The sequence below is a fragment of the Athene cunicularia genome (genome assembly GCF_003259725.1).
Source record: "Athene cunicularia isolate RWA chromosome 10 unlocalized genomic scaffold, athCun1 chr10_part1, whole genome shotgun sequence".
Lineage (NCBI taxonomy): Eukaryota > Metazoa > Chordata > Aves > Strigiformes > Strigidae > Athene > Athene cunicularia.
In genome coordinates this window covers 8,510,276-8,581,515 of record NW_020799112.1, presented here as the reverse complement: position 1 = coordinate 8,581,515, position 71,240 = coordinate 8,510,276, and the positions used below count along the sequence as shown (strand labels likewise).

At 49.8% G+C, this 71,240-nt stretch overlaps 1 long non-coding RNA gene across 1 annotated transcript; it reads left to right on the top strand.

Moving 5' to 3' along the window:
* The first annotated feature begins 18,437 nt into the window (after positions 1-18,437).
* LOC113484113 lies at positions 18,438-57,925 on the top strand. Its single transcript, XR_003399160.1, has 4 exons — positions 18,438-19,068; positions 29,525-29,635; positions 54,620-54,749; positions 57,722-57,925. It is a non-coding gene; the product is annotated as an uncharacterized LOC113484113 (long non-coding RNA).
* The last annotated feature ends 13,315 nt before the right edge of the window (positions 57,926-71,240 follow it).

Here is a 71,240-nt window from a genome sequence, read left to right as displayed (position 1 = left end):
TAGGATGACCCCAGGCTGTCTCACGGCTCTTATCAGTCTCCTCTCCTCCCCCAGCAAACACCTCCCATCCCCACCTGCCTCTGCAGCTCCCTGCCTGCTTCTCCCTAGCTCCAAACCACTCTTACCCCATTAAAACACCACTCCTGCTATCAGGGCAGGTGCTCCTCAACTGCTGCCTCGCTCAAAGCCAAGCTCTGGTGCCATAAGGGAGGGCTTTTATACCATTATTTTTTCCCCCAGAGGAGGTTTGTAGAGGATTCCCTGAGCCAAGGCAGAAACTCTCTGCCAGGTCTCCCAGCTCAGCACCCGGGGAAATTCCTCTGGCCCTCGTTAGAATAGCACCTCCAGGCAGCCCTAATTACAGGGAGGGAGCTGGAAAGCTCGCAGATGTCATTAACCACCCTCGGGTTTGTTCTGGAGCCAAATAAAACGGTGAGGGTGGTAAGAGCTTCCCCGAGGCACAGCTCTTTGCTCAGGAGGGTTGAGCCGGGACAGCCCACGTGCTCACTGGTGGCACGGGGCTCCCGGTGCTGGCCCCACCAGGGCTGGAGTCTTCACCCCACCGGCACCTCCACTACCGTCCTTGGGATGGGGAAGGGTGAGAAGATCTCTCAGAGTGGATGAGAACTTGAGAAACCAGTGCATGTGCCCATCCCCATCACTCAGGTCCAGCGTCCCAGCCCAGGGTTGATCTCATGGCTGAATTTCTCTAAGTCCATGTTTCTAGACTCTGGCCTGGGCTGACACCCTGAGCTGCTGCGTAACCCGGCATACACTGATATCTCTGTTTATTTATGTGTTGTAAAAATATTTGTGAGGCATATCTCTTATTGCCCTTCCTTTTTATGGAAAACCCTGATTCTTAGCCTTGTGCTGATAAAAGCCTTCTGCAGTGCAGGTTGGCCGCCCAGCCCTGCACTGGGGTTGGGTAAGGCAGGGGGCTGGTGGGGGGTTAAGACCCCGGGGGCTCAGCCAATGCCCATCTGAGTGCTGGGCACCGTCTGGGTGCTGCTGGCTCTGGAAATCAGGCTTTGCTGCAGAGGGCTGTGGAGTCCTGGCCTGGGGGTGGGAACATCACAAGAAGCGCTTCCTTTGCTTCCTCTGTTTTTTTAATTACTCTTTCACCTTTGTTCATATATTTCCAGTGGTGTGTGTCCTCACCTACAAGTGGGAACAGTCAGGGAAGCTGCCCGGTGCCAATGCAAGGGGTGGATTCTTCCCAGTGAATTGCTATTAAGCCTCTAAGGGTGAAAAAACCCACAGCGGGCTGCGAGGCACCCAGGAGATGGTGTTTTTCAGCAAAATAGCGAGAAACAAGAATGCACTCAGGCTGCTGGAAAAGGCCCAACGCCTCTTGTTTTTAACAGCTTGATGGGCTTTCAGCTCTCCTGCAGCCGCAGCAGCATGCTGAGCACCTCTCCTGAAACCATGGACTGCGCTGCCTGCTCTGCAATATTCAGGTGTGTGCACGGCTGCAAAGCAGAGGAGGAGTTTTTTCCTTCTTTTTCTGACTGGCGTTGGAGACCCACAAGCTCCAAAAACAAATCAAGCTCCCCTTGCATTTTAAAAGCTCTAAAGCATACGAAGCCTTATCAGTCAGCCCCTTACCTTATGGGATATATATGCAACTCCCAACCTGTGCTTAATCAATGCCTCTCCACAGACAGGCTGAGATATAAATTTTAAAGAATAAGCTTAATTTTATTACTGTCTTCTGAGTGGCTATTGCATGACAGCACAATGCCAGATTGACAAGAGTTTGATGCTGGGTAATAGCACATCAGCAGGCCCCCAGTACTTTGATGTATTATAATAGTGCATCATCAGAACAATGGCGTTTTGATATATTGTATTAGAACATAATCAGAGTGATGGGGCTTTGATATATTATGTAAGTACATCATCAGAGCAGTGGTGCCGTGACATATTACCTTAGAGCACTGTCAGAGCTGCCGCACTTTAATGGATTTCAGTAATACATCACTGGGGCTGGGGGTCCGTAGGAGCCATGGTGCTGGGAGCTGAAGGGGCTGCTCTGCAGGACATCTCTGCCTCCAAAAAAACTGGCTGGTTTGTGTGACAACTGGAGCTTTCTGAAGAAGACCCAAGGAGGAAATATTGGGGCGGTTTTGGGGTGAGCATGGCTCCATCTCCATGGTGTGACTGTGGGGCTCAGGGACCCCAGCTTGGAGAAATCCCCCTGCACACAAGCTGGGGTGGGGAGAGGGGTACTGCTGAGCTAATTGGGGCTGGTGCTGGGGACTGGGCTTGGGGCTTGATGGGGGCTGGCTTTTCTGGGTGCCAGATTTTCTGGGTGTCGGATTTTCCGGGCTTTCCTTTTAGAGCAGCCAGCACGCCAGGTCTTTCCATCAGTGATGGGTGGCTGAGGGCCAGGACATGTGGTTGCACAATGGTCCTGATGCCACCTTGACTGCACAGCATTAAACTTCAGGTTTCATCTTCTGAGCTGTGAAATGAGGGTGTTTCCAAAGGGGCCTCATAGGGACAAGCTAGAGCTGGCAGCACACACTGGCAAGGAGCAGGGCTGTTGTCTGTCATTAGCTGGAGAAGAGCCCTGTGTTCTCCTTCCTTCATCCACTCCCTGCTCGTGCAGGAGCCCGTCATATGCCCCTGGCCATGCCCTGACCCCCATATCTGAAGGCCCACAGCTGTGCAGGTGCATCCCCTGTTTCCCCCCCAGACCCTGGCTCCTGGGGCCTCTCTCATCACCTCTGACAGGAGAGTCCTCTCGGCACAGTTTTAATGGGAAGATATATCAGCTGCACTGCTGATAAAAATGACTTAATTTAGCATCTTTGTGGCTGGGACATCCTGTGGCCCTTTTGCGTCTCTCTTAGTGGAAGGAGAAGAGTAAGCAACACAGGTAAGTAGGAAAAATAATATGACATTCGGGAAATTTCAGCTTATGCATGCTGAGGTTTCATAGAAGGGCTTGTCAGTGTGACACCTGGGTTGAACGGTGTCTTGTTTTAGTCTTTTTGCTGGTTGTTTTTTCTGGCTTTGGGGTCATTAAGTCATTTGCACCAGCCTAAAAGCATGTCCTGTTTTCTTCTCCTCTTCACTTCAACAAAAAAGCCACCAAAATGGAGTCTTAGGTGAAAATTATTTTTCTTTGCTGAAACGGACACATTTCATCTCTCTGAAATAGAAGCATTTCCTGATGTTGGAGCTTTTTTATTTCTGTTAAAATTGCATTGGCTACATCTAAACATATTTCAGAACAAGTGAAGAGTCGTTCTATTTAAAAATGCCAAAGTAACAATTTTTAGCTTTCTGAACTCTCTTCCGATGGGATGCGGCTGGGGCTGAGCACTGCTGACCGGCTTCCCAAGACCTTTGCCAGGCCCGAGAAATGGATGTCTGACCTGAAAATAAATTCAGAAACAGAGAAGAAGGAGGTAATGCAGGAGACTGCCAAAAGGGAGCTCTTGGGAGTGGAGAACAGCACTAATATTTTGGGAAATTGAAATTCCAGCCATGAAATTGCCTATCATTTATCATCCCCAACCACCTTACAAAGTAAGAAAAACAGGCATTAAGCCTTATTGCTTTTTAAATACTTATGATCTCGGGGAAAAGCTGTCTAATCTACTTCCTTTAACACGTATTCTACGAAAATGTCCAAGTGTAATGGTAATATTTGTGTTTATATGTGCATTTACACATATAAAAATGTTATATCAGGCTGTTGTTGAGATGCTCAGATGATAAACCCTGTCTTGGGGCCTGCACTTGACTCCCTGTACCCTGGTTCTGGGGGGAGACGGTGCCATCTCTGAAACCACATCTCCCCGTCACAGACCGGGATGCCTTTTCCTATTCCACAACAGAGTTCAAATCTATTCCCTTACAGACTGGGACTGAATTAAAATCTCACCAGCAGTCCCAGGCACCAGGGCAGACCAGAAGACACAGTGGATTTCCAGGCTCAAACTCGAGCCCAGAAAAACACTGTTTGCCCTCAAAGCAAGGAGGTTTTGCTGTTGCTAGAGTGTGTCATTGAATAGTTTTCTGATTTAAAAGCTGGCAAACTCCCGAGCCCCTCTCCCCACCCTTGCCACACTGCTGCCCCTCTGACTCTTCCCACGGTGAGGTGCTGCTGCAGCTCCATGCCCTGAAACTTCCATGTCTTACATGGTCACACACCAAAACTTCCTCATTTTACCGTTTGGGCTTATTGCCATGTGTACTCTGAGTAGTTTTGGTCCGCGGGGCAGCGATGCTCTTTCCCTGTAATGGCACCAGCCACCCCTATAATTTCTGCAGGTAGGAGATTGTGGGTGCTGAGGGGTACTGCGCTCTGTAAACATTCATAGCGGCGCCATGCGAAGCCATGTAGCACAGGTGCTGCTGTAATTGTGATGTGTTGGAAAAATCTGGTGTTGGGCAACTGTTTTCCTTGCACAGCCACCTGCGTTGGTCCCTCCAGCTCCAGTGCGGGAACCCGCAGCCAGCCCAGCTCGTCTGGACCTGTTGTCCTGCAGGGTCTCCATCACTCTGGGTACCATGTGCCTCAGTTCTGACCTTTCTCTTAATTTGCTTGAAATGTAATAAACAAAAGCCAAAAAACTCTGTTGGGCAGCGTGGGGTGGGCTGCAGGGGCGTCTTGGGCCTGCACAATGCCCCAAGCTGCCTCCTGCCAGGAGGGCGGTTGTGAGGAGCCTGGTTCCCCTGTTTTCCATTTTTGGGGAATGTGCTTCCCTGCCTGAGCATCAGACGCTGCAGAGAGGGGGCAGGTGGGAGTGACATTTGCTGCCAAAGCAGCTCTGCAGGGCTCTTGTCACCATCCCCATCCTCTCCAGGAGGGGTTGCTTGGCGTCCAAACAGCATCAGCCCAATTAGTGCCACTTCCCAAAGCACCACCGTGACCCACCAGCACCCCTGAAAAATGCAGGTCTCCCTGGGGGATCCTGGAGTGGGCAGCTTCTCCCCACACTGTGGGGTGTTCAGGTTCCCCAGCGAGGGCAGATGTCCTCCTCCTCTTCCATGGGCAGCGTTTCAGAGGTTTCATTGCGCTTCAACACCTCATGCTCCAGAGGAAATGTTGGAGTTTACCTGCTAATGGTCAACCACAAGGCAAAAAAAAAAAAAAAAAAAAGGAAGCAAACAAACCAACCAACCAACCCTCGAATGATAGGGGAACATAAATTATCTAGAACTGGCAAGAAATGAAAGTGTTGCATGGTCTCCTGACAGCAATGGGATGAATAACTGATGATGATTAGTTAAATCATAACATTGCTCATGCCATGCATAAATGATGAGCCAACTGCTTGCGATGCCCTGATGAGATGCAGCGTTCTTAGCTTTCTATCATTCCCACTTTGTAGCCCCAAAGAAACTACCACATTTCTGCATTTTTGTGTTATCTGGCACATCAAGCAATGCGACAATGAATATATATTGACCTTATTATAGCAGCCGGCTGCTTGTGCCAGAAGCAACCAGGCATACTTTGCACAAATTAAAGCTGTCAGCATGTAATTTATGGTTCATTGCAAAAGAGGAACAGAACTCTGAGGGGAACATTGTGGTTTGGGAAGCAGGTAGGTAGGCAGATGAATTGCATGATAAAATATCTTGCTAATGATGTGATGTTAAAGCTGAAGTGTCATTTTCATTCTGTTTTGCACATTTTTTTAGTTATTTCTTGCTTGAGATGATTTTCCCCTTCCACAGTTGGGTTTTTTGTGTGGTGTTTTTTTTTTTTTTTATCTTTCTTTCCAAAGGCTAAATTACTGGTTATACCTGAAAAGGATAAAGTAGGTGTGATAATTTATGAGCAGACAGCCGTTGTCTGAAGACAATGTGGTGGCACCCTGAGCAATGTTAGAGCCCTGTAATGGGGAGTTGTTTTACGCACGCAGCCAACAGCCTTGACATCGGGGCTGGGCGTGGATGATTAAAGTTTTGCTCTTTTTTCAGACTAGAGAACAGTCTTGAGGAGAAATAAAATAAAGAAATCTATCTGTGCGCCCTCGTTCATGTTGACACACGCACATGGTGGCAAAATCATACATCAAGAAAGATGCTCGACGTTGCAGAGAGCAGCCTCGGCACCGGCATCTTTTTGGTTTGGGGATGCTGGGTCTTTCCTGCCTTTTTCTTTTCCAAATGTTCAGCAGCTGAAGGAAAGAGAAAGGGGGAAACAAAGAGAAAAATATATAATCCAGAGAAATAGGTGGGGGAGATGCATCCGTGTGGGATTATGTCACCTATGATAATGCACGGAAGCGCAGGAGCAGGGACCGTGAGATCCAAGTGAGGAAAGGCAGGGGGAGGCTGGAGGAAATGGGGATTTACAGCCTGCTGTGCAGGAGAGCTCTCTTTAGTCCAATAAATAAATGATAAAATAATTAAATTCTGAAATAAAACGTCACTGAATTATTTAACTGCTCACCTAGGAATAGCTCTGATTCAGCCGGGCGAGCGCTGTGGTTCTGCTGCAGGTGCCGCCGCGCTGCCAAAACCAACATAGGATGCAGCAAAGCGCTTTTGGTGCGGGGTGAGCTGGGGGGGCAGCCGGTCCCCTGTGAGATGGTGGCCGAGGCTGGGAAACTGGGGGTTTGCTCCACCTTGGAGCTGGCCCAATGCAGCTTGAAGGATTTGGCACCGTGGGGAGAGAAGGAAACATCCTTGCCCAGGTGGAGCGGGTTGTGTGGGGACTTGGGGAGTGGGAGGGGTCACCAGTGAGGGGACCCAGCACCTCCATGCCCTATCACGCTCCTCTGGGCCCACACTTGCAGTAGGTTTGTGGCTATTGCTGTCACAAATTTGGGGTGTCAGGCTCCTCAGAAAGGTGGAAAATTATTCTGCCGGTGTTTTGGGAAGCATGAGCACACGTATATGTGTTACAGAGCAGGATGTACATGCCATGAGGGATGCCACGGGACAGCCACAGCCCCCAGGCATGTCCCTCCCTGGCCAGACTCTGTCCCTGCTCCTGCAGTGGACAGGGCTGCTTGGCAGACCGTCCCTCAAGCAGACTGTGCTCTGAAACACCAGTTTTATTTCCCCTGATCTTGCCGATTTCCTTGCTGACAGGAGGAAATTCTCATTTCCCTCCCAGCTGGGCTCTGCGCCTGTCACTCACAGGTGGATGTTTTATTTGACGTGGCAAGAGGACACTGGGCAATGCTGTCACTGCCAACATGCATCCCACACGGGGTGATGCAAAGGCAGTGACGAGGACAATGTATTGGTGCCAAGCTGGGGTGACACGGCTGTGAGGCAGAGGGGGTCTGGCCAACGTCGCCACGTTCAGGGAGTGAGGTGGAGGCAAGGCAGAGTGAGGAGAGGCAGAGTGGCAGCAGCGATGGTGGCTGGTGTGGCATGGGGAGGCACTTGTGTGCCTGAGGACAACCTGCCTCGCTGACCAGCTCTCCAGCATCTGTAAAAGGTAAACTGAGTCTGAGAGGTGGTTAAGACCTGGCTAAGAAAGGTCCTGCTAAGCTGGGAGAGTTTCCTCAAGAGGTCACCGGAGCCACTGTTTTTGGGGCTGTGCAAAAAAGCAGAATATTCAGGAAACCCACATGCCAACATTGATTTTTCCTCTTTGGACACTTTAGTTACTGTATTTTGGGTGTGAGGCTCATTAGTCCAGCTCCTTTGTCTGTGACATTTCACCATAACTGGTGTTAACTGGAAGATGACTGCAGCCAGGATTTGTGCTTGCCAGGCTGGTTGCTGCATGCTTCTCCCTTGCCATGTTGCTGGAGAGGGTCCGTGTACATCCCTGCCATTGCATGTCACGTGTGGGCTGGGGCTGGCACCCTATGGACCTGGCAGCACCTGTCCTGGCCTTGGTGAGCAGCTCAGAAGAGAGTGGGAGGATGCTCGTGTGCCCAGTTCACCTCCATCCCTCCCCAACAGCTTTTGGGGAGCTGCCTGCGTCAGCTCCAGGGTTGGAGGGAGACTGAGCCCTGCAGCCAGAGGCATGGGCCCACAGAGGGGATTTGGGCAGTGATGCTGTCTGTGGTGATGGCCCCCTCCATCTCCCCCCTGCCTGCACTATCCTGAGGACTGTCACAGATTTCACCTCGCAAGGAGCACGTTTCTTGAGCAAAGGCGTGAGTAGTCCTTCAATCCAGCATTGTGTTACCCGTGTCCATAAAACTGCCACTTCTCCACCCAGAGCAGTGACCTGGTGTGTCCATCAAGGCACCTGCTGGCCCTCTGTCAGCTCCGGGGAGGCTGCTGCAGCATCACCCTCCAGGCATGCCCCTGCTGTGGGGACAGATGAGACCGGTGTTGCCAAACCAGCCAGCCAAAGCTTCAAACTGCCTTTCAGAAAGGGAAAAAAAAAAAGTTTTTTTATAAAAAAATAAGTCCAAGTTAATTCAGTGCTGGCACTGCCTTTGAACCAAATGTCTCGCTGCAGCCAGTGACAGCTCTGCACCAAGAGTGGTGGCAGCATTCGCGAACTATTAGTGTTAAATTATTCCAACAAAAGCAGGCCTTGATGTTGTGTTGAAGTTGATAACTTGAGGATGTGTTTGAAAAGGATAAAAGCTCTGCCTTCAAAGGCTGGCTCTTCTTTTGTATGAGACACATTGCTGAGCAAATTAACCATTTTTGCAACGAAAACACCATTCTAGGGTCTAATTAGCAAGAGCTGGGCTTGTGATTTGGTAACTGTATGCTAAAAAAATAATAATAAAAGGAATAGCTGTTTTCTGGAGGTCCAGTGGCACGTCTCAAATGTGGCCGTGCTGCATTTGCTGCAGGCACGGGCAGGAGACACGTTTCCCTGGCAGAGGAGGCACAGGTAAGTCCATTAAGGTAAGGGAGATTTGGGGTGACTGAAGTGGGGGATACCAGAGGTGATGGTGCTCATATGCCCGATAATGTATGCTCCTGTTCTCCTTCCTGGGGGTACAGCTGCCTCTTTCCAAGGACAGTATCCATCACAGGGGTTCTTCTCCCCTATCAGCCATGTGTGGCTGGTTCAGGTCCGAGACCACAAGTGGGGGGAGATGTGGGAGGAGGGAATCCCTGAAGTCTAAAGCTTCACCCCCAAAATGGGACCTTGATTAGGAATGAATTTATCTCATGGGAGCTGCTGTGACAGAGGGGTGGATGCCCTCAGAGCCAGGCACAAGGCTCTGGGAAGGGGGTGTTTTAGCACACGTTTACATCCCAGCACTGCAATGTGGCTTACAGGGTTATAACAAGAGAAAAACCCCACTTTTTCCCCCAGATCCATAAGGTCTGATGGGAACTGAATGTAGGAACACTGGGCTCCCCTCCTCTGCATGCTCATGCAGCCCTAAAACTCCCCTCTGCTTCCATGCCACCAGGTTTGCAGGGGTGAGAGCCCAGCATCTCAAAACGTGCAGGGCAAGAGCCCCGCATCCAGTCCGGTGCGGTGGTGGGTACCTCTTGTTGGAGGACCAACAGCTCCCCCTTGGCATCACACCAGTCCCTGGGTGATGCTGGCCCTGTGCTGCCAGCAGGAGAGTCATCCCGGCAAGCCACAGCGCCGAGGTTGGGTTTGTGCCATCTGACATTGAACTGGGGCTAAATTTGTCCGGTTTACACTTGGGTGGAGTGACAGCCGCGAGGAGAGAGAAGTGCCTTCCATTTTCAGCACAATAAAGATATGATGGAAAAAAAGTTTCGTGGTGGATTAGCACCCTTGAGGTACTTGAAGCTGTCACTTACAATATGCAAGATCCATTGCTTGACCTCTGCTGCATGCTAGGGGAGGGGGGAAAAAAAAGAGAAAAGCCTTTTACAGGATCCCTTTTGCAAACATGTGACAGTCCACAAATCAAGCCCGTAACATGCAGAACTTACCCAGTAATTAGTTTTATAAACACGCAATTCAGTTGATGTAACAAAAGCTGTAATTTAAAATTTGACACCATCTCCCTTTGCCGGGGGCCGGCGGGAGGGAGGTTATTAATAGCAGGAGTAAGAGTTTGTATTTTTCTTCTCTGTGGCACTTGGGAGGGGGGCAAATGACCTCAGTGTGAAGAAACTTTATTTTCTACTGCCTCTTGATTTATGTGGGGAATCTGTTGCATGATTAGCGCCTATCATCAATAACCAGGCGGCGCAGGCTGACAGCTGCTGAGTGGAATGAAGAAACCCTGTGAAGCAAATAGCTACAAATTTCCCTGACAGCCCTGGTTCGATTACACGGCGTCAGCTGCCAAAACACCAGTTATTACAGGCATGGAGCGCCATGAATAGCTGAGCAGAAAGGAGCACGGGCAGCGGTAACACGGGGTGGGATGTTAACACCCCCGGTGCTCCTTTCCCTTGGCGGGGGCATTTGGGGATCGTTTATTTACAGCCGCCCAGGCTTGGTGTGCGCCAGAGCCTGGATCTGCTCTTTGTGCTGATGCTGAGGGATCACCTCTGCCAAGATGAACGGATGCGTGAGTGGCAGCATTTTTTTCCCCTTCCCAGACATATTAACGCTAGGAATAAGTTTGTAACAAAGCCCATGCCCTGACTTTCCAGGTGAATCCTTTCTGAGAATTTGCCAACATGCATATTCTTAGGAAAAAACTTGGAACAGTATGGAAATAACTGCAGGACTTGCTGCTTTACCCACAGCATTGCATCCTGTCATTGAAGTGCTGCATAGAGTAGCGAAGAGGGGAGTAAGGGGGGGCTGATGGGCTCCACGGCAAGCACCAGCCATGCCCTCTGACCAAACACTGCACCAGCCAGCCCTGGGCATGGATGGCCACTCAAGGTTTGCCTTGTGAACCAGGCTGCTGGCAAAACCGGCTTGGGAAATAAATACAAATTTTAAGCAAATGTTGGGAAACCATCATGAAAAGCATGAACATGCAAACTGGAGCCTTCACAGGCACAAAACTCAATTGCAGTGGTGCATGCACCTAAGCGTGGAGTCTTAGCACTCCCAGAAACCAGCACAGGCCATCCAAGCTGAGCAAACACAGCTCGAATTTAACCTGCTGAAAGCTCACGGGGAGCTATTTGCAAACAATCCAAGGCACCAAGCAACATTCTCCAAAATGAGAGAGGCAACAGTTTTGAACAACAGATAAATCTGAGAACCACTCATCTGCTGACAGCCTTTCCACGAGGGAACAGAGGTAACGCTGAGTACACTGCTTACTGGAAATTATTGAGCCCTCACCACTTAATGGATATGCCTCTGGCAGATGGAGGGTCTTCCCTCCTCATGTTAATAACGAGGATTTTTTTTGTCAAGGAGAGAGATGGGGCTGTGCAGAGCCCAGTGTAGCACCAGCCGCTGATGTCCCTTCCCCAGATTTTGGAGACGACAGTTGCAGGGCGAGGAGAAAAGAAACATTTTGTAAATGAAGACAAATTTGGCATTTTTCACAGGAATGTTTGCCTGCAAGGTTCAGCCGAGCTCTGCTGCAGCTCAGCCCCGTGCGTCACACGTCTGGGGTTTGCACTTTCGGCAAGGGCAGCTTGCCCAGCAGCCTGCAACCCCCTGCACCCAGGATTTGCCATTCCCTGGCTGGTTTCTGCTATTTTCCATCTTGAAAATAACATCTTTGAAGTCGGTTGCCCTTTGCTCACTGCAAAGTCTCAACAGGCAAAGGATGGGACCCACCAGGCAGCCCCTTGGGATAGGGCTGGCTGGAAGACACATTGCCTGAGGTTTCCTATAGGAAAACAATTTTTTCCAGAGACGGGCATGTTTTGCATTTAGGCTTTCGTGTCAAGTTGTGTGCCAGTGTTAGTATTTAATTTTGTTTTGATGTTTATTTATTTTATTTCTTTTAAAGCCGCAGAGCACGTACTGGCCAGAGTGTTTCTGCTGAAATCTGGTTTTCGTCTGCACGTGTCAGGGAAATACCTCTCCTGGGATGACATTTCCTGAGAGAAGGCTTTGGGGCTGGAGGAGAGGCAGGTTCACCCCAAAAGCCCAGAGCTGGGGGCTGGCTGCCTGGGGGGCACACTCACAGCTTCCCCCCCCCCCTCCCCCAGAGGGGAGCAGTGTCCAGCTTTGGACCCTCCAGGCTGCCCTGTGGGGCCCGGCATTGCGATTAGAGCTTTTTTTTTTTTTTTTTTTTTTTTTTTTCCTGGATGTCAACAAGAGAAAATGTTTTAGCTTTTTTTGCTTAAACAGTTCAGAATTTTGCCTTTCTTCCCTTTTGGTATGAAAACACCTCCCAGTGCGTGAGATTCTTCATGGACACAAGCCACCATTTCCTCACTGGAGGTTTTTCTTCTCTTCCAGGACATCAATGCTGATGGGGACCTGTATTGGGGTGAGGACCAGGCAAGGGGCTAGATGGAGAGGCTTGCTGGAGGCTCTGGGGGTCCCATCCTGCAACGATGGCTGGGACATGCACCCTGCTGCAGGCAGTGCACCCTGTTGCAGGCAGCGTACACCATGCCAGCAGCTGCCGTGCGTTACCACAGAGCTGCCAGGCTGACCCACAGCCTCTGTCCATGCGATACCCAGAGCCCCAAATCACACCGTTCTCTGCTGGAAATTCTTCAGGTGCCAATGAAATATTTATGAGTCAAGCCATAGATGGCCTCCGAGGTAAGGAAAGAAACTGTTTTTATCGTGAAGATCAACTTGAGGGGAACATTTTATTAGAGAGCATAATGTTGTAAAACACTGTATTCAGGAGAAGATGGCATGTGATTTCCCCCCTGCTGAGCAAGGCTCGGGCACTGAGCTGGAAAGCCAAGTGTTTTCTTACTCAAGACCTAAGATGCTGCCACAGGGCTAAGGTGTCCTAAAGATGGGGTCTGAAACGCAGCTGATGGTGGTGAACAGCATTTGCTTTCCAAAATAGTATCTTTGTCCTCCCTGCTGGTGTTTCCTTGCCCTCCTGACCTCCTGGTTTTGGTAGGAGATGTGAGGTGCCATCCAGCACCCTGAGGAGGGCTCGGGAAGGCTTCCCAGCATCTGGGGCGGAAATCCTTCCCCTGGGCACGATGGATGATCCAGAGCTGACTCCGATTTACATGTTGCCTGTCAGCCAGAGGTGAGCTCCGCTGCTCTCCCCTCTCCCCCAACACAGGGTTATTTGTCAGGTTTTAGTTTCTCTCAGCTTTCCTTTTAAAATAATGGAAGTGTCAACTCCGGTTCACAGGCTGGTCAACGTTTTAATTCCTCCCTAACTTTATAAGGCAATTTCATGAATTATACAGTGTGGTAACAGAAGGAGCTAAATAAAGATGCAACACTAGCTGTGTTTAATAAATACACCCTCGCTATCCGTGGAAGCTATTTGCAAGTCAAAAATATGGCACACGATGATCTAGCTGTCGATTGCAAATTTTTTAGATTACTGCTAGGTCAGCACTATTTTATGCTAAATCCCATCAACTAAAAATAAAAGGAGGAGGCTGTGCACAGGGAGCTGTAAAGCAGAGGCAGACTTGCCATGGGCTCCCTGGTGCTGCGGACTTACCCAGTTAACGGCAAGGCATAAATGGACAAATTTGTATTTCTTCCCCTGACAGGCACTGAGTAACCTCTCGGGAATTTGATAGGCTTGTTTAGGTGATGCCAGGAGGCATTAATAATAAAGGTGACCCTCACCTATGGTCTGATCCTGGGAGGAACTGAGCAGCCGCCTGGAGAAGGAGCAGGAGAGGGTGCACAGGAGGTCTTGGAACTGCTGCTGAAACCCCGCCGGAGGGGGATAACCCAGCCAAGGGGGACGGCTGCTCTCGTCATGATCAGCTGCTCTTAATGGGCAAGAAGAGGTTTTTGAAGAGCACATCTAGCGGCGTGGGAGACCAGAGAGCTCGGGGCCAACAGCTGCATCGCCAAGGCTCTCTGTGACAAGCAGCAGCCGCCAATTTCTTCTGCCTGCCCTGCACACCTCTGCACCAGACTGGAGGAGGGCGAGGAAGAGGTGAGGATTATCCCCTTAGTGTTTGCAAATGGCTTTGAGTATAGGCAACTGTGCATCTGTGGCACGACTCTGTTTACATTAAGGAAACACCCAGCTGCCAGTGCAGTTTTGCCGTTTTTCTCTGGAAAATGCCATCTTGCTCTGCCTGCCCACCAGGCTCCTGCCTGCCTTGGAGCTGCTTGGGTTTCCTTGCAAAAACTGTGCAGAAATACCTAACAGGGGTCATTGCCATGGGCTAAATGCTGGTGTCGGGCTATGCCACTGGCATCAGATGATGCCATGCATCAGATCCTTTGCACAGCATCAGGCAGAAGGTGGGAGAGAGGCAGACGGCCGAGCCCAGGCTGTGCTGTACCTCGAGGGATGGACCCTGCAGAGCGGATTTCTCCCAGCATGCCACAAAAAACCCTGCCCGGATCCCAAGGCAGGAGCGGGGGGAGCGGGAGGAGCGGGATCCAGGCAGGATTTGGCTCGCAGATGGACTGAGGGAGGGTGAGAAGGGGTTCTAACATGTGCGTCCATCCTTCCCTACAGTGACCAGTGGCTCTTCCAGTCAGCTGGAAATGGGTTTTCCATATGGCCCCCACCACACAGCCCGGCCGAGCAGAGCCGGTGATGGAGCTGAGGAATCACCGTCCCAGTATATGCTGCAGCCCAGCGTGCAGACCCACTCTGGAGCCCGTGCCTTCCTCCCCGTACCGGTCTACAGCTTGCTGACATCGCATCGAAGCCCTAGAGAGGTGCCTGAAGCCTGTCTGGCTCTGCAGCGATGCCCTCCTGGTCATACCAATAGTCATGTTCGGTGCAGGTGATGGTCTCCTAAAGGCGATTGGCCAAGGTGACCCCAGCACGGCAGGACTTGGGTTGGGTTCACCACTCAGCCAGCCTTGTTTCTGCAGACTGAGGGAGAAGAAATACTAATATTTGTGTTCCACATGCACAGTAAACTGACCATTAGTTACCAGATCAACTATAAAGACAGACTGAGGGTGGTTTGAGACTTCACAGAAATTAGCTGGGTTTAGTTAAGCTTCTCTTGTTGCAGTGAAATCAAGGGGTAAGGATGTCTCGAGGAGCTCCACACCCTGGAGTGGCAGCATGGGGGAACAGCCACACCCGGCTGTTAATGACAGTGGGTTTGAAGGTTGTTTCCTGCAGCTGCAGAGCAAACCTGAGTTTTTGCCCCCTCTCCCTGCTGCCCACACTGCTCTGGGTGCAGCCCAGCACACGGGTGGCTTTCTGGGCTGTGAGCACACGTTGCTGGCTCACAGGCAGTTTTCCACCCACCAACCCCCCCAGGTCCTTCTCCCTGGGGCCACTCTCTAGCCACTCCTCACCCAGCCTGGATTTGTGCTGGGGATCGCCCCGACCCATGGGCAGGACCTTGCCCTTGGCCTTGTTGAACAACTTGAGGTTTGAACGTCCCCCCTCTCCAGCCTGCCCAGGTCCCTCTGGATGGATCCCTCCCCTCAGCGTGTCACCACACCACACAGCCTGGTGTCGGCGGGGAACATGCTGAGGGTTCACTCAAGTCTCTTTTCCAGTGTGAGAGCAGAAAATGACTGGATCTGAGTACTGGGAGGAAAGTACCATAAAATAGCCCTCAGTCATAGATTAGGAGCATGTCATATGTTTCATTACCTGCTGAAAGACAGTTGCTGTGTGCTGGGGAATATTTATAAAGCTAAACTATTTTCAGGTCTCTGCCTTTTCCTTGCAAGCATGCAGCCAGAAAGGCATTAATAAAGTAGCCTTGATGATCTGAATGATTTATGGGGCAGCAATTCTGTAAATAGGGTTCAAACTTTTAAAGATTTATTTGTTTTCCAACAAAAAGTCATCCTAGTGTACGCAATGTATATACTGTGTAGGTTAATTATGCTATTTATATCTGAGATAAATTGTTCAGTGGGCAGTATGCCAACGCACCAGTTTAGCTTGATGCTAATGTTTTCTAAAACATTTTTTATATCCCTGGAAGTTTTGTAATGAGTTCATGTGACTCTACCAGCTATTGGGAGATGCACGTTCGAGCCAGACATCACACCACTCGACTGCCCCGCACCGTCGGGCCATATTTCTGATTTCTTATTAAAAATTCTCTTTGTTCCCTTCTGTCTGCTGTTGGTCCTTCCTGCGCTGAAGCACGCGAGCAGCAGAATGCTATGTCGGATTTTGAAGTGCAGGCAGCTTTCTTTTCAAATGCTTCCTTTAAAAACCCCTTCAATATTGCAGCCTTCAGAAGTCCCCCCTTTCTGCCAAGCCTTTACATTACTTTTATCCTTTGTTCTGCTTCCTTTAAGCCTGGTCCCCCTTCCATTACGCCTGCCAGAGGAATCCAGAGTACAAAGCTTTCTACCAGTGCCTCGCTTGCTTTCTGCCTCCCTCCCTCCATCCCTCCAGCATCCTCCGTGATTACATCCCCTCCGATGCTCTACAGCTGTTCCCAAACTCCCCTTCTGCAGCTGGAGCTGCAAATCACTCCTGCCCCACATAGGCACACGGGGTTTGAATTTGTGCAGCGTTTCAGTCCCAGGGGCTGGAAGGGTTTTTTTGCTCTGGCTTTCAGTAGAAGCCAGGATGCGGTGGATAAGGCTGACTCCCAGTGGCTCACAGTCCTTGACTCGGCCGGTGCTTGTTCTGCTTCCTATTCAGGCGAGGAATTGCAGAAGCACTCTTGTTCTTGGAAATTTTGCCTGTGCACATAAGTAGATTTTTATCCGTTCCTTCCAGATGCTGCAGCTATAAGTGCCCGTGTACATTTTGTTACGGTTCCCCAGATAACAGCATTTGGAGTATCACTCCTTCAGAAAATCCATGCAAAACCATCTGTGATTTTCTGCTCTTGGATGGATAATTGGATTGTAGTGTAGGGCGGGCTTGGGGCTTGGGTTTGTTTCCTTGCCTGAAAACTCGAAGGTACTTACAACCAGGCTCCAAGAGGCTTTCAGACAAAAACAAAGCCCTCCATGCCCATTCCTGGCTGAGGGTGAGCAGTTTGCCACCAGCAGCCCCAGTTAACCCACAGCTGCCCCACTGGACATCCCATGGCTGCTGTCGTACAGTCACACACCAGACAGCAGCCTCATTTCTTCCAACTCAGGGCTTGGTCTCATATTTTAAAGCTCCCTTTAAAGAGCTGTAGCACTTCTATGATACCATTTTAATATCTGTGATAAGTTCCTTGAGGGCGACCCAGCTTTCTTTTCTTTCCTGTTGATTAATTAAACACTGGGTAATGGTGTCATTTCTAATTATCTATAGACAGGGCCAAACAACAGCCAGCAGCGTAGTGGTCCTCACCCACTCCTATCACAAAACACCTTGAGGAGGTGACACTGAGGGTCACCAGGATTGAGGATGCTGCTGCACAGGGCACGGCAGTGGCACACGGTCCCCAATGCTGCGGAACGTCCCAGGTGGAACCAGAAACGTGAAAGCGGTAAATCACACCATGGAGCAGGTGGGGAAAGGGAAACAAAGCAAGGGAGATGCTGGCAAAGGCTGAGGGGTAGGTGTGGGGTGAACAGCAGCCTCAAATCACCCCAAGATTGAGTTGCTCAAAACCATCACAGACTTCTGGGCAACCTGCTGGGCCACTGGTGCCAGGCCATCATGGTTGGTCTCGTCAACTGGAAGAGCATCTGACTGCAGGACATTGAGCATCTGTTGCCATGGTGCAGTTCAGTGGCCATGATGGTGGAAGGCTGAGCCAGATCAGCAGCGGGAACATCAGCCGAGCCACCCGCCCATGCTGCTCTGAGCTGGAAGCGCCACTCCCAGCTCCTTGACGGTCACAGGAGGCTAATTCTGGATTTATGCAGGCAGCAAAACCACAATGGCCTTTAGGAAAAATAAAATTTGAAAAAAGAAAATGCAGAAAACAAAGAAAGAGCAGCAATTTGGATGGGGAACGGAGCTGAAGGTCATATGAGGCTGGCCCAGGTGGCTGGCTGGCTGCAGCTTGGTGACAACCTGCCTGGTCCTGGCTGCCCTGATCGCTCTTGTGCGTGGCCCAGACATGGCAGGATGTGGCCAACGAGGTCCAGGGCTGCAGTGTTTCTCCCGCCTGGTCCCCAGCACAGAGACAGCCCCAGTTTGTGACTTGTGTCCCTCACAGGGAAGCCCTGGCCAAGCTAGTGTCTGTGGCTCCAAGGGAAAAACCTTCATCTCCCGCCAAGCCAGTGGTGATGGAGAAAACCTTATAAATGCACTTGACTTCTGTTGGTTTTTTTAAGAAATAACAACCCATCTTCTATCTGCCAGCTCAAGTGCTGTGGAGCGCATCTCCAGCACAGCCAGACGGCTGCAAAAAAAATAAACCTCCCAGGCTCTTTCCCCTCCGGTCAGAGGAGTCACCGAGATCTGTTGGCTGCGCTGGCCCAGTGCAGTCCTGCTCACCTGATTTATTATCTCTGCTCAGCACACAGTGAAGAGGATTCTTCCTGGGAAGAAAAGTTGGCAACTCAAGTCAGTCCCTTGGAAACAGCCAGTGTCTGTCTGAGCATTCATTCGAACGAGCAGAGAGAAAAAGGAAAAAAACTGTAGCAGAATTATTTTTTTAAATGGAGAAATTAAAGGCACTTGCAAAGCTGGACTGCAGCAAGGTAGTCAGTATTTCTGTTTGGGAAGGCTGGGACGGAGACCTGCAGAGATGAGTTTTGCATATTCAGAAAAGTAAACAGCAGAGTCAGCCTTGTTTTTTCTGCAGAATTACAGAAACCAGATATGGAAAAGACCTATTAACTCATCTTTCCATTTCCCTCCAGGGCAGAGCGGGATTGCTCCCTGGAGGAGATTATTTTTAGCACTCTGTCGAACAGAGTTTTCAACGTCTCATGACATGGGGGTTTCTCTTCCAGGGATTTAGATGTATGAATGATAAACCAGATTTTGCCAAAAGAAGGCTTGACCCAGACATGAAATGAGGATCAAAGCAGCGCTATGAGGTTCAGAAATGTTTGCCTGCATGTTTTCTTTTCTCTCTAACATGTTTCTGCATCTCTCTACAGCGAGCCTTGCCTGGGAAGGAAACAGAGGCAACGAAGCCCGGTTCTCCAGGGATTTTTGTTCTTACAGAAAAGAAGAAATGCGACAATTGCTCTGGAAGAAGCTTCACACGGGCACCTCACGTCCCAGGGAAACGTGGTACACGCTTGCATTTATGGGGAGAAAAAGAGGCACGGCACTGCTCGGTAAGCAGAAGGAGGTAAGCTGTGCCAGCGGCAATTCCTGGCAGGGGTTTGGGGTGACTGTGCTCCAGCACAGGCTCTGCAGGGAACCTGCTGAAACAGCACCCACTGGCCCCTCACCCGCGAATCTCCTGCCTGAGGGTCAAGGAGCTTTGAGCTCTCACACCCACAGTGTATTTTAAACATGGCTTGAATTAATGCCACAGCCTTGGTTGCCTCATCAGGGTCTGCTGCGGTCCTGCATGCCTTGCTGCAGCTGGGGCCATGCATCGCTTGCAGCTTCCCCTGTGCAGTCTCTCTCCCTCCATCCTGCACCTCTCTTTGATCATAAAAATTAAAATTGTTTTCAGCCTGTGAGCGTATTTTTGCTGCATGTGGGCTGGGTGATGCCAGCCGGGGGGGGGGTCTGACTCCCCAGGAGCCCTTGGCTTGGGGAAGCGGCTGCAGGACCCGGTGAAACCTGGTGTTTGCGCCCAGAGCAATTGCAAACAGTTTGCAAATGGTTTCAGTGGCTGTTTCAGTGTGAGGGGGAGGGAGAAAAGGGGGAGGAACTGGACTTGGATGCTGCCTCTGAAATGATTGTTTGCAGGCCAGTAATTCAGGTTGCAGACAAGGCCCCATTGACTCTCAGGCGAAGACAGGACGGTTCGGTTGTTAACCCTGGCGAACTGGTGGCTGCCTGCATGCTGAGAGGCGGACCCGCCGTGCGCTGGGCCAGGACATCGCCCCGAGCTGTCCCAGGGCCTGGCCCAGGTTTTGGGTACCCCATGCAACACGGCTGTGGGAACGTGCTTGAGATGCCAGGCAGGGAGGTTTGGAGCCTGGGGCATGGTGTGAGGGTGGCTCTTCCCAGCACCCTCGCCATCTCTTGACCTCAGCAACAGCACCCATGAGGTGTACAAGCAGGAGAGCATTCAGGGACAGGAATGCACCTCTGCCAGGCTCATGAGAGCATCTGCTGAGGGAGAGGAGTACCCTGAGGGCTGCTCCCCTGATCTGAGCACCCAGAACACCCCCTGGGCAACTCAGGGGGCTGCTGCAGGCACAGGGTGTGCACTGGGGTTTTGTAGGTCCTGCATCCCCACTAAGCAGTGGTATACACTGACAGGGGTTATCACAACTGCCACGGGATATTACAATGGCCACACACAGCCACAGGGTATCACAATGGCCATGCACTGTCATGGGGTGTCGCAACAGCCACTGGATATCGCAATGGCCACACACAGCTACGGGGTATCACAATGGCCATACACTGTCACAGGGTATTGCAATGGCCATGAGTTATTGCAATGGTCATGCATGGCCATGGGGTATCACAACCGTCACCCACTGCCATGGAATATCACAACAGCCTAAGTCCCAGACAGGTTTACTTCATGCTGCCAAAGGGTCTTGGCAGGATCATTCCCCTGAGGCTTCATTCCTTTGGGATTTGGGGCATTTCTCCCATGTTTCCTTTGACCTTTTTTCCCTCACAGCTCAGAGGAGGAGGAAATGTTTGTCTGTAAGAAGCAGGTCTCTGGCTGAATTCCCCTCCTGGGGGGGAACCTGTGTTAGTGAGAGGTTTAGTTTTATGCAGTTGTGCTTTGCCCAAAATCATTAGCTTAACATTATCACGGGGTAAGTCAACAAGTATGGAAAAATCTACCAAGGTTACATTTTACCCACTTTTCTTGCACCTTTGGAGATGAAACTCACATGATGCTGCTAAGTTCCAGTGATTTATTGGTGGGCTGAGAAGCTGGGTTTTAAATACTGCATCTCTGGGATGCTGGCAACCTTGCTTCCTATAAATCTAAACTAGTATTTCTAAGCCCTTTTATGCCAGCTGCTTTCATGTATTCAGAACCTTTTCCATGCAGTAGCCTATGAAAATATTGAACCGATGCCCAGAGCAACACCAGGATATGAAGGGGAAAACTTTAAGATGTTTTGTAACTATTTTTTAACAGAACCTGCCAAATCTTAATTTTTCCAGTTTACAAGTAAGAGCCTCTAACCATCTGTTTGCTGTCAACTGATGTTTGTTTGGAAAGGAATTTTATTATTTTTTTCCATCTCGCACTCCTGTTCTTACAACTAGTTTACTGAACTTCATAAATGTCAGCTTTCACAGTTGTTTTGTAAGCCAGTTATGATTTAGGATTTAATCAAAATTGAGCAGTCAGTGTCTTTAATCAATCTGAATGGAGATCAAAAACAAAGAAACGGAGACTGAAAAATGAAACATTTAATGTATCCCAACAGTCTTTGAAAGAGCCTTATTTCCAACATAATAGCTACCAGGAATCATTATAACAAACTTTAAAAAAAATACCCTCCAAAACTGCTTGTCGTGTTTTTTGAAAGATAAAAAGGGCTGAGGCAATTTAGGGCTTAAAAGCAATTCCAACCTTTTATCTCATTAAGTATTAAAAATAAACCAGCATCAGCCACTCTGTGGCTGCACCGTGCCGTGCCGCAGGGAGCTCTCGGCAGTAAGGACAGGGCTGCTGGTACCCAGACAACTCTTTCCTCTCCCCATTTCGCCTGTCCTGTGCCGCGGTGCCAGCGTGATGCACGTCAGAGCAATTCCTGGGGATTTTGGCCCCGGCACTGCTGCGGCCTGGCACCAGCCCTGCCTGTACACCGATTTACAGCGTGGAAATAAAAAGCGGGGAGGTGGGAAGTGCAGGCCTCGTTCCCCTGGCAACCCTCGGTCCCTCTCTGGCCTATGCGAGGCCCTGTGGGATGCTGCGCTCCGCGTTTTTGCCTCCTCCCAAGGCACCTCATCCCCAACGTGCTGTCAGGCGCTTGGCTCCCATGAGGGACCGGCCACGAAGAACCCAAGTCATCCCAGTGGGGATGAAATGACCCGGCATCTCCTCCGTGGTGGCCGTGTCCCTCGTTAGCTGGCATGACGGCTGCGGTTAGCCGGTGTGGGTCAGGAAAACCGAATTAATTGGGGTGGCAAGTGGAGCAATACCTGGATGAGTAATGAAAGAGCGGAACTGGACTCAGAAGGGCCTGTCAGTGCCTTGGCGCTGTGGCTGCTCCCGCCACCCCAGGGCGTGAGGAGGGTCACGTACGGCAGGGCCGTGCGGGCAGGGAGCAGGGCAGAGCGTCTGCGGCCCGGCCGGGCTCTCAGCCAGGCCTGGCTTAGCTCGGCTCAGCTTGACTTGGCTCGGTTTAGCCAGGCCTGGCTCGGGTTGGCTCAGCTCAGCACAGCTCGGCTCAAGTCGGTTCGGCTCAGCTCAGCCCAGCCAAGCCCGGTTTAGCCCGGCGCTGCCGGCCGCCCCCTGCCGACGGCCGGCCGGTGAGCAGCGGGAGGGCCTAGTTCCACAGCGGCCCCCTCCCAGCCCCGGCGCATGGTTTAACTCATGAGTTTTCCACCCCCACTGGAGCTCCCTCCACCAGCCATGCTGGCGCTACCGGGAGTGGGATGAGGCTTTGGGGACCCCCTGGCCTTGCTGTGTGTTTAATTTACAAGCCAGGCCCTGACCTTTAGATTCAAACCACCAAATTCTGCTTTGTGCTATGGGACTTTGCTGCTTCTCCCCTTTTTTTGGCTCGTAAGGCCCCATCCCTGGCTTGTTTGGGGGCTCTAGGATGGGCGGGTGCCTGCATGGGTGCTTGGGGGGTTAAAGGTCCCCCTCCTGGGGGACCCAGCACCCCCTCAGACCTCTCCAAAGAGAAGAGCTGCTCCTGAGCCCCCCAGGAACCTTTAATGGGCTGCGGGGCTTTTAGTAAGCAATCAGGCTTGGGCTGGTGGGAGCGCGGGGAGCATGACTCAGCCCAGGGGGGCCTCAGCCAACAGGAATTTGGATCTTCAGTTTGGCCACACTGAACAACTGCTCAGGGCAAAGACAAGCCCACACCTGCTGCTGTGCTTATGCAGCAGCCTGGTGGGGTCGAGGTGAGCTCTGGGAAGAGGAGACTGTCCCTGCACTGATGTCTCCTCTCTTGTTGCAGAGCATCCCCCTTCTGCTGCAGCGTTGGCTTCTGATAAATGCTTTGATTTAGCCTCAAGGTTTGTGTGGCAGCAGGAAAGCCTCATCCCGGGGTGTTGGGTTCCATTTGACATCAGCTCTTGGGTAAGGCACAGGAAGGAGTGGATCTGAGCTGTAAACAAAATCCCGTTCACCTCCTGAAGGTTTGTCCATGCAGAGGGGAAATACAGGGTGTCCTGCCTCATATCCCGGGGCACAGGCTTGCCAGGTTGTGGTGCTGCAGGCAAGCTTCTGTGTGCCAGGATGTGGCCCTTGCATTAGAAAGGGTAGTAAAGCTCTGCCCAGCTGTGGGCCTCCTCTAATTACATCACTGATGAGGGAGTCCTCACACCTGGTCCCTGCCTGTGGTGGAGATGGTGGCTGCTGGTGATCTCTGACTGATAGGGTTGCTCTGTGGTTTCCTGCTCTCCTGTAATTTTCATCCCAGTTAAAGCCAGGCTTAATGTTATTTCCACTCGCAAGCAGTTGCGTTGGGTCTTGGAGGCACAGGGAAGGTGCAAAGTGCTTCCGTGGAGCCAGGCCAGGGCTTTGCAGAGATGCCAGTGGTGTGAGAGCTGCCACCTCCAGCACTAGAGCCAACGAGCTGCATGATTGCATCCATGTCCTGCTGGGCTTAGGAAAACACCCCTGTGCCAGCCACGGAGCCCTTCAACCGCTCTTGGAGTACCAGCTCCCCGCAGAGGAGGAGAAGCTTTGCACCTCCCCAGGCAGGGACCGAACAGGGATGAGAAAATCTACCATGTGTAAAAGCTGCTGCACGCATCAGGCAGGTGAGAGGCTTTGTGAGCAGACATCCTGCAGCCACCACTGCCTCATGCCCTTGGTATTCCCTGTTTGCCACCATGGTTGGTGCTGGGTGCTGCCAATCCATAGTCGGTGTGCCGAGAACCTGGGTGCTGGCAAATAAGTGTTACCTGCATCAGGAAACAGCAGGGTTTATTCCTGCCTGAAACCCAGGCTCGGCGTCGCCTGGCCTTGCAACAAACAGCCAGCACTTGGCTGGTGCTACTCTATAAAATTCCCTCTGAATCGAGGGAAATGGGTTTTTAAAATCAGTTTTAAAGGCCTCCAGGGGCTCCACATATTCTCGCAGGCCTTCCTCTTTATTTGTCCCCTTATTGTAATCCCCTCCACTTAGGATGCATGGGCAGAGGCGAACATCTGGCTCTCATCACACCTTCTGTTGACTCACTGCTCAGCACCAGGGCTGAGATGGCTCCCAGATGTTGCAGCATGTTGGTGCCCCCTTAGCTGCTTGTTTTTATGGTGAGGGATAAACAGAGGTGGGTTTGAAAGTGGGGGAGGACTGACTAAGTGTTACCGGCGGGTTTAGGGGCACATAGGGGCTCATGCGTGTTTCACACGCCTTCCTTGGCAAGGTCTCATTTTTTGGGAAAACCTGCACAAGTTATCCAAGGTTTCAGAGGTTTCCCTGTGGGTTGTGGCAAGCCTGGAACAGACATCGGCTGGGCTGGCTTCGAAGGCGGTGGATGGTCTTTACTACCCGCCTCACTAACCTCATCCCTGAGGCTCTTCTTGGAGTGCTTTGCTTTATTTGTAATTCAAGGCATGACATGCTGGTTTTGCATCTCCCTGTGCTGGGAGAGGTGAGCAGGGCCAGGACTGAAGCTGCCATGGTGCTGGTTGTCACACAGCCTGTCCCAGAGCTTGGAGAAGACCTGGTGGGGCCAGGTCTTCTGTGTCCTCCTGGTCCAGAGCTCTTCCAAACCAAAAGGCACGTGTTGGAGTTTGAAGCATTAACTCCCACTGAAGCAGGATATGTCCTTGGGGCTTTTGTTGCCTTGGTGTGCCGTGGGAGATGGGAGTGCTCAGCACCAGACAGCTCTTGGGGTCTGTGCTGCTCCAGCCAGGCTTGGATGCTCCCGAGCTCCTCGGTGCTTTCACCAGGGTTGGCAACTTGTCTGTGGCTGGGACGTCCTGTGATGTCCGTAGAGCAAGCTGTGGCCTCCTGCAGTGTCCTGTGACCTTGCAAAGTGACGACCACCCAAGTATTTGCCTGCAGAGGAGTCCTCGAGATGTCCCAGCAGGGCCGGTCTTTGCCCAGCCTGTGGAGGTGCCGGCAGGCAGCGGATGGTGTTGTTAGCAGGTCTGAAGCCTGATCTTGAGCTCTTTGATGCTCTGACATTGATGTAGCTTTGGTTCATCTTTCTGTCATTGATATAGAGTGTTTATCTAAAAAGGAATCTAGTTTTCATTACTGTGGATTCGGGGGCTTTTTTGCTCTGCATGCCAATGAGAGGGAAGGGAGCAGTGGTGGAGCCCCTCTGGAGAGGCTGCTCGTTAAAATGCCCTCTGCAAATACACGCCTTAGACAAAACAGCTCTGCTGCCCAAAGGCATTTCAATCCGCACTGAACCTTTGCTGTGGAGGAAGGCAGCATATCAGAGAGCCAGGATTTCTCCAAGGCAAATGAATCTGTACTCATCTGGTTTTCTTCTTTGATGCATTTTTATGTTAAGGGGCCTAAGTGCTCTTTTAATAGTTCTGGCCCTGTCAGAGAAGCTGAGGTTTTTTTGCTTTCTTGTTTTTTTCCAAAATTCCCTCCACAAGGCTCCCTGACAGCTCCTTCTCATGATGGAGATTGCCAAGCCCCTGTGCTTCACCAGCCCTGAGCTGGGAATATCTGTAGCTTCCAACAATGATGCTCAAAAATGTGTTGTGTCAAATTATTTGCCTCAATGACTGGGGGCTCCCAGGAGAAACCCAGGCTCTTAATGACAAGAGCAACAACAAAAATTAAGTCTGTCTGGTGCTGGTTGTGGGGGTGCTGGGATCCACAGGCTCGTGCCTGACTCCAGGATGGTGCCAAGCTGATCAGAGTCCTCCTCAGGTTCCTCCTGCCCAAGCTGCTGTACCAACTGGTCTCTGGTCCACCTCACCGGTTTGCTGCTGGTGAGCTGGAGAAACGCAGAACTGGAGGGTGATGGGTGCTCATGGGGCACCCGCATCTTTCTGTTCTTGCTGTTCTGGGCCAATGCTGGCTGGGCCAGCTCCAGCCAAGGGTTTTGCAGCATTGCAGATGCTCGTCCCTTCTCTTGCACACTCCACCAATTGGTCCTGGGGCACGAGATTGGGTATATCGAGTTGTACAACAACCAAGTTTGAAGCTTGGCATCTCGCTGTGACTCAGAAGTCCTCACTAGACATCCTGCTACCACTGTGGCTCTGCTGGTAGCGACCCCCTTGTGCTCCTGCAGTCTTCAGGGAGCCAGACAGGGACAGAGGAGCTGGACAAACAGGTAGGGACTAGTGGCTTACTCTGAGGGCACAGGAGGGCTATTGAAGACTCTTTTTGTCAAAAACCTTGGCCAGGTGCTTTATTTATCACCCTGGGAAGGGTCCTTCCCTCCACTGGCCCGTGCTGTCCCATGGAGCTGGTTGAGGTGTGGGGAGGTCTCCTCCCCATGCTCCTACAAGCACTTCCCGGAGGGGTCTGCAGGTGTGCAGCCCCTTGGCTGGGGGGTTTCTCCACTCTCACACTTTCACCAAGGATGGTACCTGCCTGGTGCTGAGCTTGGCACAACCCTGGTGTCCTCTCGCATGTCACTGAATGACCCGGGGGGCTGTCTCAGGAACATGTCCTGGGGTGCAGCCAGTCAAGGTGTCTCCTGCTTCCCCTTCCCCTGTGCACCCACAGAGAGCTGGGAGGAGGGCAGCTCGCCGACATCCCTCTGCTCTGTTCTCGCAGATGAAACAGGGAAATAGGGAAACCTGTGGCTTCGCTTGCTTTAAAGAACAGTTTCCTTGGCCTCTTTCTTGCATGTGGGCTGCGTTTTTAATTAGCTTTTTAAAATATAATTTTAAACTTCTTTCTTCTGCTCGCATTTTTATCTCAGCTTAGGATGCACAAAGCTTGACTATTTTGTTCTCAGAGTCAGCTGGATGATCAAGGTTTTTGCAGTCTACTAAATTATTAAAGGAAACTCGGTTACTCACTAAATATTATTGCTTCCATACTGTCAGGGAGAAGATCACAGTAATATTTTGTTAATTCAAACATCTTTCTCTTTCTCTGAGGCTGTTGATGACAGGCAAAGCGCTTGCATAATATACAAAGGTGCTCGTTACGGAAGGAGGACATAATTAATTTTAGCAGTAGCAATAAGTCTTCTCTACATGCAAAGCAGCATCGTGGATGGGGTCTGGCTCAGAGAGTCTTTTCCACGGCTTGGTTGATGTTTCTGCTGAATTGTGGAGGTAACCTGTTTCGTACAGCTGATGCAGCTGGACCATGATGGTGGGGTGGTGGGGGGCTTCCCTGCACACCTCAACCACTTGCCTGGCTAAAGGTGGGCCAGTGGTTGGGGGACGCAGCATCACTGTCCCTCTCAGTTTGGAGGATGCCAGTGTCCGAGTGGTGTGTGCCCATCATGGAGGGGCTGGTAGCCAGGCTGTGCCCCCTTGGGTGGGGGGCTCTCAACTGTGCAGTACCCAACTCCTGGCAGGGCATAGCGAGCCCCACTTTGCGATGGGGAAGGTGGATGTGCAGCTCCCACCACCTCCACCCCATGGTGATGGAGCAGGACCTGCTGTGGGTGCCCTTCCTCCCTTGGGATCTGAAGGGTGCAATCCTTCCCACATCCCTCGACCCAGAATCATTATTTCTGTCCCCTCAGGACTGCTGACGGGGATAAGGGACACATTCTCCTGCCCATGGTGTTTGGAGGCATGTGTGGGGCTGCAGCGTGGGAAGGCAGGGCTCTGTTGGCATCAGCATCACTGGGGGGGTTTGTTGTGCCCTGCCTGCGCATCAGACATCCCCGGCAGGATGGTGGCACGTCCCTGGTTCAGGGCTGGCACACCCGCCCCTGGCTGGGATCCACGTGGCTGTGGGGCAAGTTGTATTTTCACACCAATGTTTTTTGGGTTTTTTTTGTTGGGGTTTGGTTTCTTTTTTTTTTCAAGTCATTACAAGCTAAGCAGCTCAAATAGTCTTCAAGGTGAAATCTGCTTTTCATTACTCTGTAAGGGCACTGCGGCTTCATTTTCATAAGTTACATTACCATATGCAGCATTATAGTGCTTTGCTCTGCTACATATTGTCAACATTAAATAACCTCTTTTTGTGGTTACATCATAAAAATTCTTTAGATCTTGGAAGCAGACTGTGAATATTTGCATATGTATATCTTTAATTTTCGCAGAACAGGCTGGCTACCAGATGGGTAAACCAAATAAGCCTCCAACATTTATCTGAAAGTTAGACGTTTTCCTGTGTTGTTAACCGCAAAGGAAACTAGGTGGTTTTCAGCCATGCTGAGCCGCTGCCAGTCCCTAACCTTCGAATATTTTCACAGGGAGGGGGAAGAGGGAGGGAGCCTTTCCTTCAAACCAGATGGCCGTATGGAATCAATAAAAGGCAGTTTTCAAAAGTTTGTTTACTTAACATTGGATATAATATGCCTTTGTGGTCCCTTTGCACAGCAGAAAAATGTGATCCAGCAACCAAGCTAATGAGTACGGGGAATGCGGCACAAACCGGGGGACGCGCCTGCTCCAGTTAGTGGCTTTTACCTTATTTTTACCCCAGCTCCCTGGGCTGGGTGCTTTTCAGTCCCTGCCTAAACCCCACGTTACTGCCCACCTCCCTGAGGCAGGGACACAGGGGCTTGTCCCAAAGGGCCTGCTAGGTTTTGGGGTGAAAGTGCTCTCTGCGGGAACACAGGACCAGAATTATGGGGTTTATTTCCATTTACAACCACAGATCTCAGCGTGTGGGGTGAAATGATGTTTTTTGGGGTAAAAGGGTGTTGCTCCTCTCCCACCCATGTCCCAAAAAACGGTGCAAAAGGCAGGCTCGGCTCTCCACTGCGTGTGAGAAATGTCTGAAGACTTGTAAGGTATTAATCTTCCGCCGTAATTATTTTTAAACATCCCAAATTATACGAGTAGTACAGCAAAAAACAATGTAGCCTTGTCTTTAAAGCAGAGACTCTCATTACGGCAATCTGTCATCTGTTAATTCATTAAAGCCCTGACAGAAAGAACTTAGATCAAAACTGTTTTAAATGATTCCTGATGACACACAATGGCAAATTTCAGCCATTATTCCGGAAATGTAACATCGTTCCTTCTGCTGCCTTCAACAAGGGGCCTTCCGCTGATATTAATTGACTTCTAAGTGGTTGCATGTGTTGTGTTTGCGTTATTGCTCAGATCTCTGGTTTGAAATGCTGTTTGAGCGAGAAATCTTGTACTTGTTAAAGGGACTGATCCGGCTCCGAAGGGCAGAGCAGGGTTTGCCGGCGGGTGCCGAGGTTGTGGCACAGCATGATGCACGAGCACTGCAAAGCGCTGGGCTCGCTGAAGCATGGGAGGCTACTTCTCCTTGAGAAAAAGAGTAACAAATATTAAAAACTTTTTTTAAAAAAATAAGTTGTGTGGGTATTTTTTTTCCCTAAAGATCCAAGTTGGATTTTAAAGCAAGTTCCAACTTTTATTTTGCTTTTTTAATTTTTAGGACTTTTTGTGGCATCTCTGTGGTTGTCCATGTGGCCAGTGAACCCATCCAGGAATCAGCACCTGCATACCCAGAAGCACAAGGACAGGCAAGGTGCTGGGCAGGTTCCAGGTAGCAATGGTTGTTAGTGACTTTATTGGTAAAATAGCATTATTGTTGTTCAAATCAAGATGTAGAAACTGTGGAGCGCTTTTAGATATTTTGCCTCCAACATTTCAATGTACCTTCCTGCAGACCCCCTTTCCTGAAAAGGTCCCCTATGGCTCAGGTCCCAAGGTCAGAGCCTCTGGAGTCAAATAACGTGCAACCTCCCATGGGTGCTTTTCCCATGATTGAAACATGGTCCCCAGGACCATCAGAGAGGCAAAAGCTCTTTGCGATGCTGGATTTTCCCCGTGGCCTCCCACCCATCACACCTCCATCTTCCTGCCCCAAACCCTGCCACCCCCAGCTGCATCCCCCCATGTGCTCTCCTGTCTCGAGCCCGTGTCCCTGCACAGGGGACCATTTGGGTGATGGCTTTCCCCAGGACGTGTTGGATAGCCCCTGGGCAGGTGATGGAAAAGCAGTAATGTGCTTGCAACTGAGCAAAAGTGGTTTTGTGAGTTGCCAAAAAAAATGTATTTTGTTCTGCTGAAGTCATCTCTGTACTTTTTCCAAGTGAAGTATATGAAAATCCCACTCAAATGATGCGTGAGTTTCTTATGAATTGGGCTGAGAGCTGGTAAATTGCTATGTTTAATTAAATACCTTGATTTACAGGACTTGAGGTGAAGCCAAGTATAGTGACAGACTGTTTTTATAAATTATGAGAAGATGAGGAAACCAATGATGATCCATAAAGTACTGTAGGACCAATAATAAAAGAAAAAGAAGGGATTTGAATGCTCTTTTTGTGCAGCAAAGTCCCAGCCATTGCTGGGCACATCCCAAAGGGCTGTTGGAAATGTGGCAGTGTCTTGGCTTTGGGCAAATCCCATCCCATTGAAAAATGTTTTATTTGCTTTCCCTTGTGCTGCTTGTCAGCTGTGCCCACCCTGTGCCTGGTGCCTGCCCCGGGGGTACGAGGCTATGGACAAAATCTGCATGGGGAAAGATGAAGATGTTTTGGAGAGAAACAGTCTCCAGGCTGAAAATGGGTGCACAGAGATGGCTCATGACACAGCCTGGGTGGCAATTGCCCACCCTGTAGAGCAGCCCCCGGGGCTTTTCAGACCAAGGTCAGCACTTTGCTGAGGGATGCAGCCCAGTTCACCCAGAGCGACCTGGTCCAAGGCAGGGGCTGGGGGGGAAGGATGCCGTCTTGGGCCGTGGCTGGAGGAGGGGTGCTCATGCACGGCCACATCAGAGGTTTTGCCCATCACATTATGCTGCGGTTGGGTCATTTCTTGTTTGGTAGGAAATACAATGAACTGAATGGTGACCACAGTCAGGCCTTGCCTTGTCACTGAAGGTTTGTGCAGGGGCAGGAGCAGCCCTGCTGTGGCATCAACCTGCAGCTCCAGACACCAGGGGCCTGTCCCTGTGCTGAGGGACAAGAGTATGGCGACGTCCCCCCTCCCTCTGGGCTGTCACTGCTGCAGGGATGGGAGTGCTTACAGGGACAGGGCTATTTTTCGTGCTAGAAACATTCAGGGGACAAGATTAGTCCTTGGCCTGTCCTGTTCTGGTGGCCAGAGCTGTCCTTGCCTGCTGCAATCCCTACAGCACTGCTGTGGTACCTGGTGCCGGTTCCTGCCTGGGCCAGGGGTTGGTGGAGCAGGGCACCTTGGAAACTGCTGCCCCATCCAGACTAGATTTTCTATGGGAATCCAACAAAGTCACTGGGGAGACCGGGGTCGGGCACAGGAGCACTTGCATCCACTTTATTTATCTTCGGTGGCTGCTACCTTGCTGTGCGTGAGCATAACTCTTCTGTGCATAATTCAGTGTCTTTGTACTTCATCATTCCTTAAATAGCACAGTGGAGCGGAGAAATAATTATTCTTTTTGGTTGGCTGGGGTTGAGTCTAAATCTGCACAAGCAGAGGCTGTTCAGGGACTTTCAGTGCTTGAGTCAGCGATCTTCTGACTTTGTTTTTTTTTTTTTTTTTTTTTTTTAAACAATATATAATGACACAGATATAAATCTGTGGCAGCCCTGAAGCACAAATAGCAGCAGTGTGGCTAGCTTGCTCTGCCACCCATGACCTGTAAGAAGTCTTCACAGCTTTCTTTTCAGCTGTAAAATTGCTTCAATCAGCTGTGACCAGCATTGGCAAAAATCAAACCAGCCCAGCACCATATCCCCCTCCCTTGTAGGAGCACCTGGGTGATGCAGGATAGAGCAAAGATGAACAATAAACATCTCCTGGGCTCCCTTCTTCTGGCTGGGAGAGCAGGAGAGGACACATCCAGCTGGTGATGATGGGGCTGCAGGGAAGGAAGGTGCATGTTTGCTAATGAATTAATTTGCGGGGGGCTGCCTGACCGGGGAGGCTTCGCACACTGCCGCAGGTTTTGTATGCTGTGGGTGCCAGCAGAAAGAGCTGTGAAAAAATCAACTGGAGTATTTACAGATTTATTTTAATTTTTTTTTTTTTTTTTTTGAGATGCTGTGATTATGAGCCAGACTTCTAGAGGCAGGAAGGGCCTGGCAGATGAGCACATCAATCACTCCTTTTATAAGCTTTTGAAGATTTTTGCAAATCATTTTATTGCTTAGATAGCAGCCTTCCCGTGAAGGCAATAAACCTGGCACCAGATCAGGCAAGGGGACGAGTGTGTGGCAGGAAGAGGCGTGCACCACAGGCACTTTTCTCCCTCCAAATCTCAGGGTGAAGAGCAGTAAAGCCCCACTCAGGGCAGACGGCCCCATTCCCTCTTTAAATCCCTGTTTTCCTCTTTAAATCTTGAGTGTTTGGGTTTGCTGGATGGCCTGGTAGGTCTGGGTAAAACTTCAGTAAATGCTGGTTTCCCAGCAGACCCTGGGGACTTGAAGCTAACCAGCGGATTAAGAGACATATAAACTTTGGGGTTTATTTAGGCAAAACAGACTTGGCAGACTGGAGACTTTTTGGTATATAAGCGTATGTTGCTCCCCCACATCTCCTGTAATACCACAGATAAAATATATTTGTGCTAGTTTTATAGAGTCTACTCTCAGCTAATTAAAATTAGCAAAACAAGCCAAAATGGGGAGCTAGGATGGGCTGAAAAATGAGGTGCTGGATGCCACAAGGTTGTCCTTGGAGGGCAGTGGGTAGTGGGTGCTCCCTCATCTGTAGTGCTGGCATAGTCAGGCTGGGGGCTTGCTGCTCTCTCTGCCACCCACTACTTGTCCAGGGAGATGGAAAGCAGCAGCTCAGGGCAAATGGGAGATCTCTGAGGGGTGGCCTTCAGTTTTGAAAATGTCCTCAATAAGCACTTGTTGGTCCTTGTGAGTTATCCCTCCCTTTGTGCACGTGTGTGTGCATGCACCCATGTATATAATAAGGGAAAAGGTGCCAATTTCTGGTTCATGCAGCTGTTCCTGGCCATGAGATGTTGTTGCACAGATTACCCGGGGCTGCCTGTTCAGACTGAGATCCTTTTTCACCAAGGCCATATTTTTCCAGGAATGTGAAATATTCCACAGGCCAGGAATTGGTTTATCCAAAGTTGACCTGTCCTAACACTTAATCCAATAATAATGTATTTTTCCTGTAATTCAAATACTCTCTTTCTACCATCTGAAAAATAATTCCACCGTGATGAGCAGTAATTAAGCTGCTGGTTTTAGCTTGGGTGATTTCCCAGGGATGGCTTCACGTTCACCTATGTTTCTATCTCCTCTCAGTGAGGATGACGCCTCAGCTCCAAAGAAAACCGCCAGAAAAACGTGGGAGCCTGGTTTTCCTTGGGCAGCTGAGGGTGGAGACGGCTTCAGTTCTCATCGGGTCTAATTACCATATGAACGTGCACTTAGTAATTTTCTGTACAGAGTAAATGGCTTTTAGTTTGCAACATGAACGGAGTAGGATCTGGCAGTGCAGGATACAGCACAGCCAAAGAAGCAGCAGCCCCGGTTCTGTACCTTGGTGAGGTATTTCCAAAGCAGCATGCAAGCAGGGGGTAGGTGGATCATTTTGGAGAGGTTTGTGTGCTTTATTTTCATAAATAAATTCTAACCTGAGCTGCTGTTTTTGCATAGGAAATTCCACAGTCGGACTTTCAGTCTAGGCCAGTGAATAATACAGCTCTTTTAAAATGTCTTTTTAAAGTGTGTTTTAATTTTGAAGGCAGCTAATGTATTTGGGAATGGCATTTAGTGGGGTTTTCTCTGCGCTTCCCTGTACGAGGGGTGTGTGGCAGGGTAGGGTCCTTTACCCTCCAGAGCGAGGGGACGTGGTCCCACAGGTCCCCTGGGTTTCACTTGTGCAGGCGGGCAGAGTCCTAAACTCTCTGACATCCATTGGAAATCTTTGCCCTGGCTGTAATTTGTCTTCATTTGGGCAAAGCAAATAAGTTGAATTGCTGGGTCTGTGCAGCTGCTCCTGAGCTCTGAGGAGGGGTGATAAGGCAGCAGCAACACTGAGCCAGTGCCTGCAAAGCCGGAGACTCGGGGCCAGGCTCATCATCCGTATTTATAACCGATGCAAAATTGATCCTTGCTGTTTCCAGACTCCGCAGCCAATTAAACCTCGTGCTCCCTCTCCATTCCTGGGGCAATTACCACCTTGTGCCCTGTAACTTGCAGCTATGAGTAAGCCAAATTCAATTTTATCTCGAGTGTGCAACATGAACTGTAACTGGGGAGCAGTTTCTTGCGTGCCGTCCCTCCCCAGCCTGACAACCAGTTTTACTACCCAGCAGGGAATAGACTGATCGCTCATTTACGGCTGCAATCATCTCCCTGTTACAGCATTAGGAAGGAATGAGCACCAAAAGCCATTATAATTAAGATCTCTCTGGAGCTGACAGTAGAAATAGATGGCATGTGGAGCTGGAGCTCTGTGGCTCAGCTGTTTCTTTTCGAGCTGTCACTGGAAAATTACAGAGGCTGACAATCATATTTTTAACGCAGCAGTGCTAAGTAATATATATCCACCTTGCGCTGGGGAGTGAAAAGAAGACAGGGGCTGGGGCTCTTGTAGACCCCCCTGCCCCAAACGTTGTGCTGGGCAGAGAGAGCTGAGCCATCCCTGATGTGTCCCTTCACCCCCAAAACCCTGGCTCATTGTGGAGCTGAAAGTCTTGAGTATCTTCCTGCGGTCCAGGTGAGCGTCTGCTGCTGAGGGTGACCTGGCAGCAGGGACTGCAGGCATGGGACAGAGGGACTCGCACACAGAGCTTTCCCCAGGGCTCTCAAGCCCTGCTAATCTTTGGGGGTCTCTTTGTGGCCAGAGCAGCTGTGGTGTGTTCCTAGAGACATCTGGGAGGTAAAAAATTTTTTTAAATTCCCATTTCTTGTCTTCCCATTGAACATCTGAGGCTGTATCAGGGCTGCAGAGATGGCCCAGTGTGTTGAGACCTGTAGGTCTTCATACCTGAGAAGCTATTACTCAACAGAGACGCGTGACTGGAAACAGCAGACAATGCTTTCCCAATTATTTCATAATAATAGGAGATGCCTCCCCTGCCCCTGCACAGCAAATACCATGCGGTGATTCTTTAATTGAGGGGTGAGCTGGGTTTGCTGCCTGTACAGACAGGGTGCTCAGCTGCTGCCTGCACTGCCTGCCTGCATTTTTGGCTTTTCCCTCCCACAGCAAACTCTCACCAGGCTGTGCCGACACACACCACGTCCCTGCTCACTGCCTGCGTGGTCTGAGCTGGACAAGACCTCGTCCTCCCTGTTTAAATCAGATGTGTCCAGGCACCCCCTCCTAGCCACCCCCCCACAGCCCGCCACAGTGGTGCTGATGAGAGAGGCCCACGGCATCCTCCGGGTCTTCTAGTATGAACCAGGCTGGGAAAGTCCCTACTGGTTCAACAGTTCTAGAGAAGAGAAGGCTCTGAAGGCTCCGGGGAGACCTTAAGCAACCTTCCGAGACAAAAAGGGGCGATAGGAAAGGGGGGAGGAATTCTTCTTGGGGGGTGGGTGGGGTGGAAATAGGTTGAGGGGTAACGGTTTTAAACTCACAGAGGGGAGATTTAGATGAGATCTAAGGCAGAAATTCTTCCCTGTGAGGTGGTGAGGCCCTGGCAGAGGTTGCCCAGAGGAGCTGTGGCTGCCCCCTCCCTGGCAGGGTTCAAGGCCAGGTTGGACAGGGCTTTGGGCAACCTGGGCTAGTGGAAGGTGTCCCTGCCTGGGGCAGGGGGGTGGGACTGGATGTGCTTTAAGGTCCCTTCCAACCCAAACCACTCTCTGATTCTGCAGTTCAGTTTGTTTTTCTCCATGTTCCCCTGCGAGCTGGATGTGGAGCAACTGAAGTCATGCACTTGCTATCTACATTTTTCACTGTCAGAGCTATTTCTTTTAAATGCCTGATGCTGCGTCTCATCGTGTTGGGTTACTTCTTGCTACATACCCCCATGAGCACACATGCCGTTTAAAGAACCAGTGCTCGCTATGTTATACTTCCTTGCACTGTAACATAATACACCATAAACACCGGCGGCCTTCCTTTTTTTAATGTCTGGGTTTTTAAGAAGCAGCAAATTAAAGTATAATTTGTAGATGGGGATCACACCAGCCTCTGATTTATTTTGGCACGCTGGTGGGCCCCAGCACTTGGTCCTGCCATCGGTGCTTGTGGGCAGTACTGATGCGAGAGGAGGGAGGAGGAGGACACACATTATCAGCTGGCATGTCATGGTGAGGATCATTTTCTAATCACCTTCCAGATAACCCCAGTGCTGCTGTCAGCCAGGGTTCTGCTGGGGGAAGCATGGGGTGGGGGTTGATGCCATTCCTTGTGCCCTGGGCTGTTGGACAGAAGCTGTCCCCAGGTATGGCCACCTTGCTGTCCTCAGCGGGACGTTGTCTGGGGAGCTCGCTCTGATGCTACAGACTCAGGCATGTCTGGGGCCACGTGTAGAGAAATATTTTGAGTCACCCCATCACCCCAACACGCCATCCTGAGCACCCGACTGGTTTGACAAACAGATGATTTTAGTCCTGGGAGCATTTATATGGTGTGTGGATGGATCAGGGCACAGATTTGGATCAGACATAAACCTTGGGGCTGCTTTTGAAAGTATTTTAGAGACTTTTCCTCCATCACAGTGTTAAAAATCTTCAGAGCCGAACTGTACTATTCCTACAGCTAACATTGTGGGAAAGTTTCTTTTTAAGCTGCAAATGAATTATTGATGCAATTATTCATTCTCATTTAAATATCTATTTAATGGCATTTAAATAACAGTGTTCAGAATGTGTCAACAGTTTACACAATAATTTGGATTCTGAACTTTATACCTCTGTTTTCTCCCCACACAAATAATTGAAGCTCATCCATTTTGAGTGACAATTGTAGATAAGTATCACTTTTTTTCTATTGCACATGTGCGTTATCAAAATATATTAAATCACTCAATTTTAATTTAATTTGAATGATTAATCAGTTACTTGGCTATAATTATTTGTGTTAAGACATCTCCGATTAGAAAACAGAGCAGCGAGACAATTAGGAAAACAAGTGTGTTGAAAATCCACCCGATCATCTTGTAGCATGTGGTTGGGGATGCGGGAAGGCATAACTGCTGCCAGCAGCCCTGACGCCAGGGTGAGGACCACAGCCTGCTGGGATAGCTTGGAGACAGAAGGCTCCACGTACGTGCAGGTGGATGGGAGAAATGTTCTTGTGTGATTTCCTTTGGCTCTTGGATTCAGTGCAAGCTCTGGGGGTGAATTTTGGGGCAGGACGTGGGTCCACTCCAGCATGGAAAGGGGTTGTTTGTTCCCCACATGTGTCACTGGGACCTCACTGGTTTCAGGTGGCTTTAGTTGCTTTGCATGAGAGTGGGGTCCGGTATCTCATTCCCAGATCAAAATGAAAACCTTGGCTTTAAAAATACATTTCTGCCTTTGATCTTGTTTCCACACACATGTAACTTTACGGCCCTTGCAGAATTAACTCCTGATGTGCATCGCTCCAAAGAGCGCGTCACCTCCATTAAGATGGAGACACAGTCTCGGAGCTGCCCGTGTTATGCTGGAGTTGGTGGGGATTTTGCAGATTTCAGTAGTGCTTTAATTCCCAGATGGTTCATTGTTTCTTGCTATGCCACCCTGCTAAACTGCAGGAGATGGGGACAGAGGGGAGGACCTCAAAGGCTCTTGGCAAATGGGTGATGGGTTTGCTGGGATCATGGCAAAGCCAGGAAAAGAGCAGGGTGCTGACCATGGAAGCTGAGTTAATTTGCTGAATTTTAATCACAGAATTGCAGGTTTGGGTTGGAAGGGACCTTAAAGCCCACCCAGTCCCACTCCCCTGCCCCGGGCAGGGACACCTTCCACTAGCCCAGGTTGCCCAAAGCCCCGTCCAACCTGGCCTTGAACCCTGCCAGGGAGGGGGCAGCCACAGCTTCTCTGGGCAACCTCTGCCAGGGCCTCACCACCCTCATAGTGAAGATTTTCTTCCTTAGATATAATCTGAATCTCCCCTCTTTCAGTTTAAAACCGTTATCCCTCATCCTATCCCTCCCCTCCCAATCATGAATCCCTCCCCCCTTTCCTGTAGCCCCTTTCAGTCCTGGGAGGCCGCTCTAAGGTCTCCCTGGAGCCTTCTCTTCTCCAGCTGAACACCCCCAACTCTCAATTTTAGAGCCATTTCCCTTTGAAGAGGTCTTTGTGGATGAGCGACCCATGGCCTGTGATCCACCAGCCCATTCCCTCTATGTTGCCCCATCCTTCTTATATTTTTTTTCTTCCCAGAGATATATCCCAGATGTCAGCTTTCTGGAACTCATTTGCCCTGGGTGTAAAGCCCTGTGGAGAAACCCAGGAAGGGCAGAGCCAGGCGAACCTACAGAGATGATGTGGGGGGGCCTCTCCTTGCAGCACTAATGGTGATGGTGGTGGGGTTCCTAACTGACTCTCTGCCTTGGGTGCATTGCAGTGAACCCATTAACATCCTTATTGGTCCAGGGCTGAGGAGAACCTGCCCTGAGCTACCGAATACTGATTTAACCACAGGCACAAAGCCACCAGGAGAGCAGGATTATGCTCCTAATCCCTGTTTCTTCAGTCCCTATTTACCCTGGTCACCCTGGGCCACACACTGCTCTCAGGTTGCAGCTTTCAGGGATGCACTGTCATTAAAACACCTTATTTTTTTTTAATATTTTATTTTCTAGAGGGCTTTGTGGCCAGGAAGGCACTGAGCGTGTGAGCATTGAAGCACAGCTGGAGTTGGAATTGCATGTTATTTTTATCTATCTATCTATCTATCTATATATCTATCTATCTCCGTGCTGGAGCGTTGAGCAGAGCCAGATGTTTCTCCCCTCCCGCGGCTTGTCAGCATGTGGCAGCCGTTGTGTGCAGCGGTAGTCGTGTCGGTGGTAGGAGGAAGCAGACACACGTTGGGGTCACAGTGAGCTCCAGCAGATCCCCACAAGATTTATGGCTAAGCCTTCCAGCTGGAATGTGTTTGAGGCCGAGATGTGCTGGTGGGGATGTGCTGCTGGGGATGGATGTGATAGCAGAGATACGTGGGTCCCCGAGGGTGTTACCTTAAGTCTGGTCTCAGCCCTGAGCTGTGGTGGGGACCAACAGGGGGACCCCAAGAACCAGGGGAGCTGCAAAATGGGAAAATGCTGAAGAAGCCTCATGGGAGAGAAGACTAAAGGGGTCCCTTTTCCAGAGAGATGGGATGCTGTTTGATGTTGTCCTGCCAGTGCCTTTCTCCCCACCCTTGGCATCAGGGCCAGAGCAGGATGGAACCCTCCCCATTGGCAATGTGCCAAGGCAAGGAGCCTGCATCCCTCCCGGCACACTGCCATGAGGATCCTGCACCATTAATTACCCTGGGGGGTTCTCTGCTTACCCTGAGTGCCCATCCTGGAGGATTTTGTTCTGGTTTGCACTCTTGGCAGAGGCAGGAGGAGGGTAATTGTGCTCCTCCAATGTTACAGCTCCAGTTGGAAGATCCCAGTGCACAAAGTGCACCAGCAGCATCCATGTGCATGGTGCCAGCAATGACAAATATCACAGACTTGTCCTGCCATTGCCCTGGCCCCCTTGGCCCCCCAAAATCTGGCTGAGCCCCCCCCAGCCTGCAAAGGCTCTGAGTTTCCCATCTTGGAGGCGTGGCTTGGCACTACCTTGGGTGAAAATGCAGCATAATGAGCCAAAGCGTGCACTTATTGGCAGTCACTGGACTGTAGCTGGGTGTCAGCCAAGGGTTTGGCCCCGTCTCCAGCAGCAGCAGAGATCTTCCCTTCAACACATCAGCTAAGGAGAAATCTTCCTGGGCTGCCCACCCCAGAGCTGTCAGACCCTGCTCACCCTTCAGCCCCCATGGACAGAAGTGCTGGGTTAAATCGCTCCCCTGCTGCAGCCCTGGGTTCCCCCCAGCTGTCCCATGATGTTGCTGTAACAGAAGCCCCCAGGGCAGGTGGGGTGTGCTGCACTGCACCTCACATGTGGCATTGGACAGGCATACCTGCCTTTTTTTAAAAAAAAAAACCAACAAACAAACAACCTTTTTGGCTACAAGGAGGTGTGCTGGAGCTGCCTCAGTACTTTTTGTTGTTAAAGTGCCTCAGCACTCTCTGGGCTTCTCTGGCTTAGCATAAAACCCAGGTTTTTATTTTGCTGATCATTACCAGAAGCAAAAAATGGGGTTTGCATTTTAGTTTGCAAAGTCTCATTTTCAGGGTCCAAAGTGTCATTTTTAGGATCCAGCCAGACATTTTTAGGGTTTAAGCCTCATCTTGAGAGTCCAAACCTTCATTTGGAAGGTCCAAAGCCCTCTTCTAAGGCTCAAAACCTCAGTTTTAGGTCCCAAAGCCTCATTTTTAGGGTCCAAAGCTTTGATTCTAGTGTTGAAAGCCTCATTTTTATGCTCAAACTGTCACTTTGTGATACAAACTCCTCACGTAGAGCTCAAAGCCTCATTTTCTTGTAAATTTGTTGTAGGAACAGAGCGACTGCTGGGTGCTCAGGAGATCCCACAGCTGGTTGTGCTGGTGCGGTGTCTGTGCCAGGGCCGTGCTGGGGCTGGCATGATGGCAGAGATGGGTCACGGTGAGGAGGGTGAGTGGTTTGCAGCCAGCACCATCCACGCCAAGAGGAAGCACTTTTTATACTCACAAAAAGCATGTGGTGACTTTCAGGAGTCATGCGGGGACCATCGGAGTACCTCCACAGCAGGGCTCTGGCCTCAGCACGCTGCACCCCACTGCTTCACTTTGCGAGGTGGAGGGGCAAAGGTGGGAAAGGTGCTGGTCATCGTGGGAAAATAGAGCCCTTAAAGAGCCTGTAAAATTGTTCTGGGATTTGTTTCATCCTTGAATCTTGGGGGTTCCTTGCTCCTTGCCTCATCTGCAGGTCTGTGAGGTCTGTGGGGCTGCTGAAGTGCACTCAATGGTGCTTGGGCCTCGCTCTGGTCCTGGTGTTCACGTTGCCAGGGATGGCTGCTCCCAAGAGAGCAAGACACACCTCAGCCGTTGCACAGGCACCCGGTGTCAGTGGGAAGGGTGTCTGTGCGTGGCTGACAAACACAGGGCAGCCCCCCCGGCCTGGGGTGGGTGCTACTTGAGGCGTCCAGGAGCTCTGGTAATTGTCATGCTGTTAGAAAAGAAGGTGATGTATGGAGCTTGTTTCTCAAATACTAGGAGCTGGAAAAAAGTCTGGTCTGTAATAAAATCCCCAATATTTCTTACAATTTCTTCTGTAATGACTTTAGCATATTGACAAGATCAGCCTGGTGTGGCTCTGGAAGGAGGGTGTCCCGTGGGGCAGGCCTGCATGGAGAGGGGTTGCACCATGTGGTTGCAGTGAGCTCCTGTGGCATTGTCCTCCACCAGCGGGTCGTGAAATTGCGGGGTCTTTCCTGCAAGCAGACAAAAGTTTGGTGTTTGAACCCGTGGCCGCATGTCTGGGAGCTGCTCGGCAGCCTGCACCTGTGCTTGCAGAGGAGCTGGCAGCCCCATTCCTCATCCTCCACCTTCCTCTCCATATTCATCTCTTTGCTAATAGAGATTTCAGCAGAACAAGTGATACGCTGATCTGGCAAATAGGTTTCTTGCAGACCTGTGGCATCTTTCATTAGTACAATGTAAAAAGCCAACACCATCCATCACCGAGTTCAGGATGGGGGAGCAACATGCCAAAGGCTTCAGAAACAAATTCACTCACTTTACCTGTTTTCACCATCATTTCCCAATTGGCTGAAGATGGTCAGCGCACCTCGAGGAAAGAGGCAGCTTTCCTTTCACTTCTGGATAGCCCCTCCAGCCTCTCCTAAGGCACTTGTTTACTTTATTTTTATAAAGGGAAAAATCTCTTTCATTCATCCTAATGGCCTGTTAATGTGACTGGTGTCACAGGGCTGCCCAAACCATCAGCAAGATGTGGGGTCGGCAGGCTCCTGCCCACGGTGGTGACCCCGGTTGTTTGGGGAGCAGGCACTTTGGCAGCAGCAGAGCGTTTTCCGAGCTCTGTGTTGACTCAGTTTTCATTTTTTTTTCTTATTTTTGCGGCTCTGCTCCATTAATCTTCATGGCATCAGTGTTCTGATGCCTCGCTGCGTAATGTGTTGGGCAGTGCTGTGCATTTGCTTTTTCTTCCTGCTAAAGGGGACAGCCTCCCGAGAGGGAGCTGGTGACAACTAAGATCATGCTCTTCTCATGGTACCTTTCAGGTTGGCTTGGCTCTTTCCTCCTGCATGCTTTAGGAAGCAAAACTGGAACAATCCACAGACATAACCATTTTTGATGCCCAAATCCAGGACTGAGGATACTCATGGCTGGGGCCTACAGGCGTTTGTAGGACAAGTGCCTGCAGCCATGGCTGTGCTCTTCTGGGTGTTGTAGGGATTGGTCCAGGCTGATCCAGATGTTATTGGAGTTGGGATAAAACTCCTTAACTCCTGCTCATTTTAATTACACCTTACATGGAACAGCAGCTGCCAAGGTGCAGCTTCTTCTTGTCACCAATGAAGCTATTGCCATGTGGATATCCGCTTTGGCCCTGGTACCAGAAGCAAAAGTGGGGTTGTGTGTCCCAAACGAGAGCCTTTCCTGTCCTCACAGGTCTCACGGGGTTTGCTGGGGAGCCAGGGCTGGCTCGGAGTGCTGGAGGGAAGCTCCAAGGTTTTTTCCAGGCTGATGAACCTGTCTTTCCCACGCAGCAAAGGCAGCAGAGGCAGCAAAGGGAGCAGCCAGTCCATACCTCACCTTTTTCTATCACCCATCCAAGCATCACTCATATGTGTGCAGGGGAAAATCCCAGAGCATTAATTACCCCCTGCAAGATGCATAAGAGCTCTACTGTTCCCAGCGCATCTCATTTCAGTAGGGATCTGTGTATGTGAAGCACTTTGCTAGGGCAGGCAATGGGGCTGTGACCATCCAAACTCTTTTTAAGATCTGTTCGGAAGCACCCAGCAGCACCCAGTGTTGCTGCCTCTGCTGTCTCTGTGCGTTAACTGGCAGCGGGTGCTCCTGACCTGGGGGTGCCATGTGAAACGTCAGCAAAAATAAATCTGGCTAATCCCAAGGAATGACCGGGCGCAGCAGCAACTCTGCAGTTCCAGGGAGATTAAAATAAAGTCTTGCATTACACCACTTGGAAGGGCTGAGATTTACTTGGAAACTGAATCACATTAATTAGCATTCTGCTAATGGCTGTTTTGTATAAATATAGCGTGCCTTAATACCAACACGAGTCGCAGGTTGACATATTTAGATCGTTGATATCAAAGTCATTAACGCCTCTCCGTGGTAAACCTATTCTCAGTTGGGGCTGCAAATGGGATTCTCCTGAGCCAATCAATCTTACTAAAGCCTGAGCAGAGCCTGTTGATCTTTAGCCACCGAATGGATACGGCTTCCCAGAAATGTGCTTGCATCTGTCAAAATTATAAGCAGCTGGCAGCCATAGACAAAGGTCATATTTGCCGCGAGTGTGAAAATAGGATCTCAGGACAAGAAATGCTATTTAGCAGCGTATCAATTTGGGACATGCTATTAATGTTGCAGCACAATACGTGTGTGTGTGTGTGTGTGTGTGCGCGCGCGTCCTTTCCTGCAGGCATTTGTACACATGTCAACTATATATTTATATGTAAAATTTCTTACGTATACCCTGTGGTCCTGGAACTTATCCAGGGCTTATTAAAACTTAGTCACATCAAAGGATGGGAAAGGTCTGCCTGAGTTTAGGAACTTGGAGGGCTTAACAATTAATTTGCACTAATTCACTCCTAATTTATCGTTCATTATTGCCCTGATTAAAAGCCCCCCTGCTTAATAGCAGCGGTGAAAACAGACTCCTTTAAAAACTGATTTGAGGGAATTTCATCACGGCAGGAGTATGGGGCTGCTACCGTTTCTGAGACTCCACTGCACATATCAGCTGTGCAATGACTACAATTCTTGCAATAATTGCTCCTGTGCCAGGAGCCATCAGTTGGGCTGGGGGCAGCCCCCCAGGGGCTCTGGCCATGGGAGGGGTGTGGTGCCAGCAGGACTGGGCGAAGCATAGGACTGGGAGCGATGGCTGGGTAGGAGCGATTGGTATCCCCAGAACAGCATCGCCTCAGTGTCTGCTGCCCTGGGACGGAGCAGAGCCCAGCTTAGGTCTGCTCAGGGTATCAGGAGGTTCGGTGAAGCCCCTGGCCGGGTGGGCTTGACCTGGCACTCACACTCTGAAGGCAGGAGCATGGTTTCATCCGGGGTTATTATTAGATTGCAGTGACAGGGATGAAACTGCGTAAGCCCAACTTCTGAAGTATGCAAATGCCTATCTCGTCCAGGACACCTCACTCAGTGGTGTAATTTAAGGTCAAGCATTTTAGCTTGGGTGTTTTAACTTTAAATCATAATCTCTACGGTACCAAAATCAGGGTGGTGTGGTAGTTGCTGCCTGCAGATCCCATGGCGGGGATGGTGAGTGGATGGATGCACACTGCCTTCCAAAATCGAGCTGTATTTGGGCACTGATCAGTCTGAGATAGCAATCCCAGGTGGGATAAGGCCATGGAAACCCATCCCCTATCCCTAGTGCCATTTTAGATGAGGCTGCATCATAATAGGGGTCATTCCTACCTCTTGGAGACCAGCCCTGACAGCAGGAATATCGTTTGACTTGTGTGAAAACCCAAAAACAAGCCTTGTTTGCACATGCGAGGTCTGAGTCCAGCCTTGTTCCAAGGGAGGCTGGACTGAGCATCTCTTCCAGAGGGCAGCCCCTGAGTTAACACTGCTCAGGGTGGGGATTCCCCTCCCTCCATGTGTGGGGAGCTCAAAAAACACAGAATAAACTTCATTAAGCTGGAGAGGAGGGAAAAATGCAAGACAACAAGTTGAGATGGCCTAACAGTAGTGAGCACTTATTGTGACAACAGGGTTTTTTTCAGCTGTGAGGTTGTGCTTATAATAAAACCTGCACTTGGCTGGTGGATTTTAAATAACACTTATCTCATGGATCAAGCCAGACGGTATGTAACACTGAGGTCTGTGTGCGGCATGTCTTTCTTTTAATTATTCCTACCTCCTATTTTGGGTATTTTTTTAGTGAACCCCAAAGCCCTGAAGTGGCTGCAGATTGCAAACGAAGGTTTTTAGAATTTTGCCAATTGATAAAGGTATTGAATAAGAGTGAATGAGAGTCCTGGGAGCTGCATGAAAAGTCATTAGAGTGGACAGGGCTTGGGAAATCATTTGATGTGAACAAACATAAATATCTATTAATTTTTTTATTCAAAAAGGAAATGTGGGGGTGTAAAAAATATTAATCAGTATAAATATGGCTGGCATAATTTGTTTTGTCAGAGATTGGGCAGCTGGAGAGAACTTTAGATACAATCCTCCTCCAGAAGAAATGCAAGCAGAGGAAAAGATTATCAAAAGAGGAAAAGCTTTAATAAACTGTGAAGCCCTGATCACCCACTGAGAAGTGAAGCTTAATTAGAAGATTAAGCAGTTCTTTGGTTGTGTGCGCAGGCTCCCTGTGTGGTGATGCTGTGCCGGTGTCTACTCTCATCCTGCTCCTTTGGCTTTCCTGGGGTGTAAAACATGGCTGTGCCCACCACCAAAATGTGGCACCAGCTCCTCCGGCTGCACCCACATCCTGCAGAAGCGTGGTGCTGGCATTGCCAGCATGCCTGTGAGGCCAGGAATCAGGCTGGGAAATGCGAAACCCTTCAGAGGCAGAGCCTGTGCCTTGTCTCCCTGCTCAGTTTCCACATGTTAGGCATCCTTAGGGACTCTCTGCTACTCTCAGCTCTGTCCTTTTCCACTCTGCCTGTCCAGAGCCTGTCCTGGCTCCCTCTGCACAAACTGCATCGTCTGTATCAGCAGCTGCTATTGGGGCTATTACTTATTTTACCCAAGTTCCCACCAAATGGAAAAGCTGTCTTTAGAAGGCTATAAATTGGGACAACTCATACATCTTTATTGCTCAGGCTCCGCTGGCTGCTGGAAGGGCACAGCAGCATGTCCCTGGGAAGGGACGCCTTGGTGTGCTGCTTTATCAGCTCGCCAGCCGCAGGGTGGGTTTCAATTACATTGAGCAACACAGTGCAGAAGTGATGCTTCCAATTTCTCCAGTTAGCGGTGAATCAGGGATGTTTGTGTTGCCAGCTAATCTTTATGCCAGAGTTGTTAATTTGCTTGCAACTCCCTTTAATTCCATATGCTGAGAACCCCAGAAACACCGTGTGCGGAAGCCAGCAGCACCCCTGGACGTGTGTGTGTGTGTGTGTGTGTGTGTGTGTGTGTGTGTGTGTGTGATGTGTCTCATCGTCCCAGCACAGCACTACCAGGTGTGTGCACACCTTGGTGCGTCACCTCTGCTGTGCTGGGTTGGGTGGGCTGGATGTGGCCTCGGGTGCTGGTCCAGGTGAGACACCTGCTTGGGAAAAATCTGGGTTCGCTAGATATCACACCTCGCTCTCTCTGGGAAAATATGGTTTAAACCAGAGGATTCTGTCTTGTCAAAGAGCCAGCAAAGCCTTTTTCTTGTTGCTTTGATCTGAAAACAAAGTGTATTTGCATCCACCATTGAGATCCATGCAAAGGTAGCTGTGAGCATGGTGTGTGTCCCAGCCCTGCCGCCTTGTCCCCTTCCTGGGACAGCTGTGTCGTGACAGCACTTGGGACATGCCTGAGGCCTCTCCCAGCCTTTCGCTTTTGCTGCCATGTGTGTTTTACTTGAACGCCCTGCAGCTCCCACGCCGTTATGAGCGTGAGTGCTTTTTGCACCCAACATTTCCCATGTTGCAGCATCAACCTGTGACTCATTTGGTCTCCCTGTGCCAAGGCTCCGATGCTGCTCCTGCCGCTCTCAGGCTGCCTTGTCCGCACCGGCTCCCGGCCTCGCTGCTGCTCCCTTGTCTCCAGAGCATCACCTCCCCCTACGCAGGGTGGACCATTGCTCTCAGGGGTGACACCTCATGACACCCCATGCTTGTGTGAGTGTCTGGATGTGGTGCAGTGTCTCTTTAGGGAGAGTCTGGTATGACATTGTATGGCAGCTCCCGCTGCCTAGTGTTCAGCCAGGGCTCTGGGGACCTGTTACTGGTGCTCCCTGTGCTGGTGGCTTCAGTGAAACTGCCAAAAGAGCCAGGACGGTCTCCAGAAAGAGACAAGCAACTTTCAGACCTGGGTTTGAGACCCCACTGTCTGCAGGGGAGTCTGCTGCGCTCGGGGCTGGGTGGCCATCAGGAGCCCACAGCCCCAGGAGAGAGAGGCAGCACAAATGCTTCAGGTTTGGCAGGACTGAGCCCTGATGCTTTATTTGGCAATTGGCACCAGCAGCTCCTTTACCCAGGTCACACTGGAGATGTGGTTTTGGTTGGCCGTGTTGTCCTTTGCTCCCTCTTCCTGCAGCGCCAGGGCTGAGGGGGTTGCAGGGTGTGGGGGTGCCCCAAAACAGCTTTTGGAGGGATGCTCACATGGAGCACAGGAGCACCTCAGGGTGGGGCGGGAGAGGTGCTCCCAACCTTGCGGTGCCATGGGCAGCACCAGAGATGTCCCACCTCAGCTGCTCCTGTTCCGCAGCAGCGAGGATGTTTCAGGATGCTTTAAAAAGCATTTCCCCCCTCCCCCCAAACTCACACACATGCAGCTTGCAAAATCTAATAACAACCAGTTGAAAAACATACTAAAAACAGAAAATTTATGTAGCATGACCCAAATTGAATTATACATTACAGCACTATAATTGATTTTTTAGAAGAGAGATTAAATTTATTTTATGCCTCACTAACTAACAGCTAGATTTACCTAATTGCTTGGAGTGCAGAGTTAGTATGATTCATTAAACCCCATACATGCCTGGGTACATTACACTGTGACTAAAGCTTCCCTGCTTCGAGCAATTAAAGTGGAGAAACTTGGGGCCTCATAAGTAATTGAATATAACAATACAGCTTGGAGTTGCTGTGGATGTCTTATTAAGTTCTTCAAGCAAAAAAACACAAGTTGCCTCCATTCTCCAGTGAATCATTTTGTGAAATTTTCTATGACTGGCATTGTTTTCTGCTATTGCCAAAAAAAAAAAAAAAATTGTGTCTATGAGACAGATTTCATGCCTTGCTTCACAGTTTAATTTTATCAATCATAACATTTAAAAAAAATTGACAGCAGTGAGTAGACATCCCCGCTATTCCAAGGAGAGAAATTTTGGGTAGAATCTAGTAACATTTGGTAATTATATACACATTGCAAAAATAAAGGTAGCAATTTAGTAAAACAGGAGTGGAGAGAAATTATCATTTTAGCTGGCAGGAATAAATTAGAATTGTTTGGCACACTTTAATAAAACCCCACATAGGCACAAATTACTGTCGGAAAAAGCAGTGATGGTGGCAGAGCCGAGTGTGGGATGCTGGGGATGGTGGCAGGGGGAGATGGCAGCCTGGCCTCTCTTGCACAGCCATTGGGACAGACATCGCTGGCATCATCTCACAGCGGGGTTTATGTGGGTTTTTTCCCCAATTTGGGGCCCAGAAATGCTGGTGGGCAGCGAGTTGTTCTCAGTGCCTCTAGTCTTCCTTCTAGCACCACAGGCAGGGCGTGGGTTTGCCTGCTCTTAAAGAGCGTCCATCTCTCTCCTATTTACAGGTTGTGTTTTATTTTGCCAGTAGAATGATGAGACAAAAAAGATCACGATTTATTATAATCTCTTCTCAACAGCTCAGCCCATTTAAATGCTAACGGTGCTCCAGCTGCCTTTTCTCAGCAAGGCTTTGAGGATGCTGCCAGGGTGTGAGACACCCTCTGCTCCGGGGCAGGCCTGACCCGAGGGGTTATAAAATAAGAAGATATTGTAACCCTGGTTGGATGTACTGGGCCCTTCCTTGATTTCTGCTTCCTACAGACCTGTAACGTGCAGAAGCAGTCTCCTCACCAGTGAACTACTTGCCTGCAGAATATTAAAGAAATGAAGAAAGTTTTCAGCATTTGCTTACATGAAATTGGAAGTCCCAGCAGGGTTGCACCAAGGTAGCTCTTGTGGTCTAATTTCGGGAAAGAATTTGGGGTAAGCAGACGCTTTGTACAATTATTAAGAAAATGATTAGTAGCATTCCAAACGTGGGGTTGGAAATGCACACAGCATTAACGTTTAATGAGCATTGCACAATCCAGGATCATCAGTTTACTCACTTCATGGAGCCCACAGGTCATAAAATTCAGGCTGGATTGTGTGAAACATCTTACACAAAGGGCTTCCCGTAACAAAATAAGCCTTTAATTAGCAGAACATCATGCGAGGCTGAGGTGCAACTTTCCCAGACATATCACCGGTGACGTTAATTACCGAAAGGCTTTGCACATGCATGATTTATGCCTTTTTTTCCCTTGCAGTTCTGCTGTGTCGTGTTTCTTCGTGGGGCATGGCTGGCACCGCCACAGGCAGAGGGTACCTGGGGGTTGGGATAGGGGCACAGTGACAGCTCCATCTCTTCTCCCCTTTGCATCCAAAATTTCTCTTTGCAGATGCACCCCTCTGCCTGCTGCTGGTCCTGGCCGTGCTCTGTAGGAATTATGCAATTAATGGTTTCCTTGTCCATGTCCAGTGATGCAGTTGTAATTTTATAATCTTTTTTTTTTGCTGACTTACTTTTGGAGCTTGGAGGCATCAGACAGCAAGCTTTGAGGGAGAAAACATGTGAGGTTCTCCTGAGATACAAGTAGGTGATGTTAATGTGTTAGATTCATCCAAACCAGGGAGTTTGAGACTGGGAATAACTCACCAGCATCCCCTACACCGCTGGCCGCAGCACGGCCCGGGTGCCGCAGTGCCGACCAGCTGCCAGAACCACGCTGTGGCGGTTTTAAACCATTAGACATATGACTGTGGGTTTTTAATTACAGCCAAAGCTTTATCATAGGAAACCTCTCAGCGAAAGAGTGTGCGGCGCTAATGGGAACCGAAGCGTATGTGTTTTGTTTCCTGAAAATGGGCTTGTTTATTCTCGGTGCTGGTATCGGCGAGGTCTGTCTCACTGCGTTTCCCTTTGCCATCTGAAGAGGCTCCGTTGCTGCAAGAGCTGCAGAAGAGCTGGGAGGGTTACAGCTCCAAGAGACATTAAGCCGCCCGTTGAGGAGATGCAGCGTGATGAGGACGATTCCAGTGTGCGATGCTGATCCCGGCCTTTTTTTTTTTTTTTTTTTTCTTTTTTCTTTTTGAGAAAGGAAAGATCAAGGGATGCATTTAACAAAATGAGATGCCCTTTATGTCTGTACTCACAGGCGTCCCTCGTAGCTGTTACCATGAAGGGAGAACCTCATTAAGAAATAACGAATGGCCCTGCACGAGCTCCACCCATCTCTCGGTGCTGGGAAGCCTAATTAGAGCACAGAGATAACGATGGAGTGCTCGGATGAATTTGCATGGGACTGCAGTCTATATAGGGTATGAAAGTAATTTATTATGCTTATTAGAGGGAAGCTTTTGTCACTGCAGACAGAGCCCTGTTAAGACCCTTGGAGCTCCTGCCCCAACACCTGCGGCTCAGGGGGGGCTCACACCACAAATTACCTCCCCAGCCCCAAGAGATTCTTTATTCTGGTGTTTGCTTTGGGGTGGTTTTGGTAAGGTATCGAGCGAGTACCCAGTGGTATTTGTAGGGGAGAGATGGGTGCTGCAGAGTGTCACTGCGAGCAGCGTGCAGCTGGGTGGGCTTGGGGGTGTTTGCCCTTGGCGGGGGCTTTGCTCTGACCCATTGGAGGTGGCAATAGGGGGTCTGGGACACAGCGTGGGGCACCCCGAGGAGACTGGGTGGCCAGTTTAAATCCTCTTGAGGCAACTGGAGACTAAACCACGGCCAGCTGCTTGCAGGGTAGAGCTGCACAGCTCTGAATTAGATTTTCTGCCTTTACATTTTCCAGAAAGCAGCTTTGTTCTCCTCCTAAGCGAAAGCATCCAATCTGCTCCTTTAAAGCATTTTACACATCTTTATTATCTTGCCTCTTGTTTTTCCCTAATAAGAGGTCGTGTTGGGCTTGGTGGCCTTTCCGTGCTGCCAGAGGATGCTGAGAGCTGTGAATTGAAGCGAAGTCGCAGGGACCTGTCACTTGCCCACCCCACTTTGGTTAAAGTTCCTGACACGGGGATCATCATTAACGCTTCTCGCCTAATGAACACGGCTCATGAATGATGGCAAACATATAAACAGGTTTCATCAGGCAAACTCTTTCTGATTAAAACTGTGGTTTGGGTTAATTATGTGGAAATGTCGGTTTACTTTCACTTTTCACATTTTTTGACACTCTGCACAGAGAAAAAATGTTATTTCAAGAGTCTGGAAGTTTTTAGAGACATTTATGTGTTTACTGCTGCATGCCTGCCAGCAAACTGGCCATGAGCTGAGGGAGAGGTGTCTGACTGATCTTGGGGTGTTGGCAGAGCTGCAGCTGAAGGATGAAGGTACAAATCACAATTGCCCTGCTTGCTTCAAGATGTTTCTGCTGTTCTTCTGGCTTCAGTCATGACCCCACAACCCAAAAAGCTTCCAGTGAAGTCACCAGATGTTTTGCATGAGAAAGGACAGGGGAGAATCTGGGGACAAAAATCCTGTAGGCCCAAGTGGCTCATGGAATAGATCTTAATCCCTTGCCTTGAGCATCCTATTGCCGAGTTTTAGGCAGGACCACTGGCCCTTCCCCAAGTTCCGATTCCTAGTGAGCTCCAGTGTTGGCAGTGCTGGCAGCTGCAGAACCAGCTCAGACTCGGCTCTGGCTCGGAATATGACCATGCCTGGTGGGGTTACCCTACGGTTTGTGGCACACTAAAAAGGGGCAGTTCCTGGGGTTGCGAACGGACTGAGATAGCATCAGTGAAACCCAAAGCCAATGAGCCGATCTCTCCTGACAGAGAGTGACTCAGAGATACAAACCCACATATACAGCTCTGCGGTACCTTGCAGATGCTTCTGCTTCGTGGTTGCCATAAGCCTCACTCCAGGAGGAAAGCGGCACTGATAATTGGTGTTAATTGGCACTAACCATACCCTCCCATACCAGGGCTGCCTTGGGGGCTGGTGGAGTTTTGCTGTTTGCATATGGTTTGACCTGGGTTTGTGTCGTGCTCTGCAATCGCATGCTGAATAACCGTATACAGCCCATCCAACAAACTCTTGTAAAGGGCCTTTAATACAGCCGAGACTTTCAGCAGCACAGATAAAATGTAAACCAAAAGTGTGGGATAATAGCTCTGTTTTTCTGCAACAATTGCTCAGAAATAGACGTGAAACTACCCCATTAAATGCTCCAGCTCTATCTGCAGGACATCAGGAGAGGTCAGGGGTCTATTCTTTCTTATGTTGTTAATATTTTGGACTGAGCCATGCTTTGTGATGTAGAGGTTTGGTCTACAACGCATCTGCCTTAATGAACTATAACAGCACAGAAGGCAATTATGTTTTTGTCTAGACCTGTCTAAGACCATCAACAGCACCTCATTACTTTACAGATTGTTAATGCTGTTGGCAGAAGTTGAAGATCCTCCTTGGAAAAAAAAAAATCAAATTTATTCTCTGTTGCAACATACTTTAGCTGATGATAAATGATAAATAGGGGCTTGTGGCTAATTAGACCTCGCTTTGTCCAGAGGCAGATACCTAACCGTAAACCATAACCAGGATAAAAGGAGGAGGGAAAATGGCACAGAACTCACATGAGGTTTTTTTTTTTTAAAGATCATTAGAAGCTTTAGGAAAATTAGGAAACAGAATTGTTGCTGTTGTGTCAATGCATCTTCTCTGTGTATAAGGACTCATGGTCAACAGTTAATCATATTGTTCTTGAGACTTTGAGCACAAATTCATTATGTAGATCTATTTTTTCATTTTTATGTACATTCAAATCTGATAAGGGTGACATGACCCCCAGTGGAGCTTCCTATCAGCACTTTTCACAGAATCATCAAATCATGGAATGGTTTGAGTTGAAAGGGACTTTAAAGCCCATCCAGTCCCATCCCTATGCCACGGGCAGGGACACTTTCCACTAGCCCAGGTTGCCCAGAGCCCCATCAACCTGGCCTTGACCCTTCCAGGGAGGGGGCAGCCACAGCTTCTCTGGGCAGATTTTTTCTGAAATTTTCCAATTTCAAATAGGTGCTGCAATTACTCATTTTTTCCCAACATTTCCACCCCTGTTCCTATTCCCATCCCTCGTGGAGGGGCTGTGGGCCAGGAGAACCCAGGATGTGGATAGAGCCCTGGTGTGGGGGCAGGGACCATCCCTGGGGCTGGGGGGCCAATGCTGCCCAGCGTGGGGACCACCTGGGCCAGGCGTTGCGAGGTGAGGCAGAAGCAACTCGGGAGTAGGATCTTGCAAATAATTCAGGCTCTGTCAGCACAAACGTTGTGAGAGCAGAGATGCATGTTGTGAGCTGTCAGCTGACAGTAATGGACTTGTTAGGCTTCTGATTGATGGCCACGGCCTTGGAAATGGCCAGAAGCCATTTCAATCTCTGTCTGGCTCTGTCACAGCCATGCACGGGGGTGGGGAGAGCACTGGCAGACCACTTCGGGCAGCCTTACGTCTGCCTGCTCTGGCCTCTGCACTGCCCGCTGTTGTTCTTAGCTGCTACATGGTGCCTTCCAGTCATCAGCCACTACATCCAGCATTCAGCTACAGATATTAGCAGTTTTTTGTCCCACAGGTCTCCTCTGTCTCTGTCCATGGAGCAGCCCCTGAGGAAAGGGCACAAGATGCACCATAGAGGTTGATGATGAGTAAGGCTCAGTGAGAAATGTACAATAGGAGAGATGAGCGCATCATCTTCATCTTGAAGATGCTTGGTTCTGTGTGTTCTGACTTTCTAAATGTGTTCGCAGAAGAGCTGCTGCCCATTCCATGTCCCTGGGAGATGCACAGGGATCGAAGGCAACGTCCCTCTGACCATCTCTGTCACCTTTTAGCCCACAGCTGTGTTGTGTGCACTGAGACCTTCCTGCAAACCAGGGCCAGGTGCTGCAGGAGCCCAGGGGCTGGTGTTGACAAGGGGCCAGGCATAGGGAAGGGAAGTGAAGAGGTGGCAGGGTAGGCTGGGGGGCTCGGCTCAGAGTCCCTTCATTGGCAAATCAGCCATTTCACAGACTTGACCTGTCTTCACAGTCTTGGGACTGACCTCATTGGTGCAAGCCATGGGGTGAGGGGGGAGGACCTCGAGGTGCACTGATAGAATTGCTCACACCTGTTATGATGCCACTAAACCAGCACAGTGTGAAGGGCAGCGGCCAGCTTGGTTTTCCTGGTCCTTTCCCCTTAGCACAGGCTCTCTGATCCATCAGTCCTACAATGAAAGGAGAGAAATCCTACATGAGGAACCTTGGAGGAATCTCTAGTGCCTTGGTCAGGTTTGAAGGCCAAGCATCACGTTGAAGTGGTTATCCTACTGCAGAGAACATCTGAGCTCTCCTCACCTCTCCACTTTGAAGGGTGAAAATCATCCATTCTCATAACATCCACTCTAGAATTTACAACTACTTTTTTCTGGTTTTGTAGGATCTGGTGACTCTCAGGAAGTGGCTGGAGGATGTACCTGGGGGAAGAGGAGGCAGGGAGCTGGAGTGCTGAGCAGGTGGTCCAGCAGATGATGTCCTGGCTGTGGGCACTGTGGCAGTGGTGTAAGCAGGTAAGGGTGTGTGTGTCCATGGTAATACAACGTGCCCATCGCCTGGGCCTGTTGCCTGGAGATAACATTGCTTCAGTCCTTGCTGCACACAGCTGCAAAGCAACAGGATGGTTGTCTTGTTAAAAAGGTATGTTTTGATGGGCTGATTAATAAAGCAGAATACGCCTTCTCTTAGAGAAGTCCCTTCTTCTGTTGGTCAGTGCCAGAGAGGAGGGGCTGCTGGTATTAATTGCTTATATGAGGGAATTACCCAAAACAGGCTGATGATATTCTGATGGTTTGAAAGGTGCGAGCATCTACCCTGGAGATCATTCTGTCTGGGCAGATGGGGTAGGAAGTGTAAGTCTGGGAGATGTGTGACTGTGCACATGTTTATTCCAGAAGTTGGAAGCTTGGCAAATGACAAATGTCTTCATGTGGCCATGGATGGGAAGGGGGTTTGGCTTGTTTTCGCTAAGGGATTGGTCTCCATGCCAACGTCACTGCATGGGAATGCATAAAGAAGCAGAGGTGCGTTGTTCCCTCATCTTGTCTTTCGCAGCAGCTCTTGCCCTGTGTTTTGCCTCTCACCATTGCTCCACCATTTGCTCTTTTCCTTGAGGTAGGCTGAGCTTATGGAGGTCCCTTCCCTTGCCCATAGCCCGTGGCCGAGCCTGCCTGCAGAGGAGCGGGTTCTGCCCGTGGCAGTGCTGAAGTCCAGCACCAACCCATGCCCATCACCTTTCATCTGGGCTCTCCAGCGGTTGCTGGCGTTGGAGCTTGGAGCTCCTTTCTCTTGTACCATCCCATGGCCTGTGGGTGTGATTCAGCCTGCAAAAAGAGAAGGCAATTGCTGTTCTTGGGAGAACTCTCTCCATTTCAGATGGGACAAAATTAATGGCCCAAGGCAGCAGTAAAATGCTTCATACTGTGTGGTCATGGGGTTTCATCTACAAGGGAAACCTGTTCAAAGCAGAGCTGGTCTCGGGCATGGTTATTAGGATGGTATGGAGGATGGAGAGTTCATTTTGCTAGGGTAGACAGACATTTGTTTGCTTACTCAAGAAAAACAGCCTGTGGAGGAGGTTATGGCTGTGAGTAATAGATATACTGGGGACATAAGCATGAAGGAAGATGAAACTATGTAATGCAGACGTGAATAAACAGAGACTTGACTTCAGAAGGCGGCTTGCAGCCCTCTGAGAGGGGAGGCACTGGGATCCCCTCGGAGAAGTGTCAAGGTGGAGGCTGATAATGGGATTTTATGGCATGGCTGGCTGGGCTTTGTGGTCTTTCCAACCCTAGGTGAAGAAAATTGGCCTACGTTTAACTGTTATATATAGAAAGAGCTTGTTTCTGCTGTGCTGTGTGTGATGCATAGCCCTGGGGCAGAAGGCTGTTCCCTGGGGTTGGTAATGGCCAGGCAGGTGTGGGCAGCGAGGGATCACCAGCCCAGGGGTGCGTTCCCACCCAAGCCCCGGCATCAGGGCAGGAGCAGTCCCAGGAGCCGTGCCTTCCTCCAGCACCACAGAAAACCCCTCTCAAAGAGGAGCACACCCCAGGCATGGCACGGCTGAGAAGTCAGGGTTCATCACCCAGCCCGGCTGCGTGCCGAGGGGCTCCCCACCAGCTCCCCCAGCGCAGTGCCCCTCTCTGCCAGCAACCTCACAACGTCTGAGGTAGCACAAACTGTTCATCTCTGTGACCCTGATCTAATTTAAGTTGTTTATCTTAGCTGCAGAAAGAAAACTAGGGGGAAAAAATATAAAATCAAATCATAGTTGTGGAATTCATTGCGGTGTTTATTACCCTCTATTGTGTTATCCCCAGCCCTGATGCGGACCCTGCAGCCACGCAGCACTGCCTGCGCTGGGCTCTGCCGATGCACTGCGCTTTGACCTGAAGGGATCACTATGTCTTAGGTATAAAATGTCATTTTGTTCCCTCTTTTTCAATCTCAGGGCTCGTTTTAGTGAATGTGATCATTTTGAATTGTTCTCAGCAGTGAGGTATTTTTTTTAATGGACTATTGAGCTCAGATAACAAATTTAAAATTATAACACACATGACCTGAGCCAATTTAAACTTAATCTAAAATGCCGAATAGCTATTACCCCAAATGGCTGCAAGAACGCACACACACACAGAGTTGTTGTTTAAAGAAAGTTATTGCACTGAAGTGAACAAGGCCTCCAACCCACAAAGAAGCCAAAACCTCAACCAAGTACATTACTAGACCCTAGTGATTTAAAGCAGATTTGTGTGGAACAAAATCTGAATTAAAATATTTTTGTGTCTCTTCAGGCCACATTAAAAAGCAGGCTGTTTCAATATAAATTTTTTTGTAAATACCCTTTTTTCTCTAGGCTGCCATTCAATCACTGAGGCCTTGAGCTAGCTTGCTTTGGGATGAGCTCGTAGAAGATGGACATTGGTGCTGCAGACAGATGCTCACAGCCAGGGCACGGGGAGCTGGGAACACCCGGGGAGGGGCTCAGCCCCAGCTACAGATGCTCATCATCAGCATCCAAGGCCTTTCTGTAACCACCAAGCAACTTGATTTAGTATCTGTCACACGTCCATGGTCCTGTCCTCTGCCAAAGATTGTCCATGCTTTTGTGTTTTGTTTCGAATTATTCTCATTATGTCCAGACAGAGCATCCCCCAAGGTCAGGGGTAAGGAGGGAGCGCTGAGTCTTATGCATTGGGTCTGATCTCTGTATGCCTGGGGATCATCTCCTGGGATCTGAAAATCCGAGGTTTCTGTATCAACTGGGGCAGGTCAGGATGAGGCCATCACCCCAACTGCATTCGGGGTCACTGCTTTGAAGTCAACAACTGAAAGTGTGGTAGCAGCAGAAACCCAAGATGAGTGCCGTCGGGTCCAGAGCCACGCTGTGCTAACGGGCTGCTCTGGCATCAACCAAGCATCACCTTTGCAGTTATTAATTAAGATTTACCAGCTGCTCTTTGTCTCCTCTTGCCTCCTCCAGATACCCTTCCTCAGCCAAGCAGCTCAGGCAGAGCTCCTGAGGATGACATGGAGATAACACGCGTGGCTCAGCTCGAGGGAAAACTACATCAAACGCAGCTGGAGAGCTCTTCTTTTTGGAATAGTTGTGGATCAGAGGGTCCCTTGCGCGGAGCATCCCCCAGAGGTGCAGCAGACACGCAGCAGCATGCAGAGCGGTGCAGGCAGCTCTTTGGGGTGCAGCATAAAGCTGTCTCAGTGCGCCATGCCGGGGAGGCCGTGCCATGCCCGCGGTGAGCCATGCTGTGCCGCGCCGTGGAAGCAGCCGCGTCAAGCCGTGACTGTAAAGCCTGTGTGCAAGAAATCATCCGTGCTGAGTAAAATGACAACAGAGCTGTAATGCTTTGTGGAGTGTGTTTAATGAAAATATCAGCCCAGGCCTACGACATGAGGCATTCATGTATAATAAAATGAGGTTCCTGAAACACTTCAGAGCATAAACCATCTGGTCTGCTGTGATGTACTAACAGCTTTGACTAATTTTTAATGCAGGTTTTATGACGGATATGCACATCACACTACCCATGCATAAGGAAGATACAGCCTGGCTGCACTTTGAACTGAACTGACTGATGATGAATTTGTCTCCCATTTTAATTACTTTCTGTACATTAAAGGTGTAGTGGACCATGTGAAGTGCTTTGTCTGGCTTATCCCCCCCGTGTCCCCACATCTCCTTAAAGTGCCGGAGCTGCCTCCACTCCCTTATCTGCAGCCAGGCGTGCGGGTGGCGGAAAAGAGGGAGATCAGGAGAAAACTGCCTCGTATAGGACTTGGTCAACAAACACTCTGGACCACCAGCAACAAGCGCATTTCATAAGGTTAATTAGTTCTCATTAATTATGTCCCTTGAAATTTTCTCCAGCCCATATGGCAGGGATTGGTGCTGCCTGGTGGGGTTTGCAAGGAGAGCTCACCATTTTCTTCTGTGCAAATCAGAGCAGTAACTCATGGTGGAAAAGGCTTTCAGACTGCAATCTCTGCTCTCGGCTCCTCTCACCAGGATTTTTCTCTTTAATGAATTTTTAAAAGACTTTATCAGCTTCAAAACATACTTATTTATTTAACAGAACCCAAAAGCGGAACCATTTATCTGAGCAAGCCCCAGACATTCAGGATGGTGCTGAAATAGGGTTGACTTTACTTGGACCAAAGCCTTGGCAGGACTTTTGCCCATTTCTCACCGAATTTCCAGCCTGGCTTGGCTCTGCCACTCTCCTGATTTCCAGCAAGGCTGGTACTCTGAGGAGAGACCAGTTTTGAAAGGTGAGTATCTCCTTCTGTTGATTATTCTGGTAAAATTCAAATGACCATTTAATGCTTTAGGCTGGGAGGACCATGCCCCTGTTTCTTCAACTTTTCCCATCTTTTGTAAAAAAAGAGAAGAATGAATGAAGCTCAGCCAGGGCTGACGTGGCCATGAAGTCATGTCATTCCTTTCCACTTCCACCACGGCGTCTCTGGAACATCAGAGCTGCAAGTGATTTTCTTTCTGGGTTAGCGACAATGCCAGGATTTAATTTGTCAATTAAAACGTGTGACAAGACTTCAATCAATGAGTGTGAGGCTTTTTCTAGCTCCCCTTTCTCTCTCCTTCCACTGGGCCTGGAAGTGGACAGACCATTAATTGCAAATACATTATCTAATGACTTCAGTCCTTTGTTTATTCTGAAAGTCATTTGTGAACTGATCACGATTCCTCTCCCTGCCGTCATCCTTCGGGGATGAATGAGCTTTACTGTAGTCTGGGAATTTGGCTTTGGCTGTATTTTTGATGCTTGCATCGTTGTCCTGGTTTTACTCATCGATTGGCCAGCTGAAGCCTTTTCAACGGGAGAGGGCTAAATAATGACTAACCTGTCTCCTTAAGCGAGCGTCCAGACATACTGAATTTCACAAACCTTTTGGGATTCACCAGTATTTGAACAAGTAAGCCAACAGTTGTCCTGTTGCTGGAGACAAGCTAAGGCAATGTCCGTGCTGTGGGCCACCACAGACAAAATGTGGTTTATTAATGGGTATATCCACAAATCACAGCTTATGTTCTCCAAGTGGAAACTTAAATTATAGACTCACTGTAAAAAAAAATTAAAAATTCAGTAATGAGACTGGGCTTGGTGATTGAGCAGAAGGGAAAGTACCTACAAGCAGCAAATCAATTGCCAAGGACGGAAACCCCTCCAAGTGCAATGTGTTAAAAAGCAAAATGTCATTTTATTGGATGTTCGCTTCGTCTTGCTAACAAGCACTCTGCTTCATCCCCTTTTCCTGAAGGATTTTCATTTTAGCTTTTCTGCTGCATTCTCAGTCCCGTTGTTTCCGCAGATCTCCGAGCGAGTGTCTTGCGTAGCCTTCGTGGGTTGGTGGTAATGGGGCTGTTCTCCCATTAGCAGCAATAACAGCCAATTCAGCACTTAAAACCACGCACTAACTGATTTAAGCGGTTTCGTCTCAACCATACTCATTCACCAGGCACAGATATTAAATGCATCCCTGTCACTGCGTGCAGCTTCAGACAGCTGCTGCATTTGCATACCCTGTTCCTCAGTACAAATGAGATCCTGCTTTTGAAAGCTTCTTTGGGGAATACCTCACAGTTGGCCTTGTTTGTTTAGGAAAATATTTATACAAGTTGTTCTTTGAAGAGAAAGGCTTGCTGAGAGGCTTCCTGAGGAGCTGGGTGGTGGGGAAGGAGCACAGGAGCTGGTCCAGGCTGCAGAGCTGCCATCGCTGGGGCACCCACCAAGCTGGCTGCAGGTACCCCAGTTTTCAGGCTGCATCTGTGGCTGCTGAAGTACCTTTCTTCTCCCCCAGTTTGGCATCCCACTGGGACCACAGCATCCTCCCAGCCCTGAGCCCTGCATGTCCTCAGCAGTCAGGAAAAGGAGCCACCTGGGCATCCTCCACTGGGCATGGGCAAGTCTGCTGCTGGCCCCAGGGTCATGGAAATGTGGAGAGGTTTTCCAGAGCAGAAGGAAATCCTGGTGCACATGGGATATGTGAGCAGGCGGGGTGCCAGATGGAGCTGCACAGACCTCCCGGTGCATGCATTCAGATGCCTCCCCAAAACGGTGCCCAGAGCAGGTCCCCACACACTGTTTGAGGTTATCAAGGATGCCCAGGGCCAAGCACAGGCCTGGGCAAATTCTCCTGTTCCCAGGGGAGCATCCTGAGCACTGGCTGTCCCTGCAAGGGCCAGTCCAAGCACCAGTGGAGGGGTTTCACCTCCCTGAAATGGGATCCACAACATTCCACAGCACCTGGCACGATGCTGCTGTTGGTTTTGGAGGGTAGCTTTGAGAGTGGTTGTGTTGTTCCAGCTGGAATTATCCTGAGATCCAAAGTGACAGAAGTGATAAGCGATGGTGAGCCAAGGAGCATGTTCGGGGTTGGGATTCTTTGTTCTTTTTCCTTGAGAAAGTCGTAGTTGAGCAACAATAACAGGTCTGGTGTGGCTCAAACAAGTCCCAAGGAATTGTCCTCTCCACCCATCTCTGCTCTGAGCTTGGGGAGCCCTGACAGGCAGCCACGAGCTTGTTCCTGTGCTGCCAGCTCAGCTTGCAGGAGAGAGGAAAAACCATGTGCGTGAGTAATTTGGAGATGCATGTAAATGAGCATCGTTATTCAAATCAGTCCCTTTGCAGCTGTGGGTACAAGGCTGTACTGGGGGTGACTCTGGAGCGGTGCTCTCCTGCACTCAGGGTTCGGGCTGGAAACGGGACATTGCCTTGGCCATCCCTGGGACAGCACAGATGAGTACCTGCCCTGCTGAGGGCTTTGGCTGTAAAGCCGAGACTAAGAACTGCTCTGGCCTTGTTTCCTGAGAGCCCCTGTTCTCCACCCAAGGCTGTAAGCCACGTCTGACCCATTGACATTGGCTGGTTTTAGGTATTTTGTCCCATTCCCTGCACTGTGGCAGGGGATACTGCAGGATCTGTACGACTAGGATAAGGGGAAACTAGATCATTTTGCCTGGCCATTGAAAAAGACCTTTTTATTAAGTCAGAAATGTGGCTGACTTCTTTCCATCTGACTCGACGTTTCCTGTTTTCTTCAGGGACCTGGCATGAAAAACTCTGAACCACCACAGGAAGGGTCGTTCTCGCTTGTCCACTGAAATTCAGGACAGGCGAAAGTTTTCACACGGGTTCCCCTGGGATTCCCAGCCCAGTTTTGTACACACAAGTGGTTTAAATCATCCAAGCACTTAGCTGAACTGGACTTAATGTCCAACCCTCTTGAGATCAGCCCATCTCTATTTACTGCTCCAAATTTTTTATTTTATTGTTGGATAAGCATAATGCTGCTTTTCATATTTCAGAATTGCCTTCTCCTAATGGGACTTAAGTGTACAAATTTTTGTATATAAAATGTGCACTTCTCTGCAAGGAAACACAAAGTGCTTCACAGCTGTCTGGCCAAGCATTGCAGGGTTTGAACCCCTCAGCAGAAAGAGATGCTCTGAGATAGCTTGATAAAGATGTTTTCAGGCTTGTTTTCAGGCTACCGCAGTGGATTAAATGGGTGCTGCAGATCTTGGCCCAGTCCCTCCACTGCATCTTCTGGGGATGGAGGGACTGTCCAACTCCCCATGAACTTGTTGCGTGAAAACATTAAGAATGAACCCAAACCCAAGGCAACCCAGGGAAATTAAGGAAGGATGAAGGTGCTGGTGTCAGGGTGGGAATTTTATATCTGTGTGTGACTGTTCAGACTTCACCGGAGGATGGAGGACCAGAGGACGGGGCTGGTCTGGGGAGATGGTGTCAAAGGATGGAAGCAACCTAGCAGTGCTTGCTAGCAGTGTATGTCTTGGGGTAATATTGGCCTCAGATGGTTCAGCATTGGAATGAATTGGAGAGCAATCTATGTACAGGGAAAGTAGAGGGGTCAGAAAAAGAAAGTCACGATTATATGAGTATGTGGAAAAGTTACTCGTACCAGGTGGGCAATGGGAGGGAAGCTACGGTATGATAATAAGTAGTTATATATGAGATTTGGATAAGAAGAGTTCAGTTTCCATGGCTGTAAGTCCATGAAAAATTCACCCCAAAGCAAAAAAAAAAAACAAAAAAAAAAAAAAAAAGTATGTGTGTATTTTGAATGGATTACGTACAGCCAGAGTAAGTAGGTTGTTCGGGCTTTGTAATTTTATGCATTTTGATTGCGTGTTTTGGGGGTTCACAGTTTGACAAGAGAAAAGTCTGCCCATTGTAAATGAGAAGAGGGGAAAAAAAGCTCTTCCCCGAGAGGGCAACACCCCCCAAGGTATCCCTTGCTCCCCAGACAGAAGGAAGCCTTGCACAGGAATTAATCTGCAAAGCAGAGGTGGGTGCAAACTGAGGCTCCAGGCAGCACTGCCTGCCTGGTGATGCAGAGCTGCAGCCCTGCCTGCTGCTCTTCGAGGACCTCTCTACTCCGGGAAAGCCCTCCTCGTCCGAGCCAGCCCAGTTGAAAGCAAAGCACCACGTTTAGCAAAAGTATTCCTGGAAACGGCTGGTGCTCACGCACCGCTCCATCAACGTCCTTACAGCTTCTCGGCCATCATATCAGTGCCAGCCCCGGTGTTATTGCCAAGCCAGGAAAGTCTGACAATGAAAGGAGTCCATCATCACTCTCGCACACATTTCCTAATGCTTGTTTTAATGCCTGAACATCTGGGAGAGATGCATGTTACGCTCCCAGAGTCATTTGCTTTGGCTGCGTGGAGACATTTCAAGCGGCGGGGGAAGCAGAGCCTGTGTGGGCCAGGGCTCTGCGGAGGTTGGAAGAGGGGAGAATTATTTTAGAAGTGCATGACAAGTAATTAACAGCTTCCTGAGAACAAGAACCAGTTGAAAATTTTATTAAAGTTTTTTTTTTCCAAAGAAAAATGGCTTTGTGAGAAAATAATTTCTCTTCAGTTCTTTCTTCTATTGAGAATTTGGGAGGTTTTCTTAAAAAACTGACACCATGGTATTTTTGGTTGCTGGAAAAACTTTTTCTCAGGCCAAAGTTTTCTGCTTTTTGGGAGATGATAGACAAACCGGGGAAAAAATAATAAGTGGAAAGGCAATGTTGACGGAAAGGAAGGGCAAGTCAAGTTTTCGATGTGTGGGGATGTGGGCAGCACCCTGCCTGCTCTGCCTGCACACAGGCAGCACCACGCACCCCTGCCGCTGCCAGCTGATGTCCACCGGTGCCCAGGTGCGCTGCCAGAGCCTGTCTGCGGCCGGCAGCTTCGGAGAAATGACGACATGGAGAGTTCTATTAAATTCAATTATATTTGAAACAATTAGATTAGACTACATAGCTAATTAACAGCAACCTTAGTGGTGGGAGATTCATTAGAAGCTGGGGTTATCCCTGGGAGCGGTGTCGGCGTCCTGGGTCTGCCCTCCACTGTCTGGACAGCCAGGGGACATCAGTGCATCCGTGCTGGCCCCGTGGGACGGCACTTCCAGATCTGGCTGCAACGACGGCAATACACTGCTTTCTCTTAATTTTCTATTAATTGTTTGCACTCCCTATGTGTCTTCAATCCATTAGTTACACTTTCTGGGATCGTAGCAGGCAATAAATCCGCTGGTCTGCCAAGGGCTCCTGCAACGTCTTTCATGCGCTCATCCCCCCGGCTAATGTTTATAATGCAATTGAAGCAATTCGTATCAGACCCTGTCCCCCCGCTCCCCCCTCCTCCAGCTGCAGCAGGAGCAGCGCTGCCGGATTCCCCCGGGGCCGCGCCTGCGGAGGGATGATAAGGGAATCGGATTTTAGTGGTGACACTAGAGGTGAAATCCAAAGATCCAGAATATTTAGTTATGTTTACCCACAGTAATCAGCTTCTCAAATAGATGTCACTGGGAAAGCTCGCGCTACATTGATTGCACCGTTCCCCGCTTTCTGCCCAGGGGCAAACAGCTCTGATTAATATTTCACAACACTTTTTTTTTTTTTTCCCCTTTTTTTTTGTGCTCAGAGAGCCTTGATAGAGAGAGACAGAATATTTTACCATCTCTTGTGTTTGCCTGCTCCAGTAATCATTGGATTCAATCAGTCTTGCAATGTTTTTATGAATTAATAACAGGCACTTTGGAGGGCTAGCGGGGAGATGGGAAATGCAATCTGTACAACCTTAATGAGCACCGTGGGGACCCGGTACCATGGTTTCCGAAATCCTCTCTGTGCTTTGCTCTAAATCATTGTCTCTAAAATTACCTGCTTGCAGTCGGCTTTAGATGGCTCTCGTTCGGCGGGTAAGTACACCTGCCTCCCTGCTGCGCCCTCTCTTTCATCGCAAGGGCTCGTTTGGAAGCTGTCCCAATTCATTTTTTTTTTTTCTTTAATAACAGCTCACCTTTGTCAGCACTGACAAAATGTTTGTCTTCACTGCCTCATTAGTGTTTGCTCTTCCCCAGCCGCCGTCACCACTGGAGTAAGCGGGATGGATTGGTGAGGAGACGTGCTGGCAAATTAGCTCCCGCTCTCTACCACCAGAGCTGAGAATAAAGTGGTTTGGGCATTTTGCTCTGAACTTTGATGGGAAGATGGAATTAGAGAAGAGGGGGGGGCATTGGCTCTGACTCTACCATTGCTGCTGCGAAACAGGGGAAAGGGGGCATGGTGGGGCCCCCCAGCAGGGCAAGCACGGGGTGGGGCTCGGTGGTGGGCACCTCTCCATCTCTCAGCGTGCAGAGGAATGGGGCAACACTCTGCTCTCCACACTGGCAGTGGGGCAGGTGGGTGAAGGTGGCCTCAAAATGGAGCTTTAACAGTATGTGCCCATCTGTGACACCCATGGCCTTCACCTGCAGCAGAGCTGCACCTTTGGCCAGGCACTCACCAGCCTTCCCTGTTCCCAGATTAACTCTCCACCATGAGATCGTCCTGTTATTCTGCTTGGAGGCTCTTCCAGGGTGGTGTTTCTTCTCTTCCACCCAAGTAAAAAGTAGGTGTGTGAGTTGATGTCATCCCCCAGCCCAGGCAGATCTCAGCAGGCAGGACCTGGTCCAAGCTTTGGGACTTGTTGAGATGTCACCTGGTGCTCTCCATGGCACCGTGGTGGATGCTGCCGTGCCCCAGTGCTGCCCAGTGCATCTTCTACTGAATCTGCAGAGCACCCGGCCATGACGGGGGCTGGCACCTCTCAAGTGAACCTGTTGAGCACTCAGGGCACTGGCTGTCAGCTTCCGTGGGGACTTTGAGGACGAGCATCCAGACATCCATAAGCCTAGATGTGAGACTGCACTTTTAAAAATCGTCTGAGTGGAAATTTGGCCACAGGCAGCACAATTGTGTTTCAGGCTTTAAAGCCAACTGGAGTCATTAGACCACATACTATATTCCTCTGGAGGAAGCAGAGTTGTTGATAGGGCATAATTTTACAGCACAAGTGCTGGATCTCGATCCAACATTAGTATTTGTGCGAGTTCATGTTTGAGGAGTCCAGAAATATCAACTGGTGAGATCTGCACGGAGAGTCCTTTGCTAAGTCCTGGGGTGAAGGAAGTGGTGGGGGCTGTGGGGAGAGCTCGGTGCCCACCCGTGGAGGACAGTGCAGATGTGGCACAACTGCTCGACACACAGGCTTGCTCATGACATCTCTGGGATCCCAGATGCTCCTCCAGTCTTTGGGAAGTGCTTTGATCAGTGATCAAGTGATCAGATGCTCCTCAGGTCTTTGGGAAGTGATGCTTCCTCCTCCAGATCACCAGCTGCTGGGTCACCTGTAAGAGGGTGGGGTGTCTGGTGAATGCTTCTGGGGGCCTCGTGCCAGGTCTCCGTCAAGACTGGTGGGTTTGCAGGGCTGGGCTCTGCCCATGCCTGCCTTCACGGTGGATGGAGACATTTCTGCCTGCTCCGCCAGCGGGCCAGCAGCCTGCCTGCACAGTCGCTCTCTTGTTGAGAGCCCAGGAACTTCCAGCATGACAAATGCACCTCGCTGAGCTCTTCACAAGTGCCCTGATTTATTTCCAACCCCTCGATAGAAAATTGCATGGCATTTATGAGCAGACCCAGCAGATCTCTGACTTCGGAGACTTCTCAGTTTTCACCCTGCTCTGTTTACTTTCTGGGTCTTTTTAATTGCTTTTTAGAAGTCTGTTCTCAGCCTACAGCTATTTTTGAGATGTGGCACAGAGATCTTAGTCTGGGTGACTAAGAAGTAATTTATAGAGACTTGGCCAGCGCCGCTCAAACATTTCTGCTGGCCAGACAGGCGTTACGGTGCAGCAGACGTGTCGGGACACGCGCAGCAAGTGCATTTGAGCAACACCTACCCATCTCTAATCGGCTTAAAGCAGCGTGAACCGGGGAGCGCTTGCAATACGGAGAATAAACAGGTCAGCTCTACTGCAATCTGCTGCCGACGGGAGCAGGCAGCGCGGCCGAGCCCCATGTACCGGGATGCTCTGCTCTGGTTGCGTCGGGGCTGGAGGGATGGTTGTGCCTGGCCATGTACGGGCAAAGCCTGGGTAGTTTGCACAGATGCACTGCTGGGGAAGCTCATGTTAAAAGAATTTCCCCCAAAACAAGGTCTGACTGTTAACCTTCCCCAGTGAGCCAGGCATTGATTTCCTATCCTGATTTATAGCGTGCGCAGCCGGTGCTCCCTGGGTCTGGAGAAGAACAGCCAGCTCCCCGTGAGGTTGCCTGCTGGTGAGGGGCACTGGCCACGTCCCTGGGCCAGGCAGGATGTGGCCAGTGGCTGGGCTGCCAGCAGGATGCGTGGCAAAGGGCAGCTCGGGATCCCAGCACTGGGCCGTGCTGCCTGCCAGCCCCATGCACTGAGCATCCCTGTTCCTGCTCTTACCTCTGCGCTGCCAGCTGATTTTTCCTTTTTTTTTTTTTCATTTTTATTTTTTATTCTTTCCTCTTTGCTTGATGGTGCTGTTGTAAAAGCCCCGAACAATAGCCTGCATTTATCCGGAGCGCGCCAGCCTGCCAGCTGGCGGCAGATCAGCCTTCTCATCCACTTCCAGGGCTCTTAAAGACAACTGTCCCAAAAACTGGGGTGTGCGTTGCTCTGAGAAGTCCCTGCTCTCTTAAATGCCTGGGCACTGATACAATTAATGTTTAGTGCAGCATTCTTGTTTCCTGGTTGCCATTCTCTGCAAAACAATGGGGTGTTTTGCCCATGAAATTACTGTTCTGATTAGGAGGAATATGTCCGTCATTAGACTTTCAAATGTGATCCTTCTGCAGCACAGCGCTGGCAATCCGGCCGAGATTACTCCGGCGATATTTCTGTTCCTGAAGGAAATAGCAAGTGCAAATAGGGCAATTTTATACACTTACTGGGGAAGGGGATTTGCATTGATGGATGCTGTTGTGTTCACAGCAATGACAGCTGGGGCCAGGGCATGCACAGTCTCTGCCAGGCTGCAACTCTTGCTCTGTGTGTATACACATATATGTCTGTGTATGTGTAATAATCCACATTTTAACAGGCCCAGGCAGGACAAGCAGCTCTGCCCATACTGCAGCCTTGACCTTGAAACCCCCAGGCCTTTTAATTCAAAGCAGATGTTCCATATTTCTCCAGCACCAAAGTCACGTTAGAAATCCCTGTCAAGATGGAGAGGACTGGAGGTGCAGATCTGGGGGCTGGTCTGTTTGCACAGCTGCAGTGTGAGGTGCAGGTACACAAGATGGAACTGCTTATCATGGGAGGCTCTGAAGCGTACAGCACCCCGAAGTGTTCTGGGGTGCCCACTCTGGAGAGGTCTGTCCATTTGTGATGGGAAGGTGCCAGGGATGGGGCAGTTGTGCAGCAACGTCCGTGTCTGCTGCGGGGTCTTGCAGAGGCTCAGCAGGGTGGGTTTTCCTGGGAGAAAGGGCTCAGAGTGAGCCTGGGCTGGTGGGGACACGACAGGGTTGCATGGGTGCCTCGAGGCTGTGCCTCTCAGCGCTGCATGAAGGGTTTCATCTCAAAACATCTAGTGAGCAGAGGTTAGATAAGGCAGATAAAAGATAAGGTGAGAAAACAGCATCCCTAAACTCCCCAGGGAGTGCCAGGGATGCTGCCCGGCAGCAGCAGGGGGGTTGTTATCCTTTTCCTCCCGTACTGACTGGGTGAGAGGGTTGGGAGCAGGGAGATGGGTGCTGTTCGGGGGCCAGAGCTGTGCCTGGGTGTTTCTCCCTACTCGTTTTTTCTCCTGCCTTCCCCAGACCCGCAGAGCTCTGGAACAGGGCTGGAACTGAGAGGTCACACCTCCTACCCCCAGCTGAGCCTCCCTTGCTGATAAAATGTCCCTTCCTGAGCCTTGGAGAGTTTTGTTTCTGGAGTTCAGTCGATACAAATTCCCACCGCAGAGTTGGAGGCTGGCAATCAGCTTACTCGTTCCTGGCTTATCATCACAAACCTCTGACCTTCAAACATGGCTGGTGCGGTGCCCAACCGAGCAAACTGAAATCCAAACAGACAGGGATTCACCAGCACTTCCTTGCTGCTGCCTGAAACTTCCCTGCAAATTCACATCCCCCCCGAGGTCCCCCCTGGGGATGCCAGTGCCTCCGGGTAACCCTCCCCGATGCTGGCAGGGGGCTGGTCCCACGAGTGGCCAGAGCCCACGTGCCACCTCTTGTGGGGCGTGTGTCCGATTCACCTCTGTATTGCAATCCCCAGAAAGTGAGGTTGGGGTTTGGGGGATGCTGGGGAGTGGATTTGGGCTCTGTTACCCCTCAAAACAGCTGCCTGTGAACCCCAGGAGCCAAACTGACAGCAGCTCAGGTCCATCAGAGCCATTGGTGATTGGGAACAGTCGGGCTGCACCCACTCGGTGATGTTTCCCATGCAGATCACGGGCAAAAAAGAGGGAGCCATGGGTTTGGAGGGGTGATCCTTTCCCTGTCCCAGTAGGGACATGGGTGAGTCAACTGGTGTGCTACTGGGAACAGAGGAATGCGACAAAATGGGAGGGGGGGGAGGGAGAAATTAATAATTATCTAAACCGCACCCCTATCACTGTTCATCAAAATTTGCCCATACTTCATTCCAGCCTCCTTTCTTCTTCTTGCCTCCAGTAAGTACTTTAACATCCTTTTTAAAAATTAAAGGGGGAGGGTTATGGAACAGATAAGAGATAATTGCCTAGCTTTGACTCTTCTATTGATGTGAAAATAGGATTGGAATTACTCACTCTGGTTGAAAGGTTAGTTGAAGGTTATTACAGGAAAATTGTTATTCATACATTTTTTCTGTGCTGCTGGATAGCCTAAAAGATTAAATTCACAGAGTGCATAATGACCCATCACAACGGACAATGGTGGGAATAATCTCCAGAGACTCCAGATAACAGAACAGAGACTTCTTTGAATAATTCATGGTTCAACAGACATCCCTCACTAACAGATTACATGTGAGTTTTCATTAGAAAGGAGATAATTTAAAGTAGCTTTAAAAATAACCGGTATTTTTAACGGAAGTGGAATTACCATAAACATTTATGCAGTTTGTTTATGCTTTAATAAATCTACTTTCCTCCTGACCTTCATGCCATGGGAACAAAACGCAAAGGGATAAAGAAAGTCATTGTTTGTGACAGTCCCCTCTCATCCACATAGTGCTGATCGAGCATCGGTTTCATATTCTGCCTCACACTTGACTGCCTTTAACACACAGGACGTCTGAGTGCTCCCGGCTGAGAACGATGCTCAGGACATCCCGGACCACCCGGCACTGGGTGGGGATGCTGACGGAGACGCAGGGGGACCAAGGGATGGCGCTTCCCGGCCCCTCCGCTGCTCGGCTCCCTCACCCAGCACCAGAATCACACACCGGCTCTGGCTAATCTTTTAATTTCATCGTGTGGAACAGTTATTACACTTTAAAGGATGATTATTGGCTAAAAGCACGTGTTTATTAAGGTTTAACAGAGGCCTGATACACATCAATTGCATTGTTGTGAACTGCGACAAATATATCTTAAATAATTAATTGATATTTAGTAAACATATAATAGTTATCTTCTCCAATCTAAATTAAATACTAATTAAAACTATATAATTCTCTACTACAGGCTGTTTAAATTACAACTTTTCCAACAAGGGGGATGAGGAGGGTTGCTGTCGCTGCAGAGGGCTGAGCGGGGTGTCCCCCGGATAGGAGCTCAGAAGTGAGTTTTATCTTGGCTTTCAGGCAGGTTTTGGGATGCCACCGGCTCGGAGCAAGGCTAGGACTGGGGACAGGGGAAAGCACGTGCTGGAAACTGTAGTCCAGGCGCTGCCTTCCCGCAGCATCCCCGCTTCTTCATCATTTTCAGGCTTCACTGCCTCCGCCGTGGGTTTAAAGCCAACAGTTTAACTGCTCACAAAATAAAATTGGTGGGGGAGTTGAGATAGTAATTATATAGTAAGGTAAGATAAAGCAAATATTTGAAAGGTGACTCATTCCCAGCATAGCTGAGTGATGTGCAAGCATTCCTCTGGGAGAGCATCAGCTCGGGAAATATTTACCTTCTCCCATCAGGTGGGTTTGTGGGCACCACGCAGAGTAAATGTTG